Genomic DNA, 71,467 nt, shown 5'->3' with positions numbered 1-71,467 from the left:
ACAACCAACAGGCACAGGAAGACTTGAATTTTTACTCTCTTGCTCTCTACTGGCATTCTCTCTAAAGGCAGAGTACATTCATGCTGCTGTATAGATTTGCTGTATGGTTTTGAACCTCTAAATTCAATTCTGAAGGTGATCACAGAGAGGAGTTTAGTTCTGCCTTATTCTTGCTTGCCACAAAAAAAAAAAAAAAAAAAAGGGGGAAAAATAGGGGCAAATAAGTTACAGAGCTGTCTGTGAAGCACTAAGTCCAACCAAGTTGTCCCCCAGGAAAAGCAGTTGTTTCCAGGCTGGTGGTGATCCACTTTATGAAACTCCTGCCCTCAATACAGGTCAAGCTGGTTCTTCCATGTTTCAGCTACACACAGTCTTTTCTTCTACAGCCATTCTGTCAGGAACCAACACATACCCCCACTCTAGGGCAACAATACCCAAAGCAGTATAAAGCTAACAACCCTCTAGATGGTCTACTGAAGGAATGTAGATTCATTCTAATGATATTCCTCAAGTTATAATGTTTACCACACTACTGTTCACACTACCAGTCAGTCACACAGGATGTTTCTGGGTCAGAACCTGCACACAGAGGAAAGCTGAGGACCACAGTTACTGCTCTTATGGTACATCAAGGAAATGTGGCATTTAGTTCTTCACCAAGTAGCAAGATATTCATATTGATCAGCTGCCTCCTTGGGGATGGAAGCCAAAGAAATGTTACTGAAGAAATTCTGTCCTGCTGGAATTTGTTTCATTTTGGCTCAGAGTTTGATAGAGCAGAGGATGTAAGTACAAGGCATCATTTGCCTGACAGTTTTGTTTCTACATTTCCAGATTTCATCTTCATTTGGGACTTGCAATATTTACTGGCAGCTCCAGACTTGGGTGTGCTGTAGTGCTCCACATAGTCTGAGTGAATTCACATCCCTGCTCATATTCACACGCAGGCCCTTAATTCTGAGAGCTCCACAGACCCTCCATCCCACATCTACCCTAAACAAAGCAAGTATTTAAATTGAAAGAGATTACCCAGTTGCAGTAACGTTGGAAGACGCAGACACTCAGGTTGGTCGTGGTGTGAAGCAACAAACACCTGGCAGCACTGGATGAACTGCCAGAAGCAGAGTGCAATATGTCTACAAAGCTCTAAGTCAACACTCCAACTTCCTGAAAATAACTCCTGCTTGAAAAAATAATGATCTAGTGCAATTACAGGATCTGGATAATCAAAATCAGAGAAGGGACTGGGGGAAAACACAGGAAAACATATCCCACTTACAAATGTGAAAAATGATATTCACATTTAAATCTGTTAGGATTTCAATCTATTGCTGGATTTATCCAATCCGTAAACCAACGTCTGTAAAACGCCAACAGTCTTTCAAGATTTTTCAGCCCCTTGCTGTCAAAAAAGTGAGTTATCTGAATGTTAGCTGGTCTTTAAATCTCAGGAGAGGTGATATATCCCCTTCACTTTTTATACCACTTTATTTCATTGTCCCAGCAAACTGTGCTTTACAGCTGTAATGACAGACCAGTCAACAGCAACATGGACAGACCCAAGACAATCTAAGAGCAATACAAAGTAATTCTGAATACTCTGATACCAATACTCTTCAACATCCAAGATCAGGACATCAAGCCTAAGCAAGACCTGGCTAAAGACTTCTCATACACAGAGTGATTGCAATATGTTATTTATTAAAAATAAATTATGCCATTCTCATACTTTTACTTGAACTTCTAACACATCACAGCCCAAAATGAGGAACAATGTTTCACAATCAAAACTTCTCAATTAAAAAAAATAAAAATTCAGTTCATCCTCTTGGTGTTGTGGAAAATCTCTGTCACTTCAATAAAATTTAGTGACAGAGTTATCTCACACAGCAAAGGTACCAAAAGTTCTGAAGCAAAACATATTCAGGTGTTTTTGATTTCTCTGTTTTCAATGTAGCTTCTCTCCTCATTTTCCCTTTTACTTCTACAGTTTCTATTTCCCAAAGTATCACGTGGAAAGGCAGCACATCCCTGTCTGCTCCCTTCTCATCTCAGTAATGGCTCTTAGTGACACACCACTTAACAGGCTGTTCGCAGGTACAGCCACACACAGTTTCTTCCTCCCTGTACCTTCTATTAAAAAGAAGTAACTAAATTAGCATAAGCTGCACCTCAGTTGATACAGCATACCTAGAATTAACGCTGTCTTTTCTGGAGTTCAAGAGCACTCTGATCTTTTTAAATATTGAAGATTTAGGAGTGGGAATTTCATAAACAACTCAGTGTCACCATCATGAAGATAAGACAAAGGTAAAATTCCGAACAGTGAACAGCCTTTGAAAGTCCTTCCTGCAGGACTCTGATGGGATCACACTAATTCACGTGATAACAGATCAAAGCATTTCATGCTGGACTTAAAACTACAGATGTCTTCTCACTGTGACATGCTATTTTTAAAATGAGACTAGTATTGAACAGCAGTGAAAAGCAGGCTAAGTCTACCTCAGTATTTGAAAGCAGACTTTATTTCAGGAACTGAAATAATATTAAAAAAAATAAGGCATTCAATTGAAAGAAAAATTACTTTACAAAAATGTGCATTTCTTAATTCTAAACATTACAGAAGTATTAATAAAATCCTAAAAGCCGACTAACAGCCTTTATGTAGAAGCAGCATAAATCCACTAAAAAAAAAAAAAAACAGAAACAACTCATGTATACCTTGCTACAGATCAACTGCATACATTCCTTTCATGATTGTGTGCTTTTCCACAGAAAGGCTGACATACAGCAACCACACAGCTTGTTCTTTTCAGAAACCTTTTATACCTTCAGAAAGCTGGATAATACAGTTCACTAGTTCCAGTGCTGAATTCCAGACTTGTAGAGTAAATTTCAAATCAATAAATCCAATGTGGAAGGTATTAAAATCTTTGAACGTTCTCAGAAAAAAGTGACAGAGTACCATCCAAATGAATTTGGACAGGAGACACACGCAACATTTGTAAAAGAAAAGATAAACTAAAAATCAGCTATTTAATACAAATCTTCACCTACCTCTAACGACAAAAATAAGAAGCTTTCAAGTTAACAGAAAGGGCTCTACCTTCTGAACATCTCCAGTTACTATGAAGGTATGCATGAAGTTTAAATACAACCTATGCTGCCTCAGTAACTTCCACATCTTCTATAATTAACGATGAGAGGTGGAACCAGCAGACATAGCAGACAAAGCACTAAAACTCCCACTTCAAAATGATTTGTCAATGAAACTTTCTCTACTCACTTTGAGGATAACCTTCTTTGGTTGAGACTCTCATCTGTGAATAGCCACCTCAAACAGAAGTAAGAAAAACTTACACTGCTTTGCAGGAACCAAAGAATACAGTTTGCTCAGAACTCTAAATAGCAATTCTGTGCTTACAGAGACAATCTGTATATTTATAAAACAATGAATGTGAATTCCAGATAATTCCAGATAATTTAATAACTATTGCATTACAATTGTGATAATAATCTTCATATATTTAATTAGTTAGGAAATAACAATTTCAAATAAACATGGGCAAATTTATTATTCTTACTGCAAACACCTTTTTTTTTTTGAATTCTAACCATAGTCTTTTGCTCCAAACGTCACATAATGATATCATTTTTAATAACTGCATTTTCAGGGAAGGAAAAGTTTCATCAGGATATAGAATAGGCAACAAGGCTTACCTTTTCTTTTTTTTTCCTCCCCAAAACATTTCCATAAAACTTTACATACTCCAGATTATAGGGAATACTAAACCAGAATTCATCCTTTCTACCTGTATTATCGCTGCCCACACAAAGTTGCAGAGGATTTGGGCCTGGCTTGGACAATAGCTTCAGTGCTCCAACGCCCTAGTAAACGTAGATCACATTTCCATTTCCAGCCTCTTGCTCCTCCTTTGAGACCACTGAAGCCAATCCTTAGGTTTCAGGAGGACAAACAAAGTGCTTTACCTCACTTGGCAAAGATCTGCACCCACTCAAAGAAGAGCAACAGCAAAATTAACAAAACTTCTTGTCCTGATGGATGACTACTGCCATACGCTTACATAAGTTGAGATGGAAATCCATTGGCTCTCTCAAATGTTCAGATCCCTTTCTTTAAGAGTGCTCAAAGAGCACTTTAAGAAAGACTGAACAAAACTGATTACATGCCAAAAGCCTTAAGCCATTTCAACGTCTTGGCCAGAAACACAATGCCACAGCTGGAAAAACCAGAGCAACGAGTAGAGAGGAAAAAAGATTTACTGCATTGTTGTCTAATATAGGTTTTCCAGATATGTGCTGGCAGTCTCTTGTTTGGTAGCTGACAACCATGCTGATATTCTTGTCAAAACCTGGGAAGAGATAAAGACTTCATTTTAAAAAGGCAAAGCAGATGAGAAGAAACAGTAACCAAGTGTATGCAATTTTCTACATTCCCTTTACCATTACAGTGTCTGACTTCGTAAGAAAAGACAGTAAAACACTAATCAAAATTATGGTTAACTACATCTGGTAGATTCAAAGAATGGAACCTAAATGCAATACTTTAAGTTCAAAGTTTTGAGCAGCTATGCTTCTACCGAGTTTACTTACCTGTTTTTGTAGCTATGTGACAAACAAAGGTAGGAAACATGAGCTTAAACCAGAAGAGGAAGAAGCTACTGGGAGAGCCACGAAGGCAAAGGATGCTGTTCTGCACAGAACAGAAACAACTGACTTTTAGAAAGATTTATTTGTTTTTTAAACTATGGAAGTAACACTTAGCTGACAGAAAACAAGCTCTGGATAGAGCCTGAATTTAACATTTCTATTTAGTTTTATACCACCATACATTTAATCCTTATAACGTAAGTAATTTCCTGCTGTGCCACAGTGTTCTAGCACTGTATCTCATTTTCTGTCACTCTGTACATTCCAATGCTTTGTCCAATTTTATACATTGGTAAAAGTCTAGCATTCTAGCATGCTAGATTTTAATGGCCACTCACAGGTCAGTGCAGTATTGATCAGGTGTGTGCATAAATACAGATCTAAGACTGACATGAATGAATGCTCCGAAACACATGAACATATTCTGAACTAAAATTATTTTTCTCAGTATGTTGGAGTATCTGTTAATGCCCACAATACAGAAACATCATTTGGAACTCCTACTTCACTGAAACATTTTCAGCACCTCAGACAAATTGTAACAACAACAACACAATCAAACAGAAAACACAAAACACATCCCTCCCCATATGCACACCCCATAAACCAACTTGGCAACACTTGCTGTTTTAGAATGTCTCAAGCTTCCTTGACAGAAAAAAAAAATGGTCTTTAATAAACATATACCACAGATGTACATACATTGTAGATTGTAGATTCAAAGCATAAAAATGTTCATTCAGCAAGTTTTTCTTTTGTAGTTTGGTTATTTACATAATTGGTATGATCTCAGTTAGGAGATACGGGAAAATCTGGATGCAATTCTGCAAAGCTGTTAAGAAAAGTCTTGATGTGTGCAGTAGGAAAGGACGACTTCTTCAAAACAGACTATTATATAAACCAAAACTACCTGTAGGTAAAACCTCAAGAGAGGGTATAGGTGGCACTGGCATCATGTATTCCAAAAAAACCCACAGTATCACAGCTGTTATGACTGCCATATTCATTTTTTCAAGATGCTGAAGAGAGATTGGAGCACTTCTCATGAGAACACATGGAACACAGTTTGGGAAAGCAGGTTAAGCAAAGAGGGAGATGTAACCCAATAGCGTGCACACCATGAGCAGCACTTACTCATCTGTGTCACAGCATGTATACCATTCATGCATGTATAGCATTCACATGCATACATACTAAACACAGGCCAGAAGTGCTTATAAATTTGGAAATGAATCTGTGGAACTTGTACACTGTCCCTTCTGTAGCTCACTAAAGAAGTTGCTGAGCATGTAAAAATACCTAAAGTGAGTAAGAAACAAATGACAAATGCAGACATGCATTAGCTAAGTTTACCACATTATCTTAATCCACCTGCCTCACTAGAAGAATGAAACATGGTTCGTGTGCTTCAGTGCTTCATCTTTTATAATGAAGCATTATATGTAAGAATTCCTCACATGGTTAAACACTCCATCTTGGTTTGGACTTCCCTGGATCTACAAAGAATAGAGCACACAAACTGCTGGAAAGCCAAATCCACAGCATCAACAAGAGTGCAGTGCTCACTGTGACAGTAGCTTCAATGGGCTTTTATCTCTCATGCAGTTCATCTGCAAATTCAAACTGCGACTTCTAACAAGTGTACTGACAATCAAATCAGAAAACTAAAATTCTTTCTGTAAATCAGCTTTTGGACAGAATAGCATCAGATATGGATTTTAAGTACAAGGCTTAGTCTGAAGGTCGCCTGTATTGTTCATTCACAATGACCCTAAGGAGCAGTGAGTAACTAAATAGTGGAATTATTTAGGATCAACCAGCTGACAACCTTCTTCAATGGATACCAATTTGTTTGTTTTAAATAAAAGCAGGGCTAGCTCATGAAACACTTAACTTCCAGGAAACAGTACCCTACTAGATAGTCAAAAAACAGAATCTAAAATAAGGGGCACATCTTCTCAGAGCTCTTCTTGTTTAGTTCTCAAAGCTGGCACTATCACTAGGTCACCAGAGTAAGAAATGGAGATTCTGCAGTTCCCAATTAGTCGGAGTGAATGGACAAAATTAAGGTGATCTTTTCTCTTCTAAAAGGTTACCATGATTAGATACAAAAAAAAAAAAAAAAAAAAAAAAACAGGAGGAAGAAATTATTCTTGCCAAGGAAGTGTGTTGGAAATCTCTGGTCTCCTTCAGTCACCAAGACAATAATGTGAGACAAACAAACCAAAATGTGCAAAAGGAAGAGGATCAAGTACACAAGTGAGGACCAACTGCCATAGCTCTTGTTGTCATTATCATGCCCATTGCTCTGACTCTTTGTTCTTTGTGATGTGCACTCTGTATATCTCTGTACATCTCAGCTCTTCCTGATATCAAGTCCATTTAAGTCCATTTTTAAGTCACAACAGGAAAAGAAAAAAAAAAAAGACAATTCTTACCACTGTACTGCATTGTAGCACCCAAATATGAATCAAGAATTGATCCCAGTAAGCCAGCTGTTGCTCCAAACACAATAATTGGCCACTGTGGAGCCGACACATCCAGATCACTCACGAAAATGAGCTGTGTTATGTAGTAGGCTATACCTACTGCCATGCCACCAAGAAAACTTGAGAGCAGGCCCACCAGTGTAACTCCTCCATTAGTACCTGAATCAAAGAAAAGTCAAGCTGATTTACAATTCTTTTTTTTTTTTTCTTACAGACTTACATTTACTATGCCTACAGTCATATCTATCAAACAGACTCTGTCATCACAGCTTTTATTTATAATTCTCATGAAGCTGCTCAGATGCTTAACTGGTGTATATACTGGTGTATTAACATTACTTTCCCCATCTCTAAGGCTTGTTATCTACAAATATTTCCTAGCAATAAATGAAGCAAAACCAGATAGTAAACTGCTCAATACAACCTGGTACCTGACTGCTGTAAAACTGGAGGAAAAAAGAATTGCTCAAAGAATATAGAGCTTGAGTTCTGCAGGCTATTAAAACAACGCCTCTTTCAAAAGTACATGAAGAAATATTTCACCAGTATGTTTAAAAGAGCAAAATCCATAGAAAAGACATTTGATAGCCTCCTGAAAAGAAATAAAATCCGAAGAACACTTACAATGAGTAAAAAAATGCCCATACAATGCTTAAAACACGTATCAGCATGCCTGCAAGACTCAAGAAACAGTGATTTAAGGCAGCAATGTTATCCACTGTGTAAAAATGGTTTCACAGACAGAAGGCTCTCTTTGCACAGTCTTTGTAAAACATTAAAGGAAATGAGCAATTTGATTAAGAGGTGAGCTTTCCACAGCATCTGTAATGAAAATATTTCTTCTATTGATTAAAATTTTAATGACTGAAAAACACAGTTAATAATTTATAGTCTTTGTGTTATTGTCTGTATAAACACTTCTAAGACTCAAGTACCCGAGTCAAGAAGTGACAGCAATCTCTATGAATGATGTTGGCTCACCAGATTCTGTTTCGATGCGTCTCACAGTTGGTATAAAGCAGAAAAACAACTGAGTAAATTACATTTCAGAGAACACATTCCCCCTAGCATTTTCAAATCTGTTTCCAACGTTTGGGCCTTTTTTGAGGCTCTTTTGGGACTTTTCATGTTGGGTGCATAATTCAAAACAAAACATAAGATACGAAAACGTAGAACAGACAATATCTCACCTACTGGAACTTGTTTCCAGGTCGTTATCAACCTTGGCTTGCTTTTACTCATAACACTACCAATCTCTGATGCCCACGTATCGCCAGCAGAGCACGCCAAAGCTCCCAGAAGGGATAAGCACATCCACGACGCCGTGTAATACTTCGAAAAGTCTATTGGAATTTCACCAGGTCCACTTTCTATCATATACAAGATAGCCAGCTCAGTAGGAATACCGCCATTGCAGAATACCTGCAACCAATTCCTCTGCCCACCTAAAGTGACAGAATGAAATTTTAGTATTTTCAGATAAAACACCTTGACATACAACAGCTGGAGACAAAAGCAAAATGCACACATGTAAAGTTGAATTTAAAAAATGCACATTTTCAAAAAGTAAATTGCTTGCATTCATGGGGATAAGGAGATGGGAATGACAAGTGTTCCCTATTCTGGGTGTTATATCACATCTGATGCTTTGAAAGAAAGGGTACACAGTATTTACTCTTCACAAGGGATCTGAAGAAATCAAAGTGTTAGGGCTTACCTTCTTTGTATTCTGAATCTATACGTTTCTTTATATCTTTTTTCCATTTAGTAAGTTTTGAAGAAGTAACAAAAAATACAAGCAAAGAAGTGAAGAAACTATAATTTGCAACTGTAAGGATAAATCCAACCACCAATCCTATAAAGAAAAAAAAGTATGTAAAATTCCTTCACGTAACAACTTAACTGCAAAGCAATTAAGTACTTTTATACTCTTGAATACAATCTTCATGATAAATGAACATCATGATAAACCTAAGATAAACATGCAATAAGAAAGTTAATGAAGCATCTAACATCTGTAATGCAAACTCTAGAGACATCTTGACTGAATAATATCAGTTACCCTTATTATTTTCTCGTAAATTTAACTACTAAAATTGTTGATTTTATTGCTACTGCTAGAGCATATGATCTTCTCCTGCCACAAATCAGTAAAGTAGTGCAGAAGATGGAGCAATAAAGAAAAGATAAAGGTTACCTGCCTAAAGAATTTGACTCTTCATATGAGAAGTGTATAGCTTCTCTATCTGGAAATGTATCTTCAGTTTAAGGATCAAACCCCCTCCCCACACAAGGCCACTCCTGCCATTCATTTTCTTTTGTTTCTGAATTGTTTGATCTTTTTCTTTCCATTATTTTCTTTAGTATTTGAGCTGCTGGATGTGCTGCTTTTTTTTTTTTTTTCTACCTCCTTCTCTACAGAGGAGATCTACTTCTCAGTGCCCACAGCTCCTCACAATTGGAAGAAGTCATAATTTTAAACCAAGAAAATCCTCCCCCTGAACTCACAAACAGAACAGTATCTGCAGATGGGTGGCATAGGAGGAATAGATTGTAGGTTGTTTCTTTCCACTGACCATTAGCTCAGACAATGCCACATGACAAGGAAGGGTCAGCCACCTCAACGAGAGGTCTTAGATTAGATTTCAATGAACACCAGGAGCTTTCTTTCCTTACAGCCAAGAAAAACATTGTTGAAACAGTCATTGGCTTAAAGTGAATAATAGACTTAATTTTCTTATTTGTGGGAGGCAAAAATTATGATATTAGAGAAAGGAAAACCATGTTATCTTCACTAGTTTCCTACCAGGCAGGCAGGTTGCTGGCACTTTCATTATCCCTGCCTCTTCAACTTCTTTATCTCTAGACATGTGAAACAAACGAGACCATGCAGATTTAACTGCAAATTGTACCTGAGTTCAAAACAATTTTGTGAATTATGTAAATCTAACAATGTTAATGGAATGAACTGCAAACAGCTGCAAAAGTTAACTTGACTGAAGCATTATAAAAATCAGTATGAATTCAAGGCATGCATACTTGCATCTATACTGAACCAGGTAGAATGGCTTTAAAAAGAACATTACATAGTATAAAAAGGACCTTAATTCAGTTTATTGAGTGTTTAGCTTAATAACCTCAGAAGAAATGTACCTGCCAATGCACCACTGTGATCAAGACTCCTCTTCTTAAAACCTTGTGTAACAATCACTACTGGAACTGTGACTGAAAAAAGCCAGCGCCACGGAGAAATTGGTCGGATATTACCTGGTGAATAAAACGAAATGGTTACATATCATCCTTGTAAGTTTTTTAGTGCCTTGGTATCTGACAAATATTTCTCTCCAAGAACATATTTAAAGTCTGACCTTAACAGAGATTAAACTTCCTTACCAGTCAAAACCAAGTACTTTTATGAATGGAAGATCAAAATGCCTGCAATTATTACTTTTTTATTATTATTAAGAAAAAATACATAAAAGTAACTGAAATTCATGATCAAGAAATGGCAAATTTGTTAGAAATAAACACAATGAGATTTCTCTTTCTAAAAAAAGAATTTATAAACCCCCAACATTAATATGCAAAATGTTAAGAACAACTGAAACCTAATTGAATAAAACAGACATGTTCAGATTTTAGACAAAGTACACACCCACAGTAAGGTACGTAGAATTCAGTTTCAAATATGAATAAAACACAAAGTAAAACCACAGTTAATAAAGCATTACCATTCCTTTCATGTGAAAAGAATGCAAAGCAACTTTAAGAAAACAAATCAGAGCAAGAGTTTCTCTCACAGATCCTGTGATGACTGACTTGCTCAGAACTTGAATAAACCTGAATTGTTCATGACAATGACGGTGCTTTTTGATCAAGGTTCAGAATATATAAACCAGCACACTGCACCAAGCCAAGCATCTGCCTGACTCAGAACCCCACCTGGCAGCAGCCAGCTGCATGTGCTCAACAGAAGAGTGTAAGAAAGATATATAGATTCATATTCCCCCTTTTATCGGAACTTTTACGTTATAATTTCTAAAATCATCCCCCATCATATTTGCCCAATTCCATTTTTAAGCCAGTTGTTGTGTAGCTCATCTACCCAGATAGTGCTGCCTCAAGTTCCACTGGACACCTGCTGTAGTTTTTGACCTAATGAATGTGAAAAGATTCTGTGATTTCCTATTCACATTTCTCTTGCCATTCATGACCTACATAGATGCCCCATTTCTATAATGAAATATCTTTACCTGATAAGTCTTCCTAAATGGATGCTATTACCTATGCTGCTCATACTCATTCTTTTTTGTTCTGCTATAGACACTGTGAGATGGGATGAACGCAAGTATAAGCAGTTCTTACACTGGTGAGACACCATGAATTTACAGTTATAATAGTGAGATTTTCTTTTTTCTTAGCAAATCATCAATTTTTTTTTAAACAATGTGTTTCACTTCAAAATAAAAACAACAAAACAACAAACAGATGAGGATATATTAGGTAACCTGCACAATGCAGTTCCCCTCTCCTGTATTAGCTGCTTGTACTGAACCAGGCCACTGACCTCTTCAGTCATGCAGTACATCAATTACAGATTACTACAGTGTAAAATACAAATATTTGTTTCATTGCTTCCACTGCTATCTGATCTTCTTTAACCATCTTCAGGCTGCTGTTGGGTTCCTCACCACAGCAGTCTACCTCCTCAACAGGGAGAATTTATGTCCCTCAGCATCTGCAAAAACATCCATTATCCATTATAACACAATAGGTGTTCTTATGACTATATAAACCAAAAGGGCTAACAGTCCTAGGAACTTTCAAAGTAAACTAAGGAACACCTAAAACTGTAAAGAAACCAAAAATTAAGCTTATTTCAGCAAGCCTTGGGCTCCTCTATTAAACCACCATTTTTATGAAAGATGTTATAGATTTGTATTTAAGAAAAGGTAGCCAGAAGATTTAAGTCTGGTGTTAATCTTGTTTCCTTTTAAATGTTTATCCTTGAGCAAGTTTGAAGTTACCTAGTTCAGTTCTCCCAGTTCTGTCTCTGTTCCCCTAATCTACAGAAAACTTGGCTCAGCTGAGAACCACAGGTGACTTGGAATTCTTCACTTAGAGGTGTCCCTCTTTACTGCCCATGCACACACACACAGCCTCTTCCCAACCTGGCAGCAGTATGAAAACTGACTGTGCAGCTTGTTCCATAGCCCTGCAGACACTTGTTGGAAAACAGGCTGTATCCAACAGTTTCATGTCTTGTAATGGATATTGACAAAAGTTGTTCCTCCTCATCCCCCCAAAGAGTCTTTCATTACAATGTGAACTTCTTTGTAGAACAGAAAAACAATATCCCACTGAGCCATACTGCACACTGTTCCATAAAGTACCAGTGTCCATAGCAGCTTATCTTCTAAGTAGATGATTTATCTTCAGCGTCCTAAACGCATCTGTTTCCTTCTCAAATTCCAGAACACTCACTAAAATAAAAGCTATTAATAAGTTAAAAAGGAGTTTTTACTGTCCAGTTAGAGGGTTGTTTTAATCATGGAACTGACTCAATGTATCTACTGCCTTAGCAGCAGTTAATATATGTACATACATGTTGAATCACCTCATTTTTAATTATAAGATATACATTTCACTGCAAAAGACTTTTCAAGTACACATTCTAGAATATAAAAATTTGAAAGTATAGGAAGAAATGGTTGCTAAGACTGTTAAAAAGTCTTCTATCTTTGCACCCAGAGCCAACAAAGCTACTGATTATATCCTGAACTTAACAATTTCCTCTGAAAGAACATTACTTCCAGAAAACATGACAAGAAATTCTACCAGGTAAAAGTGGTGCAACTGCTGTCTAGAATATCATCTCTGATTCCTTTTAAACTTCATGTAAGGCTCTCAAAAATATATCTTAAACTGATTATCTCTGCAAGATTTCATGAGTTTTGTTTAAAAAAAGCCCATTAAAAACAGTAAAGCTAATCATTAACATGGCTTTTGATCTAAAACAACACCAAAACGTGAGAAACTATATATTACATCTGCTATACAAATATATGACATCACAAATCTAGCATTACATGCGACCTAGCTAATGGAATAGAAATTTCACACAGGCACAGCTGCTTGCCACAGTGGAAAGCTGAACACAATGGTTTGTAACACGAGTGCTTGCGTCAGCGGTACCAACAGCTCTGCAGCTATTCAGGCTCCTCAGAGGAAAGCAGGGCAAACACTTCTCCAGTGAAACACTTGTCAATGCAGCACAAGGGTTTTCATGATAAAACAACCTCTTTTTCATGCACTGAAAAAGCTCAATGCCCCACATGGTGTGGAGGTGAGCCCTGGGTCAACTGCTGGGTCAAAAACTCAAAGAAAAGCACCACATCACAATTCTCTTTCCTATTTGATTAAGTCCACTCCTAATATATGCTTAATTCCCCTTCACATCTTGGTCTTTCCAGGGTTTCGGTCAAATGGAAAACAGATGTCCCATGGTCCTGTTCCATAATCCTCTGCAAAAAAGAGGATTTGTCTCCAGTTTCCTGACTTCCACTAGCCCCTGATTCATGTGACATCACAGTTCTCCACCCTACACCTTCCTGTTACATAGCAAGAGCAGGAATAACTTAATTAGTGGAAAAGCTGAGAGAGCTATACCTATTGAGCAGACGTGCAAAAATGACATTGTTATGAGTCTGCTTAAACTTGACTGTTGTGGCTTAATCCAGCAGTTGGCTAAAAACCACAGCTATCTGCTCACCCCTCTCCTTCCCAGGGGAATGGAGGAGAGAATCAGGGGAAAAAAACAAAGTAGAACTTGTGGGTTGAGATAAAACTAGGACAGAGGAAAGGAAGAAAATAACATTTATGACTACATGTGTGTATAAATAAATAAACAAGTGTTGTACAAGCAATTGTTCACTAACCACTGACAGATACCCTGCCAACTCTCTGTGCAGTGGAAGGTGAATTCCCACCACTTCAAAACTTCTGCTTGATAACATGCTATGGAATATCTCTTTAGCCAGTTTAAATTAGCTGTCCTAATTCTGCTCCCTCGCAGCATCTTGGGCCTTGGCTCTGTACATCACTACTTAGTGGCAACTTTATACATAGGTGTGTTATAAACAGTTTTTCTCCTAGAACCAAAACGTAACATCATACCAGACACTCTGAAAAAAACAATCACATCCCAGCTGAAACTAAGACACCAACTCTGCTAGTTCTAAAATAATTAACCAAACCTGTTTGTCGAGCCTGTTTCTGTACACCTGCTTTGTGTCAATTATCTCTCCCCACAAGGTGATGTGGAGGTGCCACAGAACATTCCAAGTTGTATGGGACCCACAGGGATCACAGAGTCCATCTCCTGGCTCTACACAGCACCATCCAAACCAAAACCCAGCTTATGAGGGCCAACAATCCTTAAGGTCCAATAGCTCAGGGCTGTGTCCACTGCCCTGGACAACCCGTTCCATGCCACCTTCTGGCACAGAGCCTTTCCCTGACCCCAACTGACTCTCCCTGACACACTCCATGCTGAGCTGTAGACACAACCTGCAGTTATGTGACACCTGACTTCATGTCACCCTGATAAGAGAATCCTGTACGGAACTGCGAGTGCTCCTTTATTCTGTTCAGTTAGAATCATGGAACATTGTGAGACAGAATGGAGCCGTAAGGATCATCAAGTCCAACTGCTAGCTCCACAAAGAACCACCCAAAAATCAGACTGTATATCTGAGTACACTGCCATTCTAAAAACTGAAGCACTGGAAAGCACAGAAAGAGCAGAGACATTAAATAGCCACTACAAGTGCATATACTAGTGTATTTTATCTCTTTTGAATCCAAGGTAACAGCAAGCACCTGGACATGCTCCTACAAATCCCTAGGCACTGAGTGGCACTGCAGTGACACCGGAGCTCCTCCTGCGGCAAAGCAGCTGATGCATTAGAGACAGCTGTTCACCTGCCCAGGAAAGCTGTTCAAACTCTTCAAGGTTTGAACAGATGCTGCAGGCAGCACTGCCGCATCTGTATTTTGTGGTTAAAAAAAGGTTTTAACAAAAGCGACAGCCCACAGAGAGCACTTGTGTCCCTGCAACCACACACAACCCACAGCCCACCTGGGTTATCTGAACAGAACAGAGCTGACCCTACGTACTCACCTCAGCAACTCCCTGCGCCCATCCCACTCCTGCAGCACCGATTCCCACCTCTCCCCCCAGCACACTTCCCCACATGCCCCATTCAAAGCCTCCTAGAGCATTTCCAAAACTTCTGCAGGCCGGAGCGCCCCTCGCTACCCGTCATCCTTACCCTCGCTATAGGACAGCACAGTTCTCTCTGGGCCTCGGGCTCCCAGCTCTTCTCGGGGCTGGGAAAGCCCTACAGATGCCTCATCCAGACCCAGACCCCATCCCTGGGGGGGGAAAGGCGGGGCGGCTGGCCACGGGCCCAGCCGACTGGCCGCGGCCTTTGCACTCACCGTAGTATGTGCTCGCAGTCATGGACACGATCCAGAACGCCAGAGAGACCGAGATGAGCAGGCTCAGGATGACGATGTTCGCCAACATCTTGAGGTAGTCCCTGAAGAAATCCTCCTGGCTGCTTGTCATGGGGAGCCAGAGGGCGGCCGCCTAAGGGGAGGCACAAGGCACAGGGCACGTCAGTGCCGCGGCCAGCCCCGCTGCCCTGCCGCCCTGCTCTGCCCACCCGCTGTGCCGCTCTCCCGACACCTACGGACATCTCGGGGGGCTCCGCGGGGGGCTCCCGGCGAGTTGCCCGCGACCGCCCCCCGCCCGCTACCCCGCGCGCTGCCAGCGCCGAAACGGCCCCGAACCGCGTCAGCTCGGGGACGGAAGCGACGGCAGCGATGACAGAAGGCAGGAGAAAGGCGTCGGGAAGCGTCCGGCCCCGCCTCCCCCCCGCCGCCCGGCTCCGCCACCGACCTGCGCCTCGGGCCCGCCAGCGGCGCCACCATCCCGCCCCGCCGCCAGCGCCGCACTGCGCATGCGCCGCCCATCCCCGCCTCCGCGTGTGGAGATGGAGGGCGAGGCGTCGCTCCGCGGCCCTGCCCTGCCCTGCCCTGCCCTGCCCTGCCCGGGCTGTTCTTTGCTGGTCGCTAGTTGTTGGCTGTTCCAATGGCTCTGTGCGTGGAGAGTTTCCCGTATGCTTTCCCGCTGTTTCGTGAGGGCACGAGTGCACCCACCCTGCCAGCGTGCTGTGCGGCTGTTTGGTGCTTGCCCCGTGCCTGTGGGCTCTGCTCTGTGCCCGCATACAGCAGTTATATGCGTGTCAAAGGAAGCAATGCTTGTTATGTGAAAAAGAAATGACAGGTTGATAACGACAGGGATGAGAGTTTTTTTTATGAGGTTTGAAACTTGTTGGAACATTGCGACGTTCATTAATGTAAAGACTTGAAGTATTTCCTAAAGCCAGCTTGGGATGAAAACAAGCCAAACCTGCCTGGTGGCTTTTCTGATGGGATGCCAGAATTACATGCAAAACATGTGGCCATAAATAAAGCCAACACGAGTTATTAGAAAACTCTGCATCTCCCTCTTGCATACCAAAGCTTTGTCAACGTGCCACAGAAAGATGGGAAGATCCACCACTTAGCAACAGCCCTCCCCCAGCCCCTTTGCTGTGTGGCAAGTAAGAAATAAGATTTATTTGAAGTAAATAAAATGTAAAGCATTTCAGAAGAGATTTTTGAGATAACATATTCAGCATTTGTTCTGTAAATAGAAAGGTGCTGAAAATAAATGGGAAAAAAAAAAAAACAACCCTAAATTTTACAGATTTTATTGTTACAGATGGGCCATTGTATCAACCTCAGTAAAGGAATCTCAGGCCCTTGTTTTCATGGAACTGAAACACCAGCATGATAGAATATGTAATTGTTGAGTGAGGAGCTGAGTAATAGGAAAAAGTAAATTAAAAGATCTTTTACAAAGAATAGGCAGCATGGTAAGTTACAGGCATTGGTAGAACAGATGTTTTTAGCGTTGAAAATTCTAATGATTAATCTTCAGATAAGAACTGACGATTTCCCTACTAGATTTAAGAGTATTTCTGGCTCATTGGCTCCTGATTTATCTCAAGGTGTGTGTTGTTCCTTTTTATTCAGCTCCTGCTGTGAGTTTCTAACAGGATGAGCACACAGCTTATGGAGTCTTTTTGCAACAGAAGCTTAGACATATTTATGTGTTGTTACAGATGAAATAATCAGTTATCAGTCAGGGCTTCTGCAGATGTTGTCTAAACTAGTGACCATACTAGGCCTACAGATGGTTGGCTTTAGCTGAAGATAGGTCAATTCTAGAGACTTTTAAACGCTTGGGTGTTGACAGTGCTTTGTTTCTAGACAGTAAGGGCCAAAAACCTGGACCAGGTGCCTTGGATGCCTTAGGCTTTACCTTATTCTCTGCTGCATTTATTGGCAGTAAGAACTAGGAACATACATATTTTCTCTGAGCTAGAAATTCTGAAAATGTTAACACTAATGTAGCAGAACTAACTGGTGTATTTGGTCCTTCATCATCTAGTACTTGAAGGGAGCTTTTAAGTGGGAGGGGGACTGACATGATCTGATAGTGATAGGACAAGGGGGAATGGCTTTAAATTAAAAGAGAGGAGATATAGGTTGGATGTTAGGAATAAATTCTTTACTCAAAAGAGTAATGATGTACTGGAAGAGTTTGCCCAGGGAAGCTGTGGATGTCCAATCCTTGGAGGCATTCAAGGCCAAGTTGGATGGGACCCTGTGCAGCCCTGTTGGGTGGCAGCCCTGCCCACGGCACAGAGTTGCAACTGAATGATCTTTAATGTCCCTTCCAACCTAATCCATTCTATGATTCTTATCTCCAAAATTGTCTTTTAACCTCCATTTGAGAAATGTATCTGAAATCCTGGGCTGAGTAGTTGTGGGATGCTGTATGAGAACAGCACACCTTTTGAAGGATAACTGATACACTGGTTAGATTCTCCTGCCATAGCCCACATAACTGATTTTTTTTACCAACTCTACTTAGTCTGGGGGCTGAACAAGCAGCTGCCTGTGTAGCGGTAGTCAACTCCAATATGTTTTTTGAATGTGTTTATTCAAATAGCCCTTAGCTGCAATATTGGTCTGCTTATTTAATTGCTTAGCTTTTGTTTTCCAGCTTGTAACAGAGACTGGATACTGGAATTTCTGGTGGAGGGACAGAGGCTCTTACAGGAATCATACAGCCCAGGCTTATACTGGTGAGCTTGTACAACCATGTGACCATGATGAATCACAACCCACAAACTAATGCAAAGAGGAGGCATGTTTGCGGAAGATCCTTCAGCTTCCTGCATTGCTCCCATACCTGAGTTAAGAAGCACTGGAGCCAGTTTAGAGAGACATACCAGAATGCTGCTCTGGCTTATCCACAAACCTCGCATCTTGGCTTAAAGCCACAGATGCTGCTGCTGTTGGAATTTACAAGAGGAAGAAAAGCAAAACAGCTCTAAATGCCTGGAATGAACGAAGTGCCTCCAATTATGAATTCTGTAGCAACCATAACAAGAATAATGTTGACTTTGACTCCTACTCCAGCTCACTTCTGTTACATGTGACTTTGTGTGCTATTTGAAACCAACATATTTTCCTGCAATTGCTTAGTAAACATTAAATTTTACAGACAGATTAGAAAGTGAAAAAGAAAGAAACTTAAAATTTTATATTTGGAAACTGAAGGAAGCAGGCACGTTTTGGAAAGTAATGAATCTACAACTCTTTGTCCAAATACTGTATTTAAACTCCTGCTTTCTAAATGTTGCCCTTTGTTTTTTCTAGGTCTTGAAATTAAAAAAAAAATCATCACACTTCTAAGGTTGTTTTTTTTTTTTTTTTAATTTAATGTTCATCTAGTTATTGACAGTATTGTGAGTTTAGAATTTACATACTTGAAATGCCATCTTGAATCAATAACAACAGTGTTACATGCAATATGTACATTTCATATATATTTTTCCTTATATTTAAATATACACTTCTGACTTTTGTAGCTAAAAAGCTTGTTAATTTAAAAATGGCAAGTAACTACTGCTTGAAATTTCCTCCTACACTTTCATATACAAATACATACCTGAAGTAAGAAAAATCTGAGAAATTTAAATCTAAAAACAGTACAGTGTCATTATAAGCAGCCTGGGTATTTGTACAGAGAACTATAGGATGCAAAATACAACCAGCACAGAATCTAGAATTAAAAATAATCATGGTGATTTAACAGGAGACAGGAATGTGAGATGAGCTAAGGCAACATGATAAAGGGAAGTTAATAGCATGTTACTGTACATAGCATGTTAATTAAAATTAACTCTTTTGCATTCATTCTTATGAGTGTATTAAAATTCAGTAGATTTGGTGTATTACAGCATAATGTTTCCAAAGTTTCATGAAATAACTGTTCTGCTCTTCTTTGCTTTTCTGCCTCTTTTTTCCCTCTTTGTGGTGGTACTCTTCATTGCTCTTCTTTGCTTAAACATTGTTCCTGTCTGTGAGGGCTCTGTTTTTGTCATGTTATTCTTTTTTGCTTAGGGATATAAATTTAGTAGAAAATGCTAATCTGACCATGAAATAATTGAAACTGGGTTTATTGTATTTAATTGACTACTTGAACCACCAGACTGCTTTATCTTCTAAGGGACATCTGTATTATATGAGTTTTCTTCTACATTCTGTTCTGAGTAAAGAACCAACAGAAAATTAGCTGAACAGAATGTTTTCATTTTAGTACAACAGCACTTCCCCAAATGAAAAAAAAAAAAAGAAAGAAAATCGTAAAATTCCTAAACACTTCTTCCAGATAAAGAAACCACACCAACAGGCTGACAAGTCCAACTGTTTGGTGGACTTATGTTTCATACTGGAGGCTAATACCAAAACACAGCACCTGTGTGACTAAGATATTTCAAGCAGTTGCTTATCATGCTGGTTCTTTCTTCTGAGATAAAACTGCACTCAACTGCACCACAAGCTTTAGTAGGGGTAACTGCCAGCAAAGTCAATAGGTGATAATGCTTCAGTTGCCAGTTTTCCAGTCAGGGAACAACTTCATATCTTCTGCTCCTCTTCTCCAACATTATTTCAGTTGCTGCAAACAAGTGATTCTGCCTTTTCTATGCAAAACATATCAGGATGCTTTTGTAACAAACCAGAGAAATTACATAAACTCTAGGATGAACCATTTGTGGCTTCAATGCTGTTTAAGGCAGTGAAGACGTGTTACACAACGTCCAGATCTGACCCAAAATCTCAAGGCAGATGCTGTTAACACCTTCAGGCTGATGTATTTTCTTACTAACCACTATTTTAAAGGCAAGCAGTGAAAATTGCTGTTTGATTAAAGAAGAGATTGGCTCTCAAACCCTGATTAAATGATTTTTTCCTCTGTACTTTTTTGCTTCATGTTCCTTATTAAATTTCCATTTTTTTTTTAATTGCTCCTAAGAAATTAATACAGAAAGTGGGTATTTCTTATTAGTGGCAACTATCTTCCAGAGTGGTAAACCAGAAAAGCCCTGGGTTTTGGGTTACCCTTGCTTTGTTTACATATCTCCTTCAAACCAGGGGATGAATTATTCTGAGATATTCACTAGACAGACCAGCAATTGGCCAAAATCCAGCTTTTACTGGGCTGATGTACACACAGCAGAGAAGCACAGATGACTAAGGTGCTGTCCCTGCTAATTTGCTTCATCTGCCTAAGCCATTGCAATTTGGACTGATTTTAGATGCATGGATGAAAGTGGTACAATTCATGTTTTCAGTGATGAGTAAGTTTGTTTCAGTTGAACTACACGATGAATACTTATGTGTTACTGGTAGTTCTGACTGAAAAAGAAAAAGGTAGTGATCACTTCAAACATAATTGAATGTAGTCCCATTTATATTTCTTTCAGTTGATTAACCCAACAGATGTTACTGTTTATGTACAAAATTCAGTTCTGACTAGGGAAATACAGAAAAATAGCTTTCTAAACTCTTTCCTGCAGTTAAATATTCTTCTGTTAAATGTATAATCCATTACAAAAAAAGCTAGTGAAGCATGCAAAGTGTCTCATAAATCAACTTCAAAGCAGCTTTGTTTCACTGTTTCAGGTTATTAAAGCGTGGATTAGCAGAAAATCTAGTATCACAAGCAATCTGAATTTTAAGCTGAATGATTTATGATGTGAAGATAATATTGATATAACATTATGAATGTTGTACTGCATCTGAGAAGCAAGAGCATCAGTTATGAAGATACAGAGTAAGTACTGAGGTTGTTGCCTCTCTTTGAATTACATATTTTGCATTTCTGTAGCAGTTAAATCATAAGAGGTTAAAAGAGCTTCACTAACATTATGTTTCAGCAAAGTTAAAGGGAGGGGAATAATACTGGTGTGTTCATCCAGGCCTTGTGACAAAGTCAATCAAGGACCACATAAAACCAGATATCCACTAGTTTTTTTCATAGATAATGAAATGTTATATTAAATATTCTATTAGCATTTGTGAAAAAATGCTATGAACCCTAATCAGAGTGTCTGGATTCTTCAGTAAAATCTGTGATTGTGCTTCAGTGCTTAACCTCCATAACTAGCAAAGAAACTGCCAGGAAAATTCTCAAGGATTATCCACCTGAGTAGTGCACCTAGATTCAAATGCACAGCACTGTGAAGACTTCCACACACTTCAGATATTGTTGAAACACTTTGTTAAATTAGTCTCAAGTCACAGGAAACCCTACATGTTAGTAGTAGCCTATTAAAAGTACTACGTACAACAGCGGTGTTCAATATGTTTTTAAGGTGGACTACTTCTCTTCCCTACAGTGCAGCACTGCTATAAGGATATATAAGGATATGATGCTATAAGAAAGATTAGAATAGAAATTCAAAAGTATTTCTTAGATTTTCAGTAGCTTGTAAGTTATGAACGTCTAACATACATCTGAATAATTATATGTTGCATTATACCTGGACAGTTGTTAAGAGTTTTCTGTTAAACCAGATGAACATTATGTGCCACACAGATTTAGCTCTATTTTGCAGATAGATGAAATCATAAGTTCTCTGAGGCAACAGGCTGGATTGCAAGAAATATAATCTACATTTTAATAATGAACAGGAAATACTTTACATACGAGAATACAGTAGTTTCAATTTTGTCAGTGCAGAATTTTAGTCCACTCAGGACAAATACCTGGATATCTAACTGAAAACAATCCTAGATCTGAAAACGTTTTCACTACAGAAATTGGATAATTATTTAAGGGATGTTGTGATTTTCTGTAAAAAAAATAAATAAAAAAAAAGAGTACAGAGTAAAGAACAGAAGTTTTACATGACAGATGTGGCTGTAACGATGTGCACTCAAAAGTTAAGCAGAAACATCCCTTACCTTTCAAGACTTCTGCTCAGTCCAGATTCAACAGAACTGCTGTAGAACAAGTGTTTAAAAAGCAAGAACTGAAGTTCTATGAGAAAGAATTGCAGATTCCCAACACTTTCTACAACTGAAGTCTTATCAGAAGGAATGTTCAACTGTGTATTCTGCTTCTTTGCTATGATAATTTAGCCACATTCTTTCAGCCACAAACAGCAGCGATGCCACAGCAACACACCTTGCCACAAAGCAGGTAAGAAGTGGAGAAATCAAGTGGCTAACTGATGAGGTGGAGCCCAACTCACAGCTCTCCCACCAAGACAGTGTCAAGTAAATGGTTTCTTGTTCTTCTGAATTCAGAGATCCACCCAGTGTTATAAATTGGTATTGAAGTTGCAGTGCCCTGTCACTGTGCCAAACACTTAAGGTGCCATTGTTTTTATCTCACAAAAGGTTGTGGTTATGACTTGCTGCACTAACTGCCCACAATAAGTACACTCTTAGTTTGTGAAAGGAGTTTGCATATACTCTCTAGCATTGTCGTAACAATTTCCACGCTTTTCCACGTGGATCTGAGATACTTCAGTTTTTGGAAGTTTAGGACATTGCCATAACAACAAGTGATTAGCTCATGGCTTCCAAGTTTTTCCCCACTTGTCATTTTTTCTTGATGACATAGGCACTGGACAATACGTATGCCGGAAGGAAAATGAATTGAATTCAAACAAGACCTTATCAGAATAAATCTAAAGTCAATAAAAAGTGAATATAGTTAAAATCCTTGGTTATTTTAGTAGATCATGTTTTCTTTACATATATTTTGCATTCTTCTGTCTTGAGATTTCAGTCAGCCTGCTTTAATGTTACTTTCTTGAGCTCCCCACCTGTGAGTCCATTAACCTATCTGGAATTTGATTTATATATTGAATTTCTCTTATGTCAGCTACTGATTTAGTTTTAAGCCGGAGCTGACCCAGTCTTTGTGAACAAAGTACTTGTGTTAAAAAATAAATCCCTTTTTTTTTTTCCCCTAAAAATTCAAACACAAAAGATGTTTGTCAAAGGCTTTAGATTTCTTGCGATTTAAGAATTTGCATTACAGAGTCAGTACTATCACACAGGTGAACTTTTAAATGAGTGCTTGCATCCAAGATCCTGAGTGCAACTAGTAACGAAAAGTTTTCCATACAACTACAAGCCAGTGGTTATGATGGTCGATGATTCATATCTTAGACACTCATGATGTACAAAATTAAAGTTCAGCCTATAGAAGCCCCTCTCTTCCTTAATTAAAGCAAAAAGATTTCTTTTCGGTACGATCCCTCTGCAGTCAGCTAACACTGAACTGAAACAACTGGTAAAGACATTTTTCTTTGCCCGTTAACTATGAGAGAAGACCTTGGTGACAATTTTATACTGCTAAATAAATAAACAGGGCCTTGAAGCAGCTCAGGCACTTGACCTCTCCATAATCCACACGTTATTTAATTGTAGGTTTGTTCTCCAGCTGCACTTGGACTGCTCCAAACAGCTGTTTCTAGGAGATCCCCCAGAGATTGGGTTAATCCTAAGTACAAGGGTCACCCCTTGAGGCCAGGGTCTGGACCCATGCCCCCCTGTTTAGCAGTACAAAGTCAAATATTAGCCTTTATTTTAAGCCTTTGTGAATATCGCCCGTCTTGTATTTTCTTGCAGTTTTAAAGATGCATTCTGCTATGTGAAGGTTCCTGAGCTTTCCTGGAGACAGCACAAGCAACAGGTGTTTAGAGCTAGACAGAGCATTTGAAATTCTTTAATTTTCTGGCATTTTCATCATTCAGAATAAGCTGAAGAATAACAGTGAAGTGCTGTAAGTAAAGCTGAAAACATTGTCCTGGCACTATGGGTCATGTCATGCTTCTCTACATATGGATTCAGTTTTCCAGAAATGTGATCCCAACACTTTTTACAGCTACAAACTGAAAAACATCATACATAATCTATTTTGTATTATAACTTTTGTAACTAATTTATTTTTGCAAATTTGGCATCTTTAATGTGTTTAATAGTATAAATGTTGGTATGTTTAATAGTATGAATTACTGAGTGTAAGTATTCAGGCAGGCTGGTGGACCAGGTCTAATGGGATGCATTTTTCAGCTGTTAGGAAAAGACATTTAAAGAAAAAAGAAAAACAAAACAAACAAACAAAAAACAAATAAAACAGATGCTGCTGCTGCTTTTTATTATTATTATTATTGGAAAAAAAAACCCACCCAGATATTCTGATCCTTCATTATCTCTTAATTCTTGCTATTTCTCACCTTGTCAAATCCTTCCTTTTAAAATGGAAAACCCAGCATATTTACAGATTATGGTTAAGTGAGAACAAATATTACTCCAGCTTTCAGCCAGCATTTCTCATTTGCTGTTCTACCCTTAACCCCACAGCATTGTGATGTGCCTCCTGCAATGGAGATGCACATGAATGTTGTACTGTGCCAGAACAAGATACTAGGGCTTGTTTAGCTTGCAGAAGAGAAGGCTCTGGGAAGACTTCATTGCAGCCTTGCAGTACTTGAAGGAGGGGGACTGACTTTTTATGTGGTCTGACAAGGGGGGAGGGGGTGAGGGTGCTGGCTTTAAACTGAAAGAGGGAGATATAGGTTAGATGTCAGGAGGAGATTCTTCACTCAGGGTGTGGTGAGGCACTGGCACAGGTTGCCCAGAGAAGCTATGGATGCCACATCCCTGGAGATGTGTGAGACCAGGTTGGATGGGGCTCTGGACAGCCTCATCTGGTGAGTGGCAACTTTACTCATGGTGGGGGTTTGGAACTGGGTGATCTTTAAGGTTCCTTCCAGCTTAAGCCACTGTATGAGTCTATGATCTCAGAGATGTTTCCCTACATAATGCAGTCATAATCCTTTTTGTGGGTGAGAGGCCTCATCTCCATCTGCTTTTCTTTCAAAACTGCCTTATTTTACAGGAACTGGACCCAGAAGATAAAAATGATGGCTGGCTTAGGCAGAGATACCAGTCACACCTCAGTTCCTTGTGTCAGTCTCAGGGCAGTGGCTGTATTGCACCTGACGTTCCCTTCTCCTCTCTTGCTGGTGTGACCCATGTGGTGGCTCATGCAGCAGTACAGAAAGGTGGTTAGCAAACGGTCCAAAACAAAGTTGCTGCACACCCAAAACAATGCACATCCCGTTGTGAATTTCTAAGTGGATTTTATAGAGATAACCAAGTGCTGTAAGTACAGATACAGTCTTGTAATCATAAACACGTTCTTCTGATGGGTAGAGGCCATGTAGAGTCAATGTAGATACGCAGATACTGCTACTGTCACCAAGGAACTATTGGTTTGATTCTTTGATTCATTGACCCTTCACACTACACAGTGACCGAGGGACTCAGTTCATAAGCACACTGTTCAGGTGGTCTGTTAAGCCTCAGAAATCTAACAGCATTTACATTCAGGACCTGTTGAAAGGAAGAATTTTGATTTAAATAAACTGCCCCAAATTCGTGGAGTAGCTGTCCTTAAATGGCCAGATCTCTACCATGGTGTCAAGGCACCTAAGCCACTGCATCTACCCGAGCAACAGATGATTGATGATGTTATGATGAATTATTAGAAAGTTCTAATGAAATGTTTGTGATCTTGACAGTAAAAGAAGCCCTTCTAGAACCTGGCTGTGAACTGTGCCACTCTTGTGAGCCCAAACTTGAGTCTACACTGAGGTGACACACAGACAACTGAAAATCAACAGAAAGGAACCCAGAGACACTGTCCTCTGAAAGTTGAAAGTCACTGCATCACCGCGTGAACTATAAAGATACCCTTGAGTTGGCTTATCATTACAAGAATGACGTAGATGTTGCAAAATGTTGGGTGTGTTTCAGTGTTCCTCATCACTCTAATGAAGTTGTCACCATGTGTCCTATAGCATGTAATTTGTTATAATAAATAAAAGATCAGTTTGCAATCCCCACAGGGCAGCAATCGCTTGTCCAAGATTATCTGATGACAGTAAGCGGAACTGATCCAAGTCAATCCAATACATGTAAGTGTGAAGATCCAACTCTGCCCTCCACCTGGGACTGCATGCTCCTCAGAACAGCTGCTACTTGAAAGCAAATGCAACATACTATGTGGGGCATGGTAATCATACCTAAACTGTGAATTTTTAGAACAATATTATTTGACCACTTACTGAACTGATTTCAACTCATCTTATATACCTACTCCCTTGAAAGCCTATGCTATTCAAGGTATATTTGCATACCCATGGCTCTGACAAGAGTCATTTGGATCATGTTATATAATAACCCCAGCTATTCAACATTTTTTTTCTCTTCCTTCTGAATATTATCAGAAAATGTGAGCTATCTCAGAACATGAAAATTGTTGGGCTGTGATGCTTCCCATGCATGAGGTGGCAAAAACCATTAAAAGAATATTAATTTACCAGCTATTATTTAAAGCAAATTGTCAATTACACTATGGATCCTTTTTACCACATCAGGAATGAAATGTCTGATATTGTGCGGTCAAAACAGGTTAAAACTTGGCATTATGCTGGCTCATTGGGGTGAAACATGCACTGTTTTACCTATATGCCAGGCAATTTTAAAACCATCTAGGATTTGAGCATACACATTAAAAAAGAAGCAGCCAAAGCAGAGCAATCCAATAATTGGAGGTTGTGGAACCGCTCTGTAAACATTTAAAAAGTTAGGGTTTCTAGGTTAAAAAAAAAAAAAAAGTACTGTATTTTATTCTTATTATCATTGTTGGTTGTACTGTATTTGCAGTATTAAGAAATGTAGAGTTATTGCTGTAACCATACTAATCCCAGCCTTGCAAATGGGATTCATGTAGTAAACAGAGGTGGAAAGAGAGGTGAAATCCAAAAGTTGATGCTGCTGGACACCTAATTCTACAGGCAAGGACAGACGGTTAGACAGCATAGTCCTCATTAGAAGAGCCATGATACCTGTCTTGTCTGTAGCACACTAAAGGTCTCTCAGAATAGTAAGAGAATAAAATCTCAAAGAGGGAAAGGTGGCAGCAGGCTCCCTGCACCTAAAGGTTTGACAAGGGCACAGCAGTGTTACAGGACAAGCAAGATGAACAGGGATATGTTGAGACCACAGGGCTGCAGACTCCGAATCATGAGGAACACACTGGTACAGCTGCTGTGACAAAGTCTCCTCCTGCACAGATGCTACTCTGCCATATCAGTCCCTTTTCAAAGCTGATTATATCTACTGTAAATGTTTATACTTTTAAGTTTGTACTGATAGAGAACTGAACCTCTGTCACTCTGTGCTGCCTCCCATAGCTGTAGAAATAACCCACTTCTGCCTGACCTAAATCTGCAAAATAGGCTGTGTTTATTCTGTGACACCAGGGATAGAGTGACTTAGTTGAAAAGCATCTTGTTATAATACAGGAAAAGTGGGGTGATACATTCTGCAGTTTTTGCACTTGAAAATTACTACTTATATAATATGTGGAAGTTATATAAAGTGAAAAGGCAAGTCCTTTATTCCCAAGCTAAAGATATGCATTCTCAGTCACCCAGAAATACAGTTCTGAAGGGCAAGTAAAGAAGAAAACTTTCTTTCCCAGTCAAAAGGAAGAGTTACTTATTTTTGTCCACTCCGTTGCCATGACCAATACAAACAAACGACTGACTTATAACTCACCATTCCTTCCATCCAAATAAAAAACGTATCGATTAGGGCTCCTGTTACCGTTGTAACAGCTAACTTATGATTTGTGTCTGAGACCAGTTTTGTCATCCTTTGCTCTGAATATATGCTGTAGGAAATACGACTTTAAAAATGTTCATATTGAGAAATGCTAAGAACTGATTAAAAAAATGCAGAACACCTCAGTGTATTGCTTCTCATTATTTCCATCATGCTTTTAACAAAGATACTGGATGTTTATATAATGAAAATGATGCAGCACAGTTTTGCCTGCCTCATAAAAAGAAAAGTCTCATATGAGACTTTGTGTGCGGTTTAGTTTTTTCACTTCTTTCTCGATCCAAAATTTTGCATGCAGTCCATGGCAGTATTCACACTTGATAGAAAAGCTGCACTTGATTTTGTTATTTAAAAACATGCTGATTTGCATGGTTAATTTCAGATTATCTCCTTGAAATATTTTGGAAGCATTCAAAAAAAAGACCACAGACACAAGATACGTCATCTAGAGCTAATACGACATCGACTGTAGCATCCATGTGCCATAAATAACATTTCTCTTAATCCTTTATCTGAAGAGGAATCTGACTCCAAGATACTTAAAAAATAAAAAAAATACATGCCTATGTTAACACAGCAAATGAACAAAAACACTATAGGATATTTCTAACTCTGTATTTAGATCAACCGTGATTACATATGCATATAATCTGAAGAATTAAGGAATGCTATTCATCCCTGTGCAGGGCAAAAAATTCTTTACGCACTCACTAAGGTCTTTGGTGTTAACTCAGACATACTAAGTTCAAGTACAATACAAACTCAACTGAAGTTGTCTTTGCCTTAAAGATGGCATGAGTTCTACAGTTAAGTTTCTCACCTGCTTGCTTCTCAGCATGTCATTCATTTCTTTGAGTCCTTTCAGAGAGGCTTATTTAGACTCAAATGCCAATGAGTTCTTCAGTTGTTGACCTCATGATAAAGGAATGGGCATTATGCTCTCTGGAGGCAATTGGAATTCTTTTTAAAACATATCACTGGAAGAAGTTAACTGCTGCTTGAGTGCATGTGTTCCATTTAAAGTTATCTGCAGTAGCTATTCTCTATTCCTAATAATAAAGCCTTTCTCAAAAGAAAAAAAATCTTGTGTACGCTTAGTGAAAGACTGAACTTGCAACTCCTCCACCAGACACTGTTATTACCTCATGTGACAACCTTGACATTTTCACATTTTAAAGAAGTCTTCATTAGCAACTGGCAGGCAGTGAATAATTTAACAGTCCCCCAAAATTGATTTCTTGTCTCCAAGCGAGTACCGATGTGGCTGATTCATTTTTAATATCAACTCAGCAAAACAGGTAAAGATTATAGTCTACTCTCTGATTTAAAAAGCTTTTATAGTCTTCTGTAAATTATCTCATTTTTACGCAAAAATAAATAAACAAACTGAAAACACACACACAATACAGAAGTATGCTAGGAACACAACTACATAGCAATGTGAAATTGAATACGAATATGCACTTATTAGTAACATGTGAATAATCTGCATATAGTTATGTGTCCTGCTACAATGGGCTGACCCTGGCCAACAGCTATGTACCCCACACAGCTGCTCACTCACCTGCGCACCACCAGCGGCAGAAGGGTTTATAGGAAGAACAAAAGCAAGAAAAGCCATAAGATAAACAGCTTACAAAAACAAGCAACACAAAAGGAAGTCACATGCCACCTTGCACAAGCAGATTCATGTCCAGCCTGTGTTCAAGCAATGGCCAGCTTGGAAGACAAAAAGCAAACTACTCTTCTGCTTCCTCTGCTGTACTAGCATTGTGGTACTAGAAGAGATGTAACATCCTTTATTTTTGGAAATGTTGCCCAATCCTTAAATATCAGACTGTGCTTCCAAAAGACAAGATTCCACTCTGCTTGTAAGAATTTCATTTAATATCGTAAATGTTGCCATTTTTTTTTTTACCTGAAACTTTGAAAAATATGTATTTTTAACATTTTGTGGACCACAAATGAGGCATATCTAACTTGAAGCTACAACATCATTGGAGATCACTAATTCTAGTATTTTATCTATTTATTTATTTATTTTGCTTTGGGCAGGTAATTTGAGATACCACAAAAAAAAAAAAATCATATGGCAATATTTTACATCAGGGATATTTAAAACTTTACGAGCAATAACAGTAGTAGGATTAGTATTGCTGCACTAATAGTCATTGTTCAAATTGTAAAATATGCAAATGAGTCTTATCTGCATTAAAGCTATTTAATTTATTATTTATGTGATCTTTGCTGCTTATGTTTAAATACAAAACTTATTACCAGCTGTACAAGCTGAGTCTCGGGAAGAGATCTGGATGATATATTTTAATTCAATCAGCCTTAGCTGCTTGTATACACAGGTGTTAGAAATTTGTTTTCATAAACATACTATTTCCCCAATGCTTTTTTGCCCATGTCTAGAGGTGCAGAAAATACGCAGGAGATATGACAAAGGAAAAGTCAAATTCCATGTTCTATATTAAGACATATGCTTTCTGATATTTTAAATTGTTCCATTTGACTTTATTGAAAATATATTCAGTATTTAAAACAAAAATGGTGCTCCAGCAGCTATAATAGATATCCTTCGAGTGTATGAAGTCAAATACATCAAAGAGAACATTTATTTATTTTGGATTTCATCTAACATTTACAAACTGTAATAAAACCTCACAGGATTTCTCCATCTATTACCTATGGAATGTGGAAGATTCTTAATGTTTTATTTTAGAAAGGCAGTTTTCAAATGTTTGTGTGCATTTGTATAAATATGTAGATATGTAGACATATCAGATCAACATGTTCTTTTTCCTTATGCCATTTTATTCCTTTTATAGTAGAGAACATTATCAATTAATCAGTTTATTACTAGTGATGAATACAGTGGAAGAATCATCTTCTTCCTGGAAATTCAGAAATAAAATTGCTTGCCTGATAATCCTATAATGGAAGAAAAAGGATCCTCCAGTTACAGTATCATGTAAATAAAATATCATACTACATATATATATATATATACATACATATACATATATATATATATAGAAATAAAATATCATACTACATAATACAGTGTGATCATATAATACCAAATGACATTAAAAAACACTAGAAGATTTTCAGGAATCTCCTTTTTCAGATAGTCAAATACCTCAGGTAGAAATTTACAATGCAGATCACATACTGGCACTGAATAAATTCAGCTCACTTGTTAGATGAGTTCTGGGCAAACAAACAGCAGCATTGAATGGAGTGGGAACACCACATGGGGTTAACTTCCCATTGAGCTCCTACTTCTCTGCCAATTCCTTACAGTTTTGTAAACACTTCCCTTTCCCTCTGCAAAACGCTGTAACTGGTATCTACTGCTGTGTGAAAACTCTTAGAAACAGAGTTAGTTGCCTGTATACAAAGAAAATGGAAACCATATACATGCAAAGCTCTGGGATGCCCAAATAAACAAACAGTTCTTGGGCGGGAAATTTCTGCCTTTTGCAACACTAGAGGTGGTGACATTGAAACATTTGTAACCGCAGCAGATGGGATTTCAGGCACAGACACATGAAGCTAACAATGTTTTATAAGCCCTGCTTGGCTTCCAGCAGCTGCTTCAGAAAGCTCTCAGTAGGCCTTGTGCTCATCTACCAGTCTTTTGAAGACCTGTTGAGCACAGGTCATCTAAAACAGGGCGACTCGCCAATTAAGCATGATTTCTAGGGGTTATATCCACCTGAATAAAATCGACACGAAACACGTATCACTGCGTTATGACGGATGATTGCCAGAAAGAAAAAAAAAATAATTTCATCATTCTTCTTTGAAACTATTTTAATAGATTCAGCACTGCTTCAGATAGGAGGCGTTGGAGAGATTTAGGACGTGATATACAGATTCCATTACTCTGAATTTGTAATAAGCCACATCACTGAAAGAGCACCTGCTCATAGTCATGCGTTTGTCCCCTCAGGTCAAAAGAAGAGGATGGGTGCTCAGAGGGCCTTGAGCACATCGCTTTGGGCTTTGCAGCACATAGGTATCATCCATTCATCATGTCGCATCATAGAGAAAGGCGTCAGTCTTCTCCAAGATTCAGAAACGTACACGCAATCACCACACGGGCCACGCAGCCGCTCACAACTATTCCACCGCCCTCCTTTTCCAGGCAGCGCGCTTCCCCTCAACAAGATGGCGGCCTCCTCTACCGACATGGCGGTTCGAGTTTCTATTGGCGCCTGCACTCCCACCGGCCTGCTATTGGCTGAGCCACAGATTTTCCCCGCCCCTCTCGGCCCCGTCTCGAGCTGGGAACTACATTACCCAAGGCGCCCCGCGCTTGGGGAGTCGTTTCCAGCCCTCGCGTTCTTTTCGTAGTTGCGTAACGGGGCAGTGGGGACAGGGCGTGGTCTCGCGAGAAGTCCGCACGGGTCGGGGCCGCGCAGGGTGGGCGGCTGGGGAGGGGGCGAGGCGTGGAGCTGCCGTGCGCAGGAAGCGAAACCGGCCGCGCGGCTCTCGCTGTGCCTCTCTTCACCGTTGGCTCGGGCTCCATGGCGGCCGCGGAGGCCGCACCCGCGGAGGCAGCGCTGGATTCTAGCGGGCTTTCCCCTAAGGAAGAGGGAGAGCTGGAAGACGGCGAGATCAGCGACGATGACAACAACGGCTCTGGGCCGTGCGGCGGCGGCGGCTCCGAGCCCGGCGGCGGCCTGGTGGGCAACAGGCCCTACTCGAGGCGCAGGCCGCCTCCTGGCCTCCGCGGCGGCATCTCTCTCTCGTCCTCTCGGCGCTTCCCGCGGTCGCGGCACCAGCCCCCGCCCGAGATGGGCCACCTGCACGGCCACGGCGGTTACCGGCCCAAGGACTCATTCCGCTCCCACCCGCCGCCTCTGCCCGCGCCACGGATGCCGTCGGGCCCGCACTCGGAGACGGGTCCCCGGCTCTCCTTCTGGGAGCGCAGTCACAACGCCCTGGACCGATTCCGCTTCCGAGGCCGGCCCTACCGAGGCGGATGGCGCTGGGGTAGGAGTCGGGGCGGCGGCGAGAGGGGCGGCAACCCGCCGGGAAGGCCGCCCGGAGGGGGAAGCTGCGCTGGCTTCAGCGGCAGCCAGGGCTGGAGAGAGCCCTCGCCTCGGAAATGTATCCTTCCTTCTGCCGGGGGGCGGCGGCCCGAGCTGCCGGGTGGGCCCGCTGTGTCAGCGCTGCGCTACGTGGCCCGGGGCGCGGGGAGGGACGCGGCTCCTTTGGCTGCGGCTCCTTTGGCTCTGCCTCCTGCCGCCAGGGGCTCCGGGCAGCCGGGTTCCCGCTGGGACGGCGCTGCAGCCTGCCCGGCCCGATCAGGGATAGAAAAAAGCATAGCCTGAAACAAAGCCCTGCTCTGTTGGATTCGAGGTGCTGCTGTGCTAGCCCGAAGTGAGCCTTAGGATGTGGTGTCAGTGAGACAATATATGATTGAAGTGTCCTAGTTATAAAACTAAAGCGCTGGGCTTGTTAATTTCCCTTGTTGGGCAATGAAGGATCTGCCCTTCTTTCATTTTCACTTGCAGCCCTTCAGAGGTTATTTGTAGCTAAAGCCAAACTCACATTAAATGTGACTTGGGGCTCTGTACACAGAAGGTGCATTACGTGGGAGTTCAGGTAACATGGAATGCCCTGTTTCTGTTTAAAGCCACACCCAGTGTTTCTTCTAGATATTCTCTATCAGTTGCTTCTGGGTAAGTTTGCTGAGGTGGTTTTCATGGGTTTTAAAGTTTTCTCCCATTAAGAGTAGAAATAGGAAAAGCAGTGGAAAAATCTCATTTTCCAGAAGCACTATAGGAAAAAAACCAATTTAGATGCCAACTGTAACTTTGGGGTAGCATGGCATTGAGACTTGATGCAACTGCCTGAGAACACAGATACTAAAAACAAACAATCAAACCACCCAGCAAAACTTGAGCAAAATAATTAGTGCTTAAAAGTTGTTTTCCAGAATCTTATGCTGCTTTGTTGAATCTGTAGCCATAGTTGAAAGATGTGACTTGTTTTTTTTGTTGTGCTGCTTGTCCCCAAGAACAAGGATTTTTTTTTTCTTCTCCTACTTGTCCTAGGACTTAAGGCTTTGAAAGCTGCTCATTGGTTCCCTGTGCTACTTTGGAGCCAAGATTATGTATCTGTGTCAACCGTTCTTTTTTGGTATGCAGAGAGAATATGTAAATTACTGATAAAGAGCTGTTCTTAATCTTGTCTGGTGATGTTAAGAGTGTTCCTGAAACCTTCATAACTCTTCATTCAAGGATTGTTTCTTATCTTGGAGGCAGGGAATGAAGATGTGATTTGCCCCAAGGTTGCACAGTGCAACAGTGCCAGTGCTGAAAATAGAGGCTATAGCTCTTAGTTCGAAGTGTTGCTCAAAGTAACAGAAAATAGTTACTTTCTGTGTAATTTGCAGGGCAAATATGTTAGTCATTCTCAGCTGATCTTACAATGCTTGATACAGATACAGTCGTCTTGGACACTTTAAGGGATCATACAGAAACTGATAATTTGGTTTTCAAACCAAATGAGCAAGGAAATGAATGAAGTCTTTTATTACTTATATGTAAGATGCACTCTTCTGTTTAAATATTATAGGTGATTTTCTAATGCTGTTGCCCCTTAAGTCACATTTGGTTCTAATGGATTAATTGAGGAAGGCCCATGATTTTCTCTCTAAAATATGAATTGTATTTTTTCATGTCTTTACTATCCAAATGAGTTGGTATTACAGTATCCCTACATATTGAGATATTTCATATTGCTGATGTGAATGGAGGAGGGGTGCAATTAGCAAGTGACTTCAGATGAGACACTCACATGAACTGGTACGAGGAGGTTCACTGCAATGGGTGATATTTGGAATTTCACAGGACAGGTGAGAAATGTGAAGGTCTGCTAACAAATAATGGCTTTTTTTCTTTATCCATGTAACTGCTACTTTGTGTGCGCTCTGTAGGAGTGGAAGTGTAAATGAGTTGGAGTAAGTCACAGTTAAATAATTATTTTTCTTTGGATATTAGCTTTTAATAGATTTATGTTTTTATTTCCTAGCAACTTCAGTGTGGAGCTGTTGAATGAGCCTTCCGTAGAAATTCTTATGTAGAGATTTGTGGAGTTCTGGGTCTGAAACATGGAGCCACAGTGTGACTTAGGGTTACTGTTGAATTATGACCTCTTCCCTTTTCAGTTTTTTTTTTCTGATCAGTTGATCTCTTTTTGGTTATAGTTTGTAGGCTCTCCAGTGTTAATAGAACTGTTGTTCTAATGCACTCCTGTCTGCCTCTAATGGCACTCACCTACTCTTGCACTCTGTATCTAGAGCTATATAAGAAAAAAGCCAGCAAACGTGCATCCATGGAACACTGTTGTGGTTTAACTCTGTGGGCAGCTAAGTATCATGTGACCCAATGGGATGACTGAGAGAACTGAGAGAGGTAAAAAGGTAAAAACTTGAGGGTTGAGATAGTTTAATAAACTGAGAGAGAAATGGGAGAGGAAGGAAAAAATACAAAAGGAAGTGGTGCAAAATGCAATTGCTTGTCACTGGCTGATGCCTAGCTAGCCCTGGAGCAGCAGTAGCTCTCCCCTAATCCAGGCTGTTTGCCCCCAGTTTTATTGCTGAGCACTGTGCCAGGTAGCACAGAGCATCGTTTTGGCTGTGTGGTTCAGCTGACCTAGGTTCTGTCCTCTCCCAGCTTCTTGTTGGTGGGACAGCTTGAAAAAATGGAAGGTCCTTGTTTCTGTGTAAGCACCGCTCAGCAGCAACAAAAACATCAGTGTGTTATCACCACTAATTTCATCCTAAATCCAAAATAAACACCATACCAGTGACTGTGAAGAAAATTAACTGTCACAGCTAAAAGCCAAAACCGCAACAAACACCACATTTCTTATGAGTACCTTTTTGAGAGCTGTAGCAACTTCATTAATCCAAGCTTAAAATAACTTTTCAGAACTTTGTCTTCTGTGACCCAACTCCAGATGTCTCCAGAAACTGTTTCAGTATTGAAATTATCAAATCATTTTTAGGTTTATTTTTATAAGTTGTGTTAAATAAGTTAATCGACTTCACATTTTCCTGTCACTCACGAAATTACACACATTTTGTTAGCAGCAGAAACCTGTGAGTTTGACAGAATTGACAGAATTCTTAGGTAATTTGTGGCTATTTTTCACAAAGCTCATACATTTTGGATGTATTTCCAGTATATTTGTAAAACTCCTCCAGTTTTTGATTGCCTTGTGGATTTAATGTAGTTTTATCTTATGTGCTGACACTTAGGAGAGCATTGTTAGAGCAGGAAATGTTTTGTTATACAGATTCGTTTATGCAGGATAAATAGCAAGAATCTTTAGTCTAAAAATAGTGAAATATCCAAGTTGTTGATGTGTTCTGCTTTTTTCTCTAATCAGGATTTTTTAGATAGGTCTTACCTATCTTAGCTTTTAATTTTTTACTCAAAATACACCATGTTGGAAAAAGCATTTCTCATAACTTACTTTGAGTTAGTGCTGATATTGTAAGTTCAATGAGTCAAACTTGACTCAGTATCCTATGTTTTTTTTTTTTCCTGGGGGTAATTATTTTACTAGATTGTTTATCTTTCAACTTTAAGATTTTCAAGGTAGGAGAAGTAAGAGTTAAACTCAATGATCCTTACAGGTTTTTGTCCAACTTGGGATGTTCTGTGAAGGGTAGCTGTGTGCAGAACACACTTGCATGGTAAGACTCTCGCTAAGAATGTTTCCACTGCCTGCCTTGAACAGCTTGACTACCTATTCCCAGCGGATACAAATTTTCTTGACAACTTTTTCTGACTAATTAATACTTCCAAATCCTCTCCTAAGTGTTTTGATTGCAAGTCTTTAGCCAACATTTTTTCTTCCCCACAGCTGTTGGCTATGTGATGCCTTACCTCGCTTGTTGAGCTCCGGTTTCTACAGTCTGTAATTGTGCTGTGGCTAGATGTTGGCATTTATGAAAGGATAAAATCGATGAGAATGAATTCAACCTATCTTTTTCAGGTGATCAGCTGGGCAGCCGGGACTAGAGTTAGGACCTCTAGGTGTTCAGCTTGCTCTTTGTAATATGGAACCTTCTCATCATTACAGCAGTTGTCCCAAGATAAACAAGGCGTTTCAGGAATTTTAGGATATTTTAAGTTGACGATATGAGAAAAGTGTTTATTTTTTGCTGTCTGTATCTGACAGTGACACATCTTTTATGTGCTGCTGTTATAGATGATATTTTTCAAGCTATCCTGAAGAGAAAACTAAATCAATTTAAGTTCTGTTTGTCATCAGTCTTACCTTTGCTATGTGAATGTTATACATGCTCTTTTCTTACTTTTCTTAACTGGTAATTCAGCCAAAACTTTTGGAAGGTCTCCATCTAGAAAACAGAACTATTCTTCTAAAAGTGAAAACTCTGTGGAAGAAAGTTTTGAGGATCTGCTCCTGAAGTATAAGCAGATACAGTTGGAGCTTGAGTACATTAATAAGGATGAAAGATTGGCTCTGAGCAACAGGGAAGAAAATGAACAACAAGATGATAGTAAAACAGCGGACACTGAGGACCAAATAACTGTAGAAAATGACAGTATTAAAACAGATGCTATAAAAGAAGTTTCTCCTGAGGAGAAAAATCCGGTTATGGCCTTTCAGGCATTTGAACTGAAACCTCTCAGACAAAAACTGCCCACTCCAGCTGAGAGGAGCAGGTTGAAAAAAGTCAAAGAAGGAACAAAGCAGTCGTCGCAGAAATCTGAAGTCACAGAATCGACTCAAGGTAAATACCTGTAAAGTTGTTGTAGCTCGCTTGTTTTGTTATAGTTCTTTTTGCATGCCTTAATTTATCATATTTATTAAGTGTTCGAAAGTATTGTACTGAATAATGTAATTGAAACTAGGATTTTAGTTTAAAGTGATACAGTAAATCTTGCTGTATTGGCTTCCTCTTCTATGTAATTCACCAAAACTGCTTGGAAGCATGGTTGTGGTGTGTTTTGTTTATTTATTTTTTTTTTTGACAGATGAAGACCTTCTCGTAAAGGTCCTTGAAATTACTTTTAAGATGAGCAAACTGAGGTAGTTAGCTTAAATTTCTTAATTTGAGCCTCCAGCTGGTTCTGCTACATGATGTTTAATGTGTTGGAGGATGTGCTGAAAGACGTCACTTGTCATCTTATGGTAGCTAATTTGTCAGTGTGCATAAACTATCAATTTGAGTGGGAAGAGACAAATTGCTAAATGAATGGACTAAAGATACACGTGAGCGATTTGTAGGAACATGAAGAAGGGTGGGACTAGAACACTCAAAGTCAGAATGATCAATTCATATTGCAGAATCACAGAATTGTAGGGGTTGGAAGGGACCTCCAGAGATCATCCAAAACCCCCCTGCCAAAGCAGGTTCCCTACAGCAGGTCGCACAGGTCGGCATCCAGGCAGGTCTTGAACATCTCCAGAGAAGGAGACTCCACCACCTCCCTGGGCAGCCTGTTCCAGTGCTCCATCACCTCACTGTAAAGAAGTTCTTGCGCACATTTGTGCGGAACTTCCTATGCTGCAGTTTCCGGCCGTTTCCCCTTGTCCTGTCTCCACTCAGCACTGAAAAGAGTCCGGCCTCGCCATTCTGCCCCCCACACCTCAGATACTTATAGACCTGGATCAGGTCCCCTCTCAGTCTCCTTTTCTCAAGGCTGAACAGACCCAGTTCACTCAGCCTTTCCTCATAGGAGAGATGCTCCAGGCCCTTCACCATCTCTGTGGCCCTCCACTGGACTCTTTCCTAGAGATCCCTGTCTTTTTTGTACTGGGAATTCATGTGCGACTTCAGTACCAGAATTTAGAAGGGATTTATTTTTAAAAATTCAGTAAAGAGCTAGAGAAAACTGATAATTATTAGATAAACCTTCCTAGATATTTTTCCCCTTGTTTTTTTCCCATTAATTAAACAAAAATTCAGATATTCTTTAAGAAGGAACATAATTTTTAATGGGAGATGTGGGGGAGCATAGGCAGTCAATTTTGGCCATACGAAGAGGGAAAACAGTAGCTTGCAGGAGAAAGTTGCAAGGCAGGAATAAAAGACTATTTCAAAAGCAAGAGAGTCTGCAAGAAAATCTGCTTTCAAAGTTCGAAAGCAGTGAGAATGAAAATACCTGGTCGTATGATAGGGGAAATATATGTTGTAATAGGTGTGCTAAGAACATCTGGATTTTTGCAAACTGCTCAGTTAAACGTATGACGAAGATGACCTGAAAGCAGGCAGAATGCACAAGATGGAGGCCTTTATGGCGATGTTTCCAGAGTAGGAAAGATCTGGATTTTAATTATTGCAAATTAATGAGTAACAAGTAAATGCATGCTACTTAATTATGCATATACTAAGACATCAGCAACTTTTTTTTTTTTTCAAACTGGTTTCTTGGGTGTCCTGACCTTCCAGAGTTGAAGAATTTGTCTTAAAGCTGAGTAAAGCTTATGTATTCTAGAATTGAATCTGTAGTTCAAGTCCACTGCACTCACAGAGGCTTTGCAGTGTTATTCCTTCCTCTCCTCTTGCTTCTCATTAGTCTGTTTTGCCTGTGTCTTCGTCTTCTAGTTTACATGCCATGTCCTTATCTGCATCTCCTTGCTTCCATCCTGTGGACTGAGTGGCGGAGAACTTTGCTTAATGTAGTAACTTCTTTGATTTATCTTTTTAGAATGCAGATGGACATTAAATAATTATTTTTCTCCCTCCTGTGTGTTATTTAAAAAACAAAACAAACAAACAAAAAAACACAAAACATGCATATCCAAACACTTGCTGTGCACTGTTTTTATTTAGGTATAAGCTCTTAGTATATTTTAAGCAACCTCTTTGTGACTTTTCATAAAATACTGAGAAGAAAGCAAGCTGTGCTGACTGCAGTCTTTCCACTGATGTAACTTTCTTGGTGAGGAATTTCTTTGAAGAAAGGCTGATGCAGGAAGGGGTTGCAAAGCTTCTATTTGTTCATAATTGTATATATTTTTCATTATAATTATACAATACAATGTTAAATATACTATTGATTGGTATATAATAATACTATTGTGTTAATCAGGATTGGTTAGATTTATTAAATGATATAGCACTCTGTATGCTGTATGTAAATATGTAAAGCATAATAAACAGATTCATGGCTTTCGGGCAGTCTAAAATTGATTTGCCAGTGTATTTATGGGAAAAGCATTACTATTTGCTTTTCACTTTCATAGGATAACTGTATATTTGGTGTGAAATGAACCAAGTACATTCTTACTGCAGCACTGAGCCTTTATTTCACTCTGCAAACAACTGACCCGTTACTCAAAATATCTGCCAGTGGAATCTGAGATGCTCAGAGCAGTAACTGATGCAAGATGCTGGCTAAAGTGGATGGCGAGAAGCCTTGCTCTCGTCTTGTTTCTTGATCTGTTCTGCTCTGCTTGGGGAAGTAGAGCCAGAGGACTATTTGAAGAGTCAAATCTTGCCTTAGGTTTATCCCTTCTTGATGATGCAGATATGCCATTAATGGTTTTTAATGTATACATATAACTTAAAATTGTAATTCTGGTAGTGTACCATTGATATTTTGATATATGATTCGTTTCTGTATTTAATTCTAATATAGTTCTGTTGTTGCATGAGAAGCAACTTGCTCAAAACCATTCTCTTTTGAAAGGTGCAGAAGACAAAGAACAAACATCAACGCGGAAGCCTAGCAGTTCAGATGTAATCTCTGAAAAGGTAAGAAAGTAATCCCCAATATGTAAGGTATCATTGCTTTATGGTATTTCTTACGATTTTTTTCCAAACTGTGGTTCAGAAACATTTCAGTGATAGAAGCGGTTGATTCTACAGGAACAGCACTTCACCATTAGAGCATTATTTTAATCTTCTTTTAAGAAATGTAGAGACAGACTTTAAAAGACTTTCCAAAAATATTCACTTACTAAATGACTTACTAAATGATACTTCTTGACTTTGTCTCATCTTTTTTTTTTTTTTTTTTTTTTTCTCTCAAGAAACTGCTTGATGAGGAGGAGGAGATGTCTGAATTGCAGCTTAGGCTTCTTGCACTTCAGTCTGCTAGTAAAAAATGGCAACAAAAAGAGCAACAGGTGATGAAGGAAAGCAAGGAAAAATTAACAAAAACGAAAACTGTAACACAGAAGGTCAAAGCCAGTGCAAAAGCACATTCAACAAAAAAGACAAGTTCTACAGGTAATAAGTTAATGTTACTGAAATTGGAAACTACAATGGATGCTCTGAAAAAAGACATAGTGTGTTTTGTGAAACAGTGAATTATGAGCCATTAATCCTTCTGGAACGGTCTTCATCTACTAAGAGATCCTGAAGATTCTAGGAAGTGGGAAACTATTTAGTTAAAGTAGAGTTAATCACTTATCTTTTTATTTAAAGGCAAGCAAACTTTGAGGAAACAACAGACAAAGACATCAAAGAAGATACAGCAACAAAAGGAACAAGATAGGCGTCAGAAAGAGGAAGACCAGAGGAAACAAGAAGAGGAGGAGGAGAGAAGAAAGAGAGAAGAAGAAATCAGAAAAATTAGGGACCTCTCAAATCAAGAGGAGCAGTACAATCGGTTTATGAAGCTAGTTGGAGGAAAAAGGAGATCAAGAAGCAGGGTAATGAATTTGTAGTGTCACGTGTCGTGGTTTGTTTGGGATTCATGACTGATTCCTGTCTTCATGCTCTTCCTGATTTCACTCTCGCTAACCCTTCCTTATCCCCTTAAAACTCAAAGTACACGGGTCACTCTGATAGTGCTGCCTCTTGTTTCTTTCTATGGAAACTACAGCAGATGCAAAGAGCACAATAGCCCTGTTAGAGCAAATTCTCAGTTACAAAATGCTTTCTCAATATAGTTACCACCATAAGTGATGAACAAGAGCCTTTCTGCTGCGTTCATTGAAATCTGCACCAGCAGATGCCCTACTGTTGCCACTGCTGAAACGCACCACCCACTGCCTCATTGTGCTCACAAACGTTGAGCTCATAAACGTTGAGCAAATGGTGATGAGTGTCAGTGGGTGCTGTTTTTCTGCATGGAAGAATTCAGTGATACATCTTTGTTGTGTATGCAGTTCCATGTCAGATGCCATTGTGACAGACTGCCCCTCTGTTGCATGGCAACAAAACGTGACAGGATATTGGTGGGAGGATTCAACCTGTACTGCCATACCACCAACGTGCACCTCTGACATTGTGGTTCAACAGAATAAAATAGGAGGCATTACTTTTGGAGCCACTCACTTATTCCAATGGTTACAAAACTTTTATGCCTTTCTAGATAGATACTGCCTTTGGTTTTAGTAAGATGAGTTTTGTATGAATTGTAGACGTGCGGCAGGTTAATGATATTTTCCTCCTAGAGATGTTTAGCTGAACTTTTTTTTTTTACTTTCTTTGCTTAGATTGCACTTCTGTCTCCACACTTTTAATTTCTTTGTCTACAACCTCAGTGACCTACTGCTTTCAAAATGTCATCCAACCTTTAATTTCTTGGTAGTATTTTTTTAATCTGTCAAGGTACTAAATATGCCCAAACACCAAAAAAAAATTACTTCAAACCTCACTACAGGATGACAGAGTTGTGTCAGCTTTCTGAAGGGCTAGAATTACTGCAGTGTGGTCTTGATGCACTTCTAGGATGTTTTTCCTCCTTTCTTGCAACTAGTGAAATGCACTTGAATCATCACATTCTGCCTTTAAATTGTAGATACATTGCAGAGAAAACAAAAAGGCAGTATTTCTTCAGTGTTGGTTCTTTCATCATAGAAACTGCTTACAGCAGCTGCATCTGTATCAAGTGGTTTGTGCTACTGGTGCTGTAATTCCATTTTGCATTAGAGCTAGGGGAATTGTGACTCCCTGTTTGAAGTAATTTTATTCAAGACTCCCATGAGATGATGGGGAAATTGAGACTTGAAGTGTTTAAACATTCTAAAAGCTACCAACTGATGTACTGTATGCCTCTTAAGGATGCAAAATGAGGAGTCTTATGAAGTAACGTTTACCTGTTCTGTGTCTTTTCATTTCTGAATATTAATTCCCACTCTGAATTACTTCAAGTTAAATTTAAGTCTCTTGGCATTATGTAGTGTGATATGTGTCTCATGTGGGACAAATTTGTGTCCTGAAACAGCAGTCTTACAACAACTGGAAAGTGTTTCAATTAAACACACAAATTCAGCCTTGTTGAAGATTATCTATGTACAATTTCGAGTTCTTTCTAATAAAAAGTAGTTTAAATGGTCTTGTTAGTTACCATGGCATATTTAACAGAAATGATCAAGAATTTATTTCCTTTCCAGTGTTTAAGAAACATGTAACCTTGGCAAATTACCAGATAAATGACTTGATAAATATTTAAAAATTGCTTGAGTATATAAACTTGGTAGGCTTTCCTCCTTTCCCCCTCCAAACTTCTAAGAACTCTTTTAAAAACTGTTTGAAGTCACTACCTGCAGTAGATTTGATTGAAACTTAGTATTCAATTCAAAAGCTTTTTTTAATAAGCTGAGTAAATTGTATTTATAAAGTAATTAGAATACTGTTACAGGGCCTGTCTATAAAATGTTCTATAAATAGGTTTGCTCTGAAATAGTAGTGTAAGAACAGCTAAATAAAGTACTCTCATTGTTGCTTTCAGTCTTCAGATACAGACTTGAGATGGTCTTTGGATAAACAGCCTACGGATAGTGCAGGAGGCATATATCAGTATGATAATTACGATGAAGTTGCCATGGATACAGATAGTGAAACTAACTCTCCAGGTAAGAATTCCTGTTATTTATAAGATGATTGATTAAAAGGTAGGAAATGAGCAGTTATTTTGGAATATGATATACTAGCTTACATTAAAAAGAAAAAAAGTTCACTAACTGACATGCTAATACTGACTGTTATTTCCTTTCTATCTCTGCTGTAGTGATGATTTGAAGGTGCCCAGGGTTCTCATGGTAGTACTGTGAAATCTTTATTTATTTTTTTACATTCCAAAGCAGTTGTGTAGAAATCTGAGGCCCGTGGGTGTTTTATGCAAAGCTGCAGCTTACCCAGATAAGGGCCTGGGGTCAGTATTAGTGTTAAATGGAACATGAGTCAGTAGTACACCTTTGTGAGATAGAGGCCAGCTGCAGCCTGGGTTTGAGCACTGAGGCTATAATGGCTGAGCAGAGTGGTCGAGGATTGAGGGAAGTGCTTATTCCCCTCTCAATTTAGGAGACTGATTTGTCTTTAGTTTTCAACTACATGAAAGATAATGTATTGGAATGAGTCTAGCAGAGGACCTCTAAGTTTTTTGGGAACTGAGATGTGTGATTTATGGAAAGAGAACAAAAGAGGTGAGACTGTGTTAAGAAGGCTGAGGCAGGTCTTTATTGCTGTCTTCAGCTACCTCGTGGCAGTTATAAAGAAGATAGAGCCTACTCTTCTGAGGACTGGGCAACAGAAGGATAAGGGAAAATGCTTAAGTTGTTACAGAAGAAATTTTACCTATAAGGGCAAATCTTCACAGAAACAATTGGATACTAAAACAGGTTGCCTCAAAATGTGAGAATTCAGCCCTTTAAAGATACTTGTAACTTGACTGGATGTATCACTTAGCAAACTTTAGCACTGTTTTGACCCCCTGTGTTAAGGCAAATGACTTCAGAGATTTCTTCGAACCTAAAATATTTAATGACTCTGAGATGCTTTTAAGCATTCAGGCTTTTTTGTTCCATGTGAAAATGCTAAAGAAGGTGTAGTGTTGCAAGAGCTCCATTCATCAAAATACTGCATTAGTAATTTTTATTCTTTATTTTCCTTTTTTTTTTTCCTGTTCTTAATCTACATTATACATTAATTTGCTAAAACAATGCTCTGCTACATGATACATTGCTTGATGAAGCATCTCACGCTCTAATGTTTCTGAATTCAGTGTGTACATCTGATCTGCCTCAGCCCTTATTTGTACTGTAGTTTTGGTGTGCAGTAGCCAGGAGTCGCAGAATCACAGTCACTCTACTGAGATTTGTAGTTTAAGAATGCAGATTCTGACATACTAAATAAAATATGACTTGGGATGATTTATCCCTTATTAGCTCAGCGGTACTGTTTGGGAGTGCTTGCATTTTGTATGTAACTTTTTTTGTGCATCTGTGACTTACATGCACTGTCTGCATTTCAGGCTGATAAACTAAGTGCTGATTAATTAAAAGGAAATAATGGGCTGCTGCTGTTTTAGTAGAAGCATGAGTTTAGTATTTCTTACACTCAGTTGCTTCTTTTTATTACAGCTTCCTCTCCAGCACAACCTCCTTATTTTGAGTGTCCAGTAGGATATTATCCACCTCCAACAATACCACCAATTTCCTTGCCACTGCCACCTCCAATTCCAGTAAGTAACGTTGAACAAAGTGTTTCTGAAATTATTCTCGTTTTATTTCTAATGCTAAGGTTTTATCAAACGTACATGTAGTCCTGAATTATTTGATTACTTGATTTGATTGTCCAATATTCTTTTTTGAATGATAGTTTCTGTTCAGTTAAAGTTTAATGTATTGAATAAAATTTTTTTCTTGACTGTTAGTGGTGCTACGTGGTTTCTTAGCAAATAAGTTTGTTACCTAGGGGGGAAAAAAAAGCCCTGTAGTTTGTCACAGTCCTTTCACACTTTGATAGAAACAGTCAAAAGGCACAGTCTTTGTATCACAGAGTACCCATGGAAATGAAAGTAGTTCCCCACCTCTTTTCCTCAGTGAGTGTTTTTTATTCTTACTGGGAAAGCAACAGGAAAGGAGATGCTTATTTTCCTCTGTTCTGGTGCCCTCTGAATTGTTTTGAGTGAAGAAGTGTGGAATTCTGTTGGCAAGATGAACTTGTTAAACCTTTTTGGGACTGCTTTTTAAACAGTTTGATGCAATCCATTTGCCTAACCTGTCAGATCAGCTATATTTCTGTGACTAGACTACCCCTGGTTCTGAATTTTCATGTATAGTTGTATGTCTGCGCTACTTTCATCTTCCAAATGTAATTTTGTTGTTTCCTTTTTTTTATGGGGTTATTACAGGCACTTAGCTACAGCCTTTGATATTAGTTTAAATCCACTGCAGTTTAATTTTAAACCATGAAATAATTTAGATAGCATAACCTCTTGTGAATAAAATAATAAGCTTCAGAAGTCTCAAGCCTTTATTTTTTTTTTTCTTTCAGCCTCTACCATCTTTGAGCCAACTCTATATGGAGGGTATTTCTTGTGTTTCTCTTGAGCCACCCCCACCCCTTCCACCTCTTCCACCTGAAGAGCCTGAACAGCCACCAAAACCTCCATTTGCAGATGAGGAAGAAGAAGAGGAGATGCTCTTAAGAGAAGAATTACTCAAGTCGTTAGCTAACAAACGGGCTTTCAGATCTGAGGTACTTCATTGGGTTTTAAATGTAAACCTCTAGGTGGCAATCTTGACCAAAACTTAAATGTGAACTTCGGGGGATTGAATGCTGCTTTTCTGATGTCTTAAAAATCGATGTCTACCAACTGAAAAGAAATCAAAGTAAAACCAACTCCAGGGATACTCTTTGAATTGTAACTTGCAGCTTACTATTTATTTATGACGGGGTTATGAAACTCTTAAATGCCAAAAACTTGAATATGCTGGGAGAGATAGGGATTTTCTGCAGAACTGCTTATTTCATTTGCTTAACTTCATTTCAAACTTACAGTGAGAGGAGTTGGGAGGCCTGTAACTTCTAAAAGATTACGTCTGATGTGTGTGATCTTTTTTTTTTTTTTTTTTTTTTTTTTTTGACAAACAAGGTTTATGGTTTTGGAGATTGGGATTGGTTTAAGTGTCATGGCATTTTGGCATTATTGCAGTGTTACAAGCTTTATCTGATATAGTTGTATAGTCTGTTTCATGTCTTGAAACTTGAAATTATGATCCAAACAAGATCATTTATGCTTACATTTGTCTTGTAAAGTACCCGTGTGTAATGACTATTTTTATTTTGTTTTGCTAGGAAACTTCAAGTAACAGTGGTCCTCCTTCCCCTCCTGTTCCAGATAATTTGCAATCTGTGCCAAGAAGCAATCTGTCTGCTGTCAGTATTAATACTGTATCTCAGCCACGAGTACAAAATACAAAGTTTGTTAGAGTACCAAGGCCTCCACGAGCAGTGATCACAGTAAGGAAATATTGGTGCTTTCTCTTAACAGGACTGCAAGTTGGAGTTGAATTCAATTTGGGGGAAGAGCAAATAGATGAGAATTTTTTTTTTAAACTAGGGATGCAGGATGGAATGGTGGAGCTTCAGTTAAACGTTTGAATCATTAGTAACTTTAATCCATGTTCTCTTCTGGAAATAATTTGATGCTGAATTAAGAATCTAACAGCATGAGGGAGCATCAAAACACACCCACGCTTAGCTGAACTGGAAAATGTGTTTCTTTTTTCACTGTAGAAAGGAACGTCATTTCTGCTAAACCAAACTAATAAGTTTGGAGAGTGTACTGGTGAAGTCTAGCTGCAGTGTTTATTACATGGAATCAGAGCAGGATCAGTTCACTTTAAGGTGCTTGAGGTACAGATCTGTGCTTGTTGCTAGTGTAAATTTAGCTGATCTCTGCTAAAGCTGCATAAATTTCAGGTTTATGAAGCTTGGATTTCAAAGACTCTGTATGTAGTTCAGTTAATCCTTTTTTCAGATTAGCATGGACTGAAACTGTGGTAGCTGGCCAGAGTAACCCCTCAGTTGCTCTTTCCCCTCAAAAGGTGGTCTTTCTCTTACTCCTTGTCAGATAGTATCTCTCTTCTTGTAAGCTGTCATCTGGAGCATCATTCCTGTTCCTTATTTAACTTTCTGCGTTAGTGAAAAAACTAAACTTTATAAGGGGTGTAAAGAACATTTTCTTCTGCAGAGGTGGTGATGGGGTTGGGTAGTGTTTTTTTTTTTCTTCTTTTTCAGTGAACTGTGAGCATCAGCACAGAACAGGTGACAAATGGCATGTCTGTCAGTGCAAGTTTAAGGAGAGGAGGGTGTTTTTCTCTTAGAACAGCAGCAGATTTCATTACATTAGCTCCAGTCACATTCTGTAACTTGAACTTCACTTGAACAGCATGTCTAACTTTAGTTAGCATTTGATTTGTGGTGTCTGCAAACATCTTGGATTGTTGGAAGCATGTTATAAAAAGTGTTTGCCTGTGTTGTGCCAAATTAAAGTCCATGTAATATTACACTGTTACTGTAGTGAGCAGTATGATTAATATCGGTGTTTGGTGTCTTTGTATTTATTTTATTTTTACTACATTTGGAGGAACACATTATCTTTAATCTTGTTATTCCTTTCTACGGTCGTTAAGCTTACATTTGTGTGCTTATACATGTTTAAATACTAAACGTGTGATGAAACAAAAAAAAGCCTTGAATAGCCATTTATTCTATTGGTCTGCATTATCACAGATGAGAGGTGCTTAACTGAAGGTGCAGGAATGAGGGAGATTATGTCACTGGGAAGTTGTCAGGCAGTTTGAGTAATGTAATAAATGTCTCATATAAGTTACGGTGATGAAAGGCATTGCTGTAACACCTGGAAAAAGGCTGGATTTGATCCTTCCCTCTGTCAACTTTTCCCTAGTAGAAAAACAAAGGGGAGATTTAGGGACAATTCATCCTGCCCTGCTGTGCCAGAATTTTAGCAGCTTTGGTCTGTGAATGTCAAAAAGCCAGTGATAAGGAAGTGATATTTTGGGCATTTGAAGAAGGGTGGAAAGCCCAATTTGATCAAGTAAGATTGACCTGGAAACGTAGTCAGAGAATAATTGAGAGGGGAAGAACTTGGGATTTATTATGTTTTCACGAACCAGTAAAAATTGGAATTGCACCACTCTGCTGTGGTGGTGCAGGTACTGCAGCTGTAGCACATTCAGAAGCAGTAGATATGATCCTTATTATGAGAATATCAGAAAGAACTTTGTTTTCCCCTAGTAAGTGGAGGATTTCTTTGGTGTGCACTTTAAAAGGCATGTAAAACTTCAGACTTGTATTGATGTAAAAGTTAAACTTAAATCTGTATTTCATTCACTTGACTTATACTGGGAGATGGGAAAGTGATTCTGGGAAATGTGAACTGAAGTTGCTTATTTTCCGACTGCAGCTTCAGAACATCTGAGACTAATCTCCTTGTTTCTACATCATTCTTTGTGCTGATTCAATTATTAATGCTGTCAAAAAGTGATTAATCTTGGAGCCTGTGTTCTCCGTGTGCATTTGTGTTCTGCCAGTTTAACTGCATGAGCAGCTCACTGTGAGGTCAGCTGACTCTAACTGTGGGCTGGGACAAGAGGCATTGCAAATGTGTGACAGTCCTGGTCTTTAATAGTCTCCTTTACAGCATTTCTAGGGTAGACTTCCCTGCTATCCTTCAGTTTGTTCACAAAAACTGCTTGTAAGTGGCAGATAATTCTCCTTAAAATGGAAATAATTTATGAAATTATAGGAGTGAAATATTTGTGATTCATGTATTATGACTGTGAAGCTACAAATATGCTGTAGGTACTTGGGAGTAGGAAGAAAATATTGATGTACCTTTCATGTTACATTATCAAGGATGGATGCTAGGGGAGATGCACAGGTTAAGTTTTCCCTCACGCAACATGAAATTAGTGTACCATCTTGTGCCATAATGAAGGATTTTAACTTCCTTTTCCTAGTAAACGAGTTCAGTTATCTCTTTGTAGTTTTTTTAATATAACTTTTTTTTAAGTTATTTTTAATATGTTTTTTATATTATATATATTTTAATATGTTTTAAAGTTTTTTTTTAGTATAACTTTTTTCTTCTTCTCTACAGCTTCCAAAACACAAGTCTGTTGTGGTTACGTTAAATGATTCAGATGATAGTGAGTCTGATGGAGAGCCATCTAACTCAACCAACAGCGTATTTGGAGGACTAGAATCCATGATAAAAGAAGCAAGGAGAAATGTTGAGGTAAACTATCAATATTTAATAGGTTTATTTTGTAATTATTTTGCTTTGTTTACAGAATTTAAACTTTTAGAGTTGAATCAAGAAACAGTTGGATTACATTGGAAAAGGGCAAGAGTAGATAGATTACTCCTATCTGAACCATCAAATTGTAATTTGCATAAGCTATTCATTATTTCAGTTCAAATTAAAAGCATGTTTAGTTAATGGTAAAATAAGTAGTTGGTTAAAAGTCTTGTTAATCTTGAACAGCTTTAAGTTTGTGCTGAAAAACAGTTAATAGCTGTATTTGAAACTTGCATGAGAAGTACTGACTTCAACTTTTCTTTATAAAAGGCTTCAAGAATCAAAGCTCCTCCAAAATCGGAAAAGGAAAATGATCCAATGAGAACTCCAGAGGCTCTACCAGAAGATAAGAAGATAGAATACAGACTCCTAAAAGAAGAGATTGCTAGGTACAAGCGAGTTTGATTGTTTTTAAAGTAAAATGTACATTCTTTGTAGGTGTTTGGTAGTGTGCTTTTGTGATTAGAAAAAAAAATAGAGGTTTGAAGACGTTACTATTATCTACAGTCTTTCCACCATGAGTTTTTGGTAGGACAGCTGAAGGAGGTCATTAGATTCAAACTGACTTGCAGAAGATATTTGGAGTTGTGGAAGTTGTATTCTTTAAATTGAAAGTCTTGCACTGCTGCTTTTTATTTAGAAGGTTTTAGAAGTTAGGAATTAACGTTGAAGCTGCTGAAAATCTTTGCTTTTGACATACGTTTTAGTCGTGAAAAGCAACGTTTAATTAAATCTGATCCACTGAAGAACAGTTCATCCCCTGCAAATTCTGATGGTGAAGTTGATGGAATTGGGAGAATAGCAGTAGCAACAAAACAAGTTACTGAAGCAGAAGCGAAGCTGAAGAGAAACAAGTGAGTCTCTTTCAGTGTCACATGCCCTGCCTTGTTTGCTTAGAATGATGAAAGCTCCAAGTATGTGTTTATTAATGTGTAGTCACTGAAGGTACAGCAAGCGTTTGTTTTTTTTTTTTGTTGTCTTTAGTTGTTGAACCTTGAATTCTGTTGCTATACAGAAGGAGCTATGTTGAAGGGCAAGTTTGGTGTTCAAACCTATTTACAAGTTATTACTCACAGTAACAGTGTTCAGCTGTTTTTACATTCAGTGACTAGAACTTTATCTGTTCTTAATAACTCTAAAATAGGGGAAAGGGAGTATGGTTTTTTCTGGTCAGTACACTCGGAGGATAGCATGTTTCAATTAGATATTCTTGATATAAATGAATTAGTATTTTCTGCAGGTTAGGCATGCTGTTTAAAGCTTTTCCTGTACACCTTTTCTTTTAGTATGCCTCTTCCATGCTTCTCACCCTTCCTTTGCCATGGCAAAGATCATAGGTACTTTGCATCCTACATTTTGTTTTCATTGTTGCTTTATGATGTGTGGACTGGTGAGGAAACTGACTTGTGTTCAGATGTATATTGAAACATGTTCATCCCCCTTCCTTTACTTAATTCCATCTCTTCTTCCTTTATTTACTTCCATCCATCAAATTCTTCATCTTTGATTACTCTACTATTCTTTAAAGCTACATCTTGCAGTGTCTTGAGGTGTTACATGGCCTAGGAAAGAATTGGGTTGCTGAGTAACACAAGGCAACAAAATGTGGTTTTTGGATGTCAAAAAGAGTATTGAAGATAGGCCACTTCTTACCTTTCTCTGTTCAGCAGTACAAATCTGGTGAAAACTTGGAGACTGAATTATTTTATGTAATATCAGCACTTAATGTCTCGTGGATGTTAAGACTATTTGGAGACACTTAGGTCTTTGCTAGAAGTGTTGGTAAGCATCACTCTAAACACAACTTGGTTTCTAAATAGAACAGTGATATCTCCAAGAGATGTCTCTGGAAAATAATGTTATGTGTCTTTTTCTAGACTTCTGTTGATGAAGGATGAATCTGTCTTGAAACATTTGTTGCAACAAGAAGCCAAGAAAAGAGAGAATGTTCGAATTGCTGAAAATAAAATTAACAAACTGGCTGAACAGCTACAGGCAACAGAGAAGATCTTGAATGCTAATAAGATGTTTCTCAAGAAGCTTCAGGAACAAGTAAATTCTGAATTTCTGTTAATTGTAACTAGAAAACTTAAAGTAGGAAGCTTTGTTGTTTGAAACACAGTAGACTTGCTTTGGAGGCATGATTAATTAATTCCCATGTGTTTTCTAACTGTATTTTATTGTCTGATCATATCTGGAAACTTGCATTTTTTTTTTTTTTTTTTTTTCCTCCAGATTCATAAAGTTCAACAGCGAGTAACAGTCAAAAAAGCTCTGGCATTAAAATATGGGGAGGAACTTGCTCGAGCAAAAGCAGTAGCAAGTAAGGAAATTGGGAAACGAAAACTGGAACAAGAACATCTTGGAGTAAGTCTGTGCTGTTAAACAGTGCTCTTAAACTATGTTCTTAAAAAGCAGTAGCAATTTTGATTACGAAACCTTTTTCAGATGGAATTTCAGGAAAAACAGGAGAACATTTTAGAAGCACTGGAGGAATCTTCCTAATTTTTCTTCTGTTTTTGAGAAATCAGTAGTGGGGAAAACAAACAAACAAAAAATAAAATTGTTCATAGCCAACATATATTTGCCAGAGCAATGTCATTAAGATACAGATTCTGTTATCTTTCTGTCTGTGAAGAAAGGAAATTGCTGTCTGTAGACATTAACCATCTCATTATGCTATCTACCAAAGGCACTGAAGTGGGTTTTTTGTTACTTTACAAATTATGGAAGAACCAGGCCTCTATGCTTGCCTGTGTCCTTCTGCAAATTTTTCTTTTTCCTGTGGATTCTTGTGTTGTAGTTCACCTTCTGAATATGCTCAGAACTTATTTTCAAGCCTTGCACAAGATGTAGTGTAATCTGTATTGGAAAAACCTGCATAGATGCCAATTGATTTGCAAGAGACTTTTTGGTGGTTTTCCTGCTGTTTTTTTGACGTTTTCTTGGCAAGGGCATGAGAATATTTTTATAAACTCTTGAATTAAATAACTTGCCCGTGTTTAATTTGCCTCCTGTCAATACATCAGTAAATGTGAAAATGAAATAAAGGGATTTTTTTTTTTTCTTTTCAGCCAAGCAAAATGTTGAAATTGGAGAGCTCCCCTGCATCAAGTCCAAAAAAGCATTCAGCAGAACTGATTGCGTTAGAAAAAAGACGACTGCAGCAACTGGAGTATGAGTATGCTTTGAAGATTCAGAAATTGAAAGAAGCTCGGGCACTTCAAACCAAGGAACAATCCGATATTGCACCTCAGGCAGATGAGGAAGCTGAATTTGCATTACCTCAGCCATCACTGCATGATCTTACCCAGGATAAATTGTCTTTGGACAGTGAAGAAAACTACTTTGATGATGAGGTGCTGTCTAATTCAAACCGGGAACGAAGGAGATCTTTCAGAGAATCTAGTTCTTATACTAAGCCAAATCTTAAACACATGGACACTCCAAAACAAGAACCTATAAACAAACTTTCAAAAAAGGCAGCAGAGGAGCCTGAGCTTTTCCTTGGGTTGAATGTTGATGAACTGAAGAAACTTTATGCTAAAGCTGACAGTTTAAAAGAACTGTTAGTGAAAAGTACTGCCTTTGTAGCACCTAAGGAAGATCTCTTATGTGGTCAGGTAAACGCTTGAAATATGAATGTGGCTTTTAATAGGTTGTATTGCATTTGCTATATATCTTTCCATCTGTTTTCTAGGAAATTTCAGTGGATATGGATTTTGTTACATCACAGAATAAACAAACTGAAGCAAAACCATTTCCGTTTGGACCATATCGTAGTCCTCTTCTAGTATTTAAATCCTACAGGTACGGAGACACTTAACAGCTGTTTAACTTGTGTATGTACACCTTTTTAAAGAAGTCTACACTGCTTTTCAGTGTACAGAATGTACAGTACACATGTACAGAAAGGTGAATTGTGATGAGGAACGTGACTCTCTTGAAGCAGTTTTCTTTAACTAGGAAGCTTAGCGATTGAAATTCTCCATGGGGGAAAAGAGAATATTAGAGCAGAATCTGTGTGGAAATACTATTCCATTCCATCTCCTTTCATCTGTTTTCCACCTATGTCTTACACTATGCTATTATACTACTATATATACTACAGGTCACTGCTGATTTTGGTTGGAAGTAGGGTTTTGGAAATAATGAGATTTAGTACTAAAAAAAACTGGTTATTTGTTCAAAATGTTTAATTGGTGTCTCAGTTTGTATGCTCTGTCACAATAATTCATTATTTCATTTTAGGTTTAGTCCGTATTTTCGAACCAAGGAAAAATTGTACCTCAGTTCAGTAACTCATAGCAATATGATCGAGCCAAAGCAGTGTTTCTGCCGCTTTGATTTAACAGGCACATGCAATGATGATGGCTGTCAGTGGTGAGTACTCTTCCATTTGATTCATAGATGTATGGTTTAAGACCAAAATAGGCAGGGTTTTCTTCAGAAGGTCTCCATGTAGGGTTTTAAGGGCAAGTTTTAGAAAAGAAAGTTAGTTTTAAATATCCTATTGCAAATACGTAGTTAGCAGTAAAAATAATTTGGAATCTTGCATCTGAACCATGAACAGAAATGGCTTTTTAGATAGAATTTTTTATTATAAAAAAGTGAGACTATTAGAGAATATTTTACCTTTTGATTACCTTGTAATTCAGATAAGGCTCTTCTTACCTAGAGCTTTGGCATAACATTAGGCCATCATAAATCTTCAGGTGGTGATGGATAGCGTTAATCATGGTAGAAATATATTATGCAGCAAATGGACATAGGGTACATAGCAAACATTAAGTGAATATATAAGAAAATAGCATTGTGGTAGAAAAATTCTGGTTTTCTGGTAAAATACTGGCTAAGTTACTTTGCTCCTTTGAAGCTTGGTGTTAAATCATATTAAAAATACTTTGTTAAACAGCATTACGCTGTGTGGTGTAAGAAATTAGCAGAACAACAACTGGATATGTATTGGCCACGAGTAAATCCAGTTTGAAAACTGGAAAAATATTATAGGAATGTACTTAGCTCTTTTTTTTTTTTTTTTTTTACAGCAAAAAGGGAAAGTTTTTTTGAATCAACCCATAGCTATTATAATCAAATCATCCCTTTGCATTTAAAGGATCTGAAGTATATCTTAATTGTTATAACTAACCTATTTGAACTGGAAAGTTTTAAACACTGTGTTCCTCTGTTAGTGCAAAGCAAGTGTGTAGAATCTTATTCTAATGAGCAAGGCTGTATTGAAGTAATGAAGACCAGGATTAAGTTACTGATGTGGACTTCAGTTCAGAGAAGGCCCAGAGAAACATCTAAGGGAAATTTCAGAACAGACTGTGTTATTAATCATGGAGATCATTTTCTTTATGCCTCACCCTTGTGTGTACTAGTAACAACTTTCTAATTATGGACTTTATTAAGTTGTTGCTGTGATAAACATTTTAATTGCTTTTTTGTTTATTTTAGGCAGCATATGAAAGATTGCACTCTTAGCCGAAAACAGCTGTTTCAGGATATTCTGTCTTACAATTTAGAACTGATTGGCTGTTCAGAAAAAAGCACTGATGAAGAAATCAGCACTGCCACAGGTATTTAAGAAATTTTTGCTTGCTTATGTATTTAAAAATTTATTTCTAAAGGCAGTAGTTTCCGTTAGAAGTCCTGGGAGCAAGTACTTTTTATGTAATGCAATGTGTAAAATACTTCTCTAGTTGCCCATTTCAGTCCTCAGTAGTGGCTTTCTACAGTTGTGGTTTGTGGAGTGTTTCACTCGAAAGATTGCTGTGGTTCTGTGGATGGAGCAGAACTTGGGATGAGGTCTTGTCCTCTCTTCTTCACGTGTTAAATTAGCATACCTCTTGAAGCAGTCGTATTTCATTAATTAAGCATAGATTGTGTTAAATTGCTGGTAAGCTACCTATCCACTTGTTCACCTACCTAAGACATGAATGTTCTCATTCCAGAAAAATATGTTGAAAAACTTTTTGGTATAAACAGAGACCGTATGTCAGTAGATCAAATGGCTGTTCTTCTGGCCAGCAATGTCAATGAGAGTAAAGGTCACAGTAAGTAACTTTCTTGATAAATTAAATGTTGTTTTTTTTTTTTTTTTTTGTTTTTTGTTTTTAAATTACATTAGTATTTTGACTTTTTCAACCAAGAATATTCCCTTTTGTGTGTCAATTTTTTTTTAGTTTAATTATACTTCTGATAGATTAAAGAACAGAACTTGTTTTAAGGCCATGATATAATAGTTGTATTAGTGTTTTAGTTTTATTAGTTCTATTAGGTTTTTTTTTTTTTTTCCAATCAAAAATATGACTTAAGCACTCGAGAACCGCAGATATAAATATGCTCTATGAAAACTTGTACATTTATATTGCATTTGTGGAATGTTTTTATCTGAAATATTCATTGGCAAAGATATTTCAATCTTCTCTAGAAAAAGTTAAATGAAACTTCTATTGCTTTGCTTGTTTACAGCACCTCCGTTTACAACATGGAAAGATAAAAGGAAATGGAGACCAAAGTACTGGAGAAAACCTCTGCTAGATAGCAGCAGTAGTGAGGAGGAACAGTCTGTTGGACCTATTAAATATGGTAATTCAGAAGCATGGCATCCATTAAAAAAGAATACTGGGGAAAAAAACAGCAATCTCTTCCCAACACCCGATATTTAAAATGATTCTTAAAAAACCAGTGTTGTCTTCAGCTCTTTTGGCTTCTTCCTATTTCCTGTATGTAGACATTCTTACATTCCTTCTTCATGTAACTTTTCTCAAAGTTGACCTTAATGGGTGGGGCTTAAGAAAAAGCAAAAAAAAACCCAAAAAAAGCAAACAAAACCCAACAACAACCCAGCAACAAAAAAAAACCCATCAACAAACTGGTGTAAAGTGTGATTAGAAGCTTAGATGGGATTTCTACCTATCTTTTCATGAAAGGGAACATAGAGATCCCTGGAATGTTACAGCTTCACCAGAAGATGTTGTCTTTTTTTCCCCCAGAACTATAGAAAGTAGCACACTTCATCTGTTAGCTTATACTTGCACGGTGTTGATCATAAGTGATGAGATCAGGAGGTAAAAAGCAAAGCTGCTCTTTAAACATAATTTGAGACTTGGAAGCTTGCTTGAGCATCAGTAACCTGAAATATGACTTATCATTGAAGTGGGAGCTTTGGGATTTCTTGGCATCCTCTGTATTCCTGCATAAATATTTTTTGAGATAATCCTTTTTTTGACATTAGATGTCAGTTTCTTAAGGACACTTAGTTGGTGTCTTTTGGCCAAAGAAGCAGTCTTTATTGCTATTTATTTCTTGCCTTCACATGTTAAACATAACCAATTCTCTACATGTTTTCTACATGTTCTACAGTTTTACATTTTTAAGATGCTGAAGTAATCGTATTTTGTTCTTGACTATGGCTACACTTAGTATATAGAAATGTCACTCCTCATATGAAATGTATAGTGACAAGTCACTTCTGTTTTGAAAAGATTCTTTTTTCATTTCCAGCCCACCCTACAGAACATAAGAAAAGAATTCCAGCTCTTGATACTGTTGTGACTCCAGATGATATCCGATATTTTACAAGTGAGACTGATGACATTTCCAACTTGGAGGCAAGCGTCCAAGAAAACCCCTGCAATGTACAGCTTTGGATTAAACTTGCATATAAATACTTGAACCAAAATGAAGGGTAAGTCTGCTTTTACATTTTAGTTTTATACCTTACCCATGCAGAAAAGAAGCTTGATTACAGTTGATGTTAAGGAACTTTATTTAACAAAGATACAGCTAATTCATCTCTTAAAAGCAGATTAAAAGAATACAAGGGCTACTGTTAAAACAGTGCTTCCTATTTTATTATGTTGGCCCCTCATATCAGAGGCAGATGGTGCTGATATGGAGCAAAGGTATGTCACTGAATTCCTCTATGTGGAAAAAATGGTACCCTTTGACATTCATTGATGCTTGCTGTACATGTTCATGGAGACCAAGCAGAAGATGTGATCATAGTGATGTTGTGGGTGATGCATTTCAGCAGTGGTGACAATGAGAGTAGGTCAACTGAAACATGTAGGATAGAAATGCAATAGTCAATGTACAAAGAAAATACTTTCAGTCTGAAGAGAGCATGCTTTCTAAGTTATAAGCATAGTAAGAAAAAGACTTAAAAAAGAAGGGAGGAAACATAATGGAAGATAAAGTTTTTCTTAGCCTATAGTAGGTCTGTTTTTCAAATACTATCATTTCAATTTTCACAGCTCATCATCAGAGTGTTTGGATTCTACTCTAAATGTTTTGGCTCGAGCTCTTGAGAACAACAAAGAAAATCCTGAGATTTGGTGTCATTACCTCAGACTCTTCTCAAAAAGAGGAACAAAAGAAGAGATACAGGAAATGTGTGAAACAGCAGTGGAGTATGCCCCATCCTATCAGATATGGTGGACAGTAAGTAAAAAAAAAAAAAAGTCAAATGTATGCATTTCCTACTGTAGAAATTGTTTGTTAAATAGGAAAATGCAATTTGTCTAAATAAGCCAATAGTACAGCTTGTGAAAGTTCCGTTCACAGTGAAGTAATTCAAAGTTCTACTAGCAGAATGTATGTAGAAATAGTCACGTTTTTCTCAGGAAAATCAGTCATTTAAAATCAAGATATTTAATTTTGCTTTTTTTTTTTATATAAGTTTGCAAAAATTAATGTTCACAAGGACATTGGAAGTTGATCATTAAACATTTTAAGTGTTTTCTGAGGTTTTGGTATGTGGGGAGAGGGAAAAATTGTTCATAAGGTGATAAAATACATTATTCAAAGTATGTCATTCATGTTGTTTTAAACTTTAACCTTGAAGTTCTGCAAGTATTTTTCTTAATGTAAATTATTTTTCTCTAGTTCTTGAATTTGGAGAGTTCCTTTGATGGAAAAGACTATGTATGTGGGAGGATGCTGCAGTTCCTAATGGAAGTGACTGAGGGAGAGGAAAATCCCAATCTCTTATCGTTCCAGCTTCTGGAGACTCTGCTGTACAGAGTTCACTTAAGCTTGTTTACAGGAAGATACCAGAATGCTCTTCTTCTGCTGCAGGTAACTTCCAAGTTACCACCCTAAGATTTGTCTTTGTACCTTCATGCTGTTGCATCTTACATTTGCTAAAGGAAGTCTCCTAGGGACTTGTCTTTTAAAACACAATATAATTATAAATTTGCATATACATTTAGTTTCTTTGTTGCATGTTTTCTGTTGCATTGGATTGTTAATAAGCGTAGGGTGTGCACTATGCTTCATAATACTTCTAGTTGCTTTAGAATTGCTTTAGTTTCTGGTTAGCAGTAGAGTGCTTCTCTAGGGACCTGTGAATTCTGTCTTGCTCAGGTATTTAGATGTGTTTTTTTTTTTTTTTTGCTACAGAAATGGTCAAATTTTTTTTTTTTTTTTGGAAGATCATAGTGGCATGTTGTTTTGCATTTTTGCACCTGCTTCAGAAATTGGGGAGTGTTATCTCAGGCATTGGAGATCCTGTAAACTGCAAAGTTTTATCTCAGGCTTTTATTGTTATTTAAAGAGAATTCAGGTTGCTGTTGCTGACCTGTAGTCCACAAACTGGGAAAGAAGGTGAGAAGAGTCCTGAAAGTTGGAGCTGTGGTAATTTCAACCACAAGGTTTTCATTCCTGCCAGCAGGGGGCATTTATTGCTTGCTGTATCTTAAAACAATTTTCTTGGTTGTTTTAAGGCTGTTAAGTCTAGCTCAGTTTTAAATAAAAAATTATAATGCTTTGTTGACTTACACCAACAGCTGTTCTGAAGGCAGTAGTACTGATAGTTTGGTTTGTGTTGTGCTGAAATGGAAGTCTAGAGTACATGAGAAGAGAACGTGGATTGGTTTCTCTTACCTTTACTCAAAGTGTTACACCAAAGCACTTCTTTGTGGATGTGTACCTGTAATGTGTCACTGAAAAAGACTGTAGTGAGGAGGAATTACTTAACCTTATTTAATAAGAAAAAAATTCTAGGTAAAAGTACTACTTGAAATTGAGTGGTAATAATTCTCTTTAGAAACTCAAAACAAAATCTTCTAAAATATTTTGAAGAGTGGATAAATGAAATGTTGTTGAAACTTCAATTTTCACCTCTTACTCAAGAAATACTGTGAATTTTGCCTGAATGTTCAAGTATTTTTATTTCCTTTGAAAGTGCATTCTTTGTACTACATTTTTGCAGAAAAAAGGTTGGCATACCTTTAGCCATGACATTCTGTTCTGCTTCAGGAGTAGCTGTGTTTAGATTGCTTGCTCTAATGATTTTATTTGAGATCTCGCAGTATAACTGGGCTGCTTTACTTTTGAATGTGATTGTTTTAAAAAGCGTATTGGAAGTATTAGTGAGAAGCAGAGAATTGCGTGAAAATGCATTGGGAGATGCAACATTTCAAAATAATTCTTTGCAAAATTCTCAGCAGTTTTTCTAAAACAATTAGTAGAAATTATATAGTTGTGTGTTTCTTGAATATAGTCACACACTCACTAAGCCAAATTTAATCTTGATTGGGCATGAATTATTTCCTGTTCTCCATAGGAAAGATTTGGAACATTAGAACTTTTCCTGTTTCCTTTCCTCATACCTAAAAGATTATATGGTTAAAACATAGAATGTATTTCTTTTAACCTTTACAGAATGCTTTAAAATCAGCAAATGAAAAGATAATATCAGAACGCCTTACTTCAAGTGACCGTTGCTTGGCTTGGCTGTCCTACATACATTTAATTGAATTCAACATTCTCCCAGTCAAGTTCTATGATCCAGCTAACGTCGGTCCCTCAAGAATAATGAACAAAGAGCCATTTCTAATACCGTGGCAAACAGTTCAAGATGTGAAGACTGATCCTGATACACTGTTAGCTATGTTTGAAGGTAAGATTAAGGGGGTAAACTACTCAATGCATTACTCACTTTTTTGCAGTTGAAAAAATATTATGCAACTTCTGGAATTTCATTGGTGGTGTGATATTGCTGCTATGTTAAACCACTGGGATTAAATCCAGTGCATATTTCATCTTGATTTGAACAGAAGAATAAGGAAACTCCATGGTTTGGGTACTTAATACCTGCACTTTTTCATCTGTGGTTGAAAGCTGTAGCTTTTCTTCTCTGGACTATGATATTGTAGCAAGATAGGGAACAGTAGCTTGTGACAGTATGCCACTGCTTCTTTTTGTAGACTTAAAAAAGCCAGGCTTCTGTGCTCATTACCTTTCTATCCCCCCCATCCCTAGTGGGGCATATCAATTGGAAAGCTATTTTACTGGAAGATTATTATGCTTCCTTAGAAGATGCATTGCAAAGCCTCTGTTTGTCTTCATTTGGAGTTTAAATAAACAGAGTAATTTTTTAAAAGATGTCTAATGAAGATACCGGAAGAAATGAAATTGACTTAGGCACTGCCTGGGGAAGACTTTATACTGGTGTTGTTTGAATGTCAGTACTTAGTGTGTTAGCTTCACTAATATTGAACTGTTGTGGAGTATAAGTATGCTGCAGATGATAATAGGGTGTGCAAGTAAATAGTCAAGCATAATCTTTGTAGGTAGACCTGTAGGAGTGGAAGTAGTCTAGCCATGATAATGTGTTGTTTAGTATTGGAATTTAGTAACTTTGTTTTTCTTAACGTAAAAAGAATTTTCCCCTGTTAGTTCTTGCCTCAATGGAACTGATTTCAGCAGCTACACTGGAATTACTGCTATGTAATTGTAAGTAGGTGATATCCTACCAGTGAACTACTCAAGCTGACAGTATGTTTCCTGTACTATTTGAGTTTTTGTTGTTTTTAAATGAATGAGGGATGAAACTCCTGAAAGACTTTTTTTCATTCTTATCTTCATTGTGATACGTTAATGAAAAAAACCTGAACTTTTCCAGCAATAGTCATCTTCCTGTTTTTAGTAACTCAGAAGAGCATTGCTGAGAACTTCCCATGCTTTTGTGATTTTATGACTAAGGGATAATTTTTGTGATGTTAATGTTTTAAGTAACACTTGATATTACTTGAGGTCTAAGGTCTTAATTCTAATGTTTTTGTTTTGAAGATGCAGTCAAAACGTGTACTGATGAAAGCCTGGAGGCTGACAAAAGAATAGCTGTATGCTTTCCTCTCTATAGGAACATGATAGCTTTATTGAAGCTTCTTGAGAGGTAAGATGTTTCCAGACACTTCCAGTTAGGAGTGCTCAACTCTACTTTTTTAAACATAACCTTTGTCTTTTACTTTAGGTGGGAGTCTGCAGCAGAACTTTGTAGATCTTTATTGGAGCTCTGCCCTGACAACTGTCTGCTCTTGGAGAGTTTGGCCACCTTATATTTGCAGATGGAGCAGAGTGAAAGTGCCTATGGAGTGTGGATTGGAGCATTTGAGAAGAGTCCTCAGAATGCAGAAATTTTTTATCAGTTGTGTAAATTTCTTATATCACAGGTAATAATACCCAGCCCCAAAAGTGTCTCTGGCCTGCTGGCTTTATAAAAGTTTTGGGGGTTGTATGTCATTTCAAACACTTATTCAAACTGATTAATCTTCATGATATTTTTGTAATGTCTTGTTTTTCTTTATATGAATTTAATATAGAACTGTAAAGATTAGTGACAAGATTTAATGTAACCAAAGGAATTGTATGCATGGATAAACTTACACCTCAAACTGTTTGTTCTAATCCAGTGTTAGTATCCTTATGAAAGAATAATAGTAACAGCAGAGTGCTGTAAGAAGTTTTCCTTTTTTTTCCTTCTACTTGCTGACTGACTTAAACATTATTTTTGAGAGATTGAAGCAAAGGAGTATTACAGAGATAGACAGCACTTAATAAATATTATGCTTAAATTTTTCTTGTCAGCTTCAGGTTTATGTCTGATTTAATTTTTTTAATTTAAAAAACCACCAAAAAACAGGAAAGGTCAGGCAGTGTTCTTCCACTGTTGCAAGATTTTGTGGCAGCTTTCTTTGAGAATACCTACCAACAGCATGATTCCATGGATCTCTTAAGGTATGTTTATGATACTTTCTGTGCAAGCTTAGGTAATGCTGACATTTTCTTGAAAAACACGACAGTCTGTAATTCTTTTGCTTTCAGCTTGGCAAACCTTAGTAAAACTTCAGAGAATTATGCTGTGATATTTTCTAAGGTTTGTGTAAGTTGTTTGTGCTTTCATAACTAAATTGCAAAGCCATAAGATAAAAAAAAGACAAAACAGGCAGCAAGTTATGGGGAAAATGGGCATCAGTCAAATATGTTGCATCCCTAAGTTGCTTTTTCAAAGCTGGAAGCAAAAAAACTTTGTGTGTCAAACCTGTTATTTAGGGCATTTACAAAAGGCCTCCATTCAGAGCTCCATGCTTTTCATGAACAACTGTTGTTGCTGAAAAGGTGCAGGTTGGTAACCAGTCTGCTGAAACTCCATCTAAAATTCGGGCACCTACTTAACTGTAGGAAGCTTGCATACGGAAATCTTGAGGAAGTCCATAAAAGTTAGCTGCCTTTGAAGGCTTTCAAAGGCAGATCTTATTTGCTGAAGCTTAAATGTAGATAAGGCCGTGAAATGTTTTTATCTTTTTTATCTCCAAGTTGGGTGTTATGTTTTTATTCCTGGTTATGTTTGTTTACATTGAATTTAATATTGGTAGTGCAGTGTAGCTGATGGTAGGTAGGTAATTGTATCCTAGGTTTTGATGTATTTTATGGGGTAGTTGTGCCAGAGAAAGAAACATTTCTCACATCATCACATAATGGAATAGAATGCTTTCTATACAAAGTATTTCTATAATTTTATGGGATGCTTTCTTACATCTTTCTGGGCAGAATTAATCTCTAAGAACAGTAGATGCATCTCTTTAATACATGTCGTGAATTAAGATTCTACACTAAATGATATGTCTCTGTAGGAATCTTCTGAGTAAAGGGATGTTACCATTTATTACCACTTTTTCTCTTTTAGATATCTCTTGAATTTTCCAATGCCGATTGAATTTACAGCACCTCTCTATAAAGAGCATCTTACAGATGACATTGTAAACCAGCAAATCCCGTATCTTTGGCAGATCTACTGGTGAGGCTTTCTAAAGTATTTCTGAAAAACAGCTGGTGGGTCTGAGTAAATGGAGTTTTCAGTTGCAGAACATTAATCATTTACTGAGGGTGTGCCACTTCAGGTTTTGTCAGAGCACTCTTAGTATGTAAAAGAATTAATAAGAGATACAAGAATAGAAAACAATTTGAAAGTTACATTTTAAACTGTATAGGTTGTGTTATTCCTTGTAAGCAGTTGAGATTTCCCCACTTTAATGTGCTGCCTGATAAAATCAGTCCATTGTGCATTTCAACCAAAAAGCAGTTTTCTCGGAATTTGAAAGCTTTGTTTCTAACCCTTAAAAGTGTATGCATTGTGTAAATAACATACAACTTTTTTTTTTAACTTCTAATATAAACAGTTTGTGCCAGTCTCTTCATGCGAGTGTTAGTGAAGCACTGGATGCTTATGAAGCAGCTCTTGGTGCAGTGATGCAGCAGGAAATTGTTCAGAACATCTGGCTGGAGTAAGTTGTTAGGGGAGGAAAGTAGTTTAATCTCCAAACTATTCAGTGAAGGCCACCAGAACTATCTTTTTTTTCCTTTTCTTCCAGTTATCTTGTTTTTATGAATAACAAGGTTGTTGGATCCAGCAACAAAGTTCAAGAATTCAAGGTTTTTACTGACTTAGTGAACAGATGTCTGGTTACGGTCCCCACACGATACCCAATTCCTTTTAGTGCTGCTGATTATTGGACCAATTACGAGTTTCATAACAAGGTAAAAACACTTGCATGGGTGTTTTTAAATCAAATAAAAAGACTGATATCCTTTTTACAAGTATTTCTAATTGTCAAAATACAGCACTGGTACTATATGTGCACTGGCAGCTAGGAATTAATAAAAAAATAATTGGAGAGTATTGTGTTCCAAGCAGAAAAGTATCTAGCAGTGACTTCTTGAGTAGAGGATAAGAGAAGCGTAAATAAGTGATATGTTTTGATATTGTGTAGATACAGCTCTTAATGGCAGACTATTCTTTATTTGTGAAAAGAGAAACTGTGAAGGAGAGACGAGGTGGTTGAGCAAAAGGGGTCTGCAGAGCTCTAACACCGAAGGATGGAAACAGTATTTAAGCTGTCAGTTTTTATTACAGTGGTTGAGAAACAGAAGAAAGAGAATAGTAAGGGAAAGATCAAGATGAGCACGTCAGTGAGTTTTATTCTGGATCTGTAAATCCTATCTCCCATTTTGCTAACGCTCAGTGTGTTTTCTTTTGCTTACTAAATATGAGCTGGAAGGACTGAAATATTAGGGCATTAGCTTCTGTATGAATTGATTTCTGTACCACTGAGGGGATAAGATTTTTGGGTTTTAAATTATTTTGGTCACAAAGTTTGTAGTTTACTTCTCCGTTAATCTTGGCAAAATTAGACACCTATAAAGCAGATTAATGTTTATAATTCAAATTTTACAGGTAGTTTTCTTCTACTTGAGCTGTATTCCGAAATCTCAACATTCCAAAGCTTTGGAAAGGTTTTGTTCTACCATGCCTGCTAATCCTGGACTTGCACTGAGGTATGTAGGAATACCTGTAATCAAGGTAAACACTTACTGCTACTTTGTACAAGATGCATGCGATTTGATTTCTACTAGAAGAATGAAACCTCTTCCTCGTACTGCATTTTTTTGAGGTGTATTGTGCTTTCTGACATCTTCTCAATCTCTTTCTAGTATTTTACAGACTTCCAGTCTATTTACAGAGTATATAATTACATAGGAACTGTTAATAAATTTATCCATTTTGCACATGAGTCAAAATGTCAACATTTCAAGTGTATGGAGAGTATTAGTAGTATATTAAAATCTTGTGTTTATTATCAGTGTAGTTCCAATGTGGAGCAAAATAAAATGGATGTACCAGTATATAACAGTGTTACCTGAAGGCTTGGTGCATTATAGCGAAGACAAATCACTTTAGAAGGTGATTTCCAAATCATTTTGGAAAGATCTTACGGGAAACAAAAGCAATTAAAGTGAACATCATGCTGACTGTTACTGAACAATATTTCAAAACATTCTTCCGTATTCTTCATTCTTTCCAGGATTAGGAAGCTTGTATCAGTGCATTTGGCTGCTGTGAATTCACAAACATTCTGTTGAATAAGTTTGATCAGTGCCTGAATGCTTACTGTTTGTCATCAGTAGGGGCTGCTGAGATTTCAAAGCTAGATGTTAAAGAAGCGTGTTGTTGGCACAGGGAGAGAATATGACACCTACCTTTTGGTGTAGGAAGGTGAATGGCTGCATTTTAAACCAAGTTGCAATTCTGTTGAGGTGGAGCTTACAGCTTCCTTAGACCAAGTTGATACTGCATGAAATGGGTGAGCAGAACTGGCTGCACAGTAGCTTGTAGTCACAGCAGAAGTCATTTGTCTTCCTTCAAATGAACAGTTGCTGAAAACAAATCTTGTACTGTGCCAAGATCATATTTTCTCTCTGATTTTATACTGTGTAGTTACTCTCCTGACGTGCATCTTTTTCTGAAAACATTCTCAGTCAGTACTGTGTGTGATGCCTTGCCTCTTTTTCCTGCCTGCAGCTCTTGGTTGAGATTAGGTATAATATATTTTGTATAATGTGTTTTTATCTTTGCGTTGCTGTTCTGCTTCCAGTGATTAGAGCAGTGTTCCTTTCTCATGAATGCCTTTTACAGACTACTTCTGCGGTACTGGGAGGAGAGCAATGTTCAAATTCTGAAACTGCAAGCCAAGATGTTTACATATAATATCCCAACATGCCTGGCCATCTGGAAAATGTAATGCTACAGTCATACATCTGTTTTCATAGATATTACTTTTGTTTATAAGGTTTACATCACAAAGGTAAATCTGAAACATCCTTCAAATTGGGCTTGTGCTGGAAGTCTCTCATTATTTTATTTAAGCAGTTACTTTGTTGCAACAAACAAGGTACTGTCATGTCTTTACAGTTACAAGTGAATGGAATTTCCCTCTTGGAGAAGCTTATGTGAATGGATATTATGCAGATAAAATGATGTATTTACAAGTTGCCTTTTTTAATTCAACTATTGACTTCTGTCTCCTCCTCTCTACCCTCCCCTTTATATATCACAATAGCAGTAATCTCCATTATCCAGTGATGCTGAACTGATCTTTTTCTTCAGTGTTTGTTCATAATGGGGAACCACTGAAATGTCTTGCTCATGTAAGATTGTTTTTAAAAAATGGCTATTTCTATCTTTTCACTGTAGATTAATATCATTGGAAGTTAGTCAGTGTCTTCACAAGGAATTTGTAGATCCATTCCACATCAGTATTTTGCCGATGATGGCACTTGAAAGAATTCAAGAATAAATATTTTTGTTTCTTTTTCTCAGAGCCATTGCTGCCGAGTGCTTTCTAATGGGACAAAGAGAAGTAAGTCAGTGCACTTTACTAAAATGAATAATTATGAAATTCTGTAGGTTTGTTTGTTCCTCTGCTTTATGTACATCAATGGTGCTCTTAAACTGAAGGTTTCTTGATAGTTGAAATATTCTGTGTATAAACACAGAAGCATTTGCTTCAAGTGTGAGAGGTACCTTCAGCAATTGAAGTAGAAAGGATATTTTATATTTCTGATACTATTTGTATCTTTCTTCTGTTGGGGAACCTGTGTTCTACTTTTTGTTTAACCCGGAGGAGATGAGTAGCATTTCAAATACAGTAGAGGGATAAAAGGTTTCTTGTGCTGGAAGTTGTTAACAACTACTGTTTACAGGAGTTGGAATGGTGGTTCTGCCAAACACATGTATGTAGAGAGCTTAAGTAGTGATTTCCTTGAAAGCTATCCTATTTCCTCCTGAAATAATGAATAGTACATAGTATTTGTGTGGAGAGTGTTTTTATCCCTCTGTACACAAATAAGTGTTTTTCGGCACAGCAACACAGTTACTTTTCAGCTCAAACAGAATGGATCTTCCTGGTGTTATTGCTCTCACCCAAAATGTTCTGCTCGTGAAAAGTTGCTTTGTATTAGAGGGGATCCAGGAGGCCCTGGGTTTGTGACTCACCACTTGGTTGTGGCATTTCTGAGCTACTTCTCTGTGGTTTCACATTATGTGTCATTTTTTGTAGAGCCTCCTTCTCAGCACCCTTCTCTTGTCAGTAGTTTTTCGTTTAAAACAAAGCTTTAACTGATATATAATAGGTAGCATGGCTACTGTTATAGTCAGTTATGAAGTCTTTTTCCCTTTTTACCGTCTCTTAGTGTCATGAAAAAAAAATACCCCCAAGTAGGCAGTTATTTAGTTGATAAGATCAAATAATTCAGTCAGGAGACATGAAAGGCATGGTTGCATACTCAACCTTAATTCTGTCTCTGTATTGATGATTTTGTGTCATCTGCAATTAGTCACAGATCCCTGCTTCAGTCATTGTATTAGGAGGACTACATTTTCAGGCACTATGTACATTACAGCAAGACTGACTTAGAAGGTCACTGCTTTATTTAGTTATACAATTGGAAAAATGTTTCAAATTAATTCAGAAGAGGGCTCTCAAAAAAGATGAACCAATTAGAAGTAAATCATATGTAAAATATTGTGGTTGGATTACACCCAGAAGTCGTATAGCTTTCTACTGCAACCACCTCACTAATCATGTGAAGTAAAATCACTTAGGCACACAAAATGCAGTTGGTATTTTTTAGGGACAGGAAGGTGGAAGAGAGGGGAGAAATGCCCAGTTAGGGCTGTAGTGAGCACTTTGACAACTACACAGACCAGTGACAGTTGCAGATGACTGTAATTTATTGTAAACAAGTAAAATATTGTTTGGAGAGTGGGTTATGATTCAGATTCTGGATTTTCTATCTCTGGAGAACTTGTCATTCCCTTCAGCAGCTCATTTATAGGATTGCTGAGAGAATATACAAACGGTTATGAATGTTTTAAATGCTAACAAACCCCTTCACCAATTACACTCTGATTAGGGTTGGTACTTGCAATAGCAGTAGTTGAAGGAGGCTTCTGTAGATGTCTGCATTAAACCTTTTTGGTTCTCTTAGTTCCAGATGTAAAAAGGTTTAAAAAACAAAAACAACAGACCAACAAAGCAAGGAACAAATAGAAATAGCCATTTTGTTTTGCTAGTGTTGCAGGCATATAAGCTAAAGCCATGTTAAAGCATAGATAGGTGGTAGATGTCTTAGGAGAAAACCTATAGAATTAAAAGGTGAAAGGGACAAAGCAAGCTGCTTTATTCTCTGAATGTGCTCCATCCTGTGCAGTGAACAAGGCAAGAGTCTTGAGAAGAAAAATAGTTGTCTTTATGTAATTAATTGTGTACATTCAAGGGTCAGATGTGAACTTGCCTTTTCATTTGGTAGCAACATAATGCTTGAAAAACTGATTTAAAAAAAAAAGTATTACATTTGATTTTTGAGCTTTAAATCAATGACTTTGAGTGCACAGCATTCTGCTGACTTAATATTTGTTTTTATTTTACAGGTCCATCATTTATATCAGAGAGCTCTTCATAAGTTACCTCTATGTGCAACACTATGGAAAGATGTAATGTTTTCTCCTTATGATTCAGTTTGAGGTTTCCTATAAATTTTCTGCATATCCCATATCCTTAGATGTGGTGATGCTCAAGCTTTGGCTAAATCTTATATCTGCTTCCCCATCTCTTGCAGCAACTCTTGTTTGAAGCATCAGGAGGAGGTAAAACTGATAACCTGAGAAAACTAGTATCCAAGTGCCAAGAGGTTGGAGTCAGCCTAGATGAGCTTTTAAGTTTAAACACTTGCAGAACAGAATGCAAGAATCTCTGAACGCTGGGTACAGTCAGCCATAAGTTCTGTTAAATGCCAAAATCAGTTGAATGATTCTTCAGGCTGATCTATGCCTAAGATCTGCATAAGGCAGATGAGTATTGCTGAGCATATCAAGCCTCCGGTCTGCTTTCCATGAAGCTGGAAACAATTAACATGACCCTCCTCTCTGGAAAAATGAACTCCTGTCTGGCCTCGCTTCTGGGCCCTGCCAGATTGTCATAGCATCATGTACGTAAGTATAGTTAATCCAAATGACAGACATTATTTTTTCATGCTTTTCTTTTGTTTTCTGTTTTCTTTGTTTTGCTGTTCCTGATTCACTTGACACTCTCACTGATGCCTGAGAGATCTGTGTTTGGGATTAATTTACTGGGCTGTGTTTACAGTAAAAAGCAAGTAGTCCACTTTGGGTTTTTCCTTTTTTAAACCTTTTTTGAGACTTTTTCATTACAGGATTTAAAACAAAAGCAGCCGCTCTTAAGGAAAGTGTAACTGCCGTGGCCACAAGTATGCTTGTTGCACTTGAAGGCTCTAAGAGGGCTGCTTACTGCCCTTTTCTGCATTGGACTCATGGCAGAGACTATTAAACTTGAAGATTAAAGAAACTATTGCAAATGCCAGTGCATCAGAACCTAAGAGTGGTCAATTATGTGCAATTTTTGTAAAGAAATTTTAATTTATAATAAAGTTTAACAGTTTAAAGAAAGTTGGTGTTGGTCTGTTCTGTACTGGTACACCCACGTTCCATTAGTTGTTTTTGCAGACATTTCCAGTTTCAGTTGATGTTAGAAAAAATATTCTGTTGCTTATATTTTACCCAAACATAAACACATGTGGTTGAGTTACCTATTGTGGCTGTAGGATAACTACATATTTTTAGGTTGTTTTTTTTTTTTTTTACCTTTGCTTCAGGTACACAGATGAATTTGTCCCATTCTCCTTTCAATAATGTCACATCAGTAATGGAAAGTACGCTTTATATTTTTCATTTTCAGCTTTAATGAAATGAGGCCCTCTTTCCACAGTCCCTGCATGCATTGCAGAGGGATAGTACCAACCTACTGAGTTTGTCATGGGGCTGTTCACGTTGGGTTGGCTTTCTGCCTGTTCTTTCATCTGTGCAAAATAACATTCAAAAAAATAAAGATTGCACCTTTT

The 71,467-nt window shown here is 38.0% G+C and overlaps 2 protein-coding genes and 1 long non-coding RNA gene across 5 annotated transcripts; 2 read left to right on the top strand and 1 right to left on the bottom strand.

Moving 5' to 3' along the window:
- Positions 1–1,601: 1,601 nt before the first annotated feature.
- Positions 1,602–16,195, bottom strand: TMEM19 (transmembrane protein 19). 2 transcript variants are annotated; one of them, XM_048941209.1, is made up of 7 exons: positions 16,126–16,195; positions 15,663–15,813; positions 10,314–10,427; positions 8,878–9,015; positions 8,351–8,605; positions 7,110–7,319; positions 1,602–4,373 (listed from the first exon to the last, which is right to left on the bottom strand). In XM_048941209.1, the coding sequence occupies exons 1-7, from the start codon at positions 16,186–16,188 to the stop codon at positions 4,210–4,212; spliced, it is 1,095 nt and encodes a 364-aa protein (XP_048797166.1). In that variant the 5' UTR covers positions 16,189–16,195; the 3' UTR covers positions 1,602–4,209. The 2 variants fall into 2 exon arrangements, with proteins under 2 accessions (XP_048797166.1, XP_048797177.1); XM_048941220.1 differs by lacking the exon at positions 16,126–16,195 and adding an exon at positions 15,917–16,075.
- A 2,155-nt stretch (positions 16,196–18,350) lies between these two features.
- LOC125691683 (uncharacterized) lies at positions 18,351–24,514 on the top strand. The gene is made up of 3 exons (XR_007376214.1): positions 18,351–18,424; positions 21,312–21,462; positions 24,276–24,514. It is a non-coding gene; the product is annotated as an uncharacterized LOC125691683 (long non-coding RNA).
- An 8,223-nt stretch (positions 24,515–32,737) lies between these two features.
- ZFC3H1 (zinc finger C3H1-type containing) lies at positions 32,738–70,997 on the top strand. 2 transcript variants are annotated; one of them, XM_048941059.1, is made up of 35 exons: positions 32,738–33,470; positions 37,717–38,136; positions 41,042–41,106; positions 41,385–41,583; positions 41,782–42,008; positions 44,036–44,159; positions 45,666–45,766; positions 46,582–46,785; positions 47,386–47,550; positions 50,216–50,353; positions 50,687–50,805; positions 51,124–51,270; positions 52,294–52,468; positions 52,652–52,783; positions 53,491–54,039; positions 54,117–54,226; positions 54,668–54,799; positions 55,877–55,998; positions 56,374–56,475; positions 56,894–57,010; positions 57,929–58,112; positions 58,681–58,867; positions 59,312–59,503; positions 61,091–61,328; positions 62,501–62,606; positions 62,685–62,883; positions 63,354–63,448; positions 64,398–64,508; positions 64,891–64,995; positions 65,083–65,248; positions 65,946–66,046; positions 67,185–67,286; positions 67,869–67,908; positions 69,981–70,043; positions 70,169–70,997. In XM_048941059.1, the coding sequence occupies exons 1-35, from the start codon at positions 32,885–32,887 to the stop codon at positions 70,304–70,306; spliced, it is 5,961 nt and encodes a 1,986-aa protein (XP_048797016.1). In that variant the 5' UTR covers positions 32,738–32,884; the 3' UTR covers positions 70,307–70,997. The 2 variants fall into 2 exon arrangements, with proteins under 2 accessions (XP_048797016.1, XP_048797027.1); XM_048941070.1 differs by having other exon boundaries at positions 69,981–70,074; positions 70,169–70,281.
- Positions 70,998–71,467: the final 470 nt, after the last annotated feature.

Source organism: Lagopus muta, chromosome 1 (assembly GCF_023343835.1).
Source record: "Lagopus muta isolate bLagMut1 chromosome 1, bLagMut1 primary, whole genome shotgun sequence".
NCBI lineage: Eukaryota > Metazoa > Chordata > Aves > Galliformes > Phasianidae > Lagopus > Lagopus muta.
The sequence above is the reverse complement of the archived record's forward strand: the minus strand, read 5'-3'. Positions and strand labels throughout refer to the sequence as shown.

Bases quoted from the DNA above. Each gene is read 5' to 3' on its own strand.
- ZFC3H1 (XM_048941059.1), top strand. From the start codon at position 32,885: ATGGCGGCCGCGGAGGCCGCACCCGCGGAGGCAGCGCTGGATTCTAGC. The intron at 33,471-37,716 runs GTATCCTTCCTT...CTGGTAATTCAG, and splicing joins AGAGCCCTCGCCTCGGAAAT to CCAAAACTTTTGGAAGGTCT. The intron at 64,996-65,082 runs GTAAGTTGTTAG...CTTTTCTTCCAG, and splicing joins GTTCAGAACATCTGGCTGGA to TTATCTTGTTTTTATGAATA.
- TMEM19 (XM_048941209.1), bottom strand. From the start codon at position 16,188: ATGCGCAGTGCGGCGCTGGCGGCGGGGCGGGATGGTGGCGCCGCTGGC. The intron at 7,320-8,350 runs GTGAGATATTGT...TCTTTGATTCAG, and splicing joins CTGGAAACAAGTTCCAGTAG to GTACTAATGGAGGAGTTACA. The intron at 4,374-7,109 runs GTAAGAATTGTC...ATCTCTTCCCAG, and splicing joins TGCTACAATGCAGTACAGTG to GTTTTGACAAGAATATCAGC.